The 71,544-nt window shown below is 41.8% G+C and overlaps 1 protein-coding gene, 2 long non-coding RNA genes and 1 other non-coding gene across 7 annotated transcripts; 2 read left to right on the top strand and 2 right to left on the bottom strand.

Annotated features, from left to right (window-relative positions):
- Positions 1-28,922: 28,922 nt before the first annotated feature.
- On the bottom strand, positions 28,923-32,150 carry LOC115853598 (uncharacterized). Of its 2 annotated transcripts, none has more exons than XR_009565108.2 (3): positions 32,137-32,150; positions 29,972-30,137; positions 28,923-29,520 (listed from the first exon to the last, which is right to left on the bottom strand). It is a non-coding gene; the product is annotated as an uncharacterized lncRNA (long non-coding RNA). The 2 variants fall into 2 exon arrangements; XR_009565107.2 differs by lacking the exon at positions 32,137-32,150 and adding an exon at positions 31,469-32,063.
- LOC115853977 (small nucleolar RNA SNORD93) lies at positions 29,981-30,051 on the bottom strand. The gene has a single exon (XR_004039817.1). It is a non-coding gene; the product is annotated as a small nucleolar RNA SNORD93 (small nucleolar RNA).
- On the top strand, positions 31,102-46,847 carry LOC132597790 (uncharacterized). Its single transcript, XR_011377731.1, has 3 exons — positions 31,102-31,735; positions 34,290-34,399; positions 46,743-46,847. It is a non-coding gene; the product is annotated as an uncharacterized lncRNA (long non-coding RNA).
- Positions 46,848-52,166: 5,319 nt separating this feature from the next.
- TOMM7 (translocase of outer mitochondrial membrane 7) lies at positions 52,167-59,953 on the top strand. 3 transcript variants are annotated; one of them, XM_030857066.2, is made up of 3 exons: positions 52,167-52,361; positions 55,941-55,989; positions 57,593-59,711. In XM_030857066.2, the coding sequence occupies exons 1-3, from the start codon at positions 52,259-52,261 to the stop codon at positions 57,606-57,608; spliced, it is 168 nt and encodes a 55-aa protein (XP_030712926.1). In that variant the 5' UTR covers positions 52,167-52,258; the 3' UTR covers positions 57,609-59,711. The 3 variants fall into 3 exon arrangements, with proteins under 3 accessions (XP_030712926.1, XP_030712924.1, XP_030712925.1); XM_030857064.2 differs by having other exon boundaries at positions 57,581-59,711; XM_030857065.2 differs by lacking the exon at positions 57,593-59,711 and adding an exon at positions 59,719-59,953 and having other exon boundaries at positions 52,169-52,361.
- The last annotated feature ends 11,591 nt before the right edge of the window (positions 59,954-71,544 follow it).

The raw sequence follows: 71,544 nt of genomic DNA, 5'->3' as shown, positions 1-71,544 counted from the left end.
GATGGTGGGCTCATAGAATGAGTCTGGGAGTGTTCCTTCCTCTGTAATCTTTTGGAAGAATTTGAGAAGGATTGGTGTTAGGTTTTCTCTAAATGTTTGATAGAATTCACCTGTGAAGCCATCTGGTCCTGGACTTTTTTTTGTTGGAAGATTTTTAATCACAGTTGCAATTTCATTACTTGTGATTTGTCTGTTCATATTTTCTATTTCTTCCTGGCTCAGTCTTGGAAGGTTATACCTTTCTAAGAATTTGTCCATTTCTTCCAGGCTGTCCAATTTATTGGCATAGAGTTGCTTGTAGTAGTCTCTCAGGATGGTTTGTACTCTGTGGTGTCTGTTGCAACTTCTCCTTTTTCGTTTCTAATTTTATTGATTTGAGTCCTCTCCCTCTTTTTCTTAATGAGTCTGGCTAATGGTTTATCAATTTTGTTTATCTTCTCAAAGAACCAGCTTTTAGTTTTATTGTTTTCTTTGTTTCTATTTCATTTATTTCTGCTCTGATCTTTATGATTTCTTTCCTTCTGCTAACTTTGGGTTTTGTTTGTTCTTCTTTCTCTAGTTCCTTTAGGTGTAAGTTTAGATTGTTTATTTGAGATTTTTCTTGTTTCTTGAGGTAGGCTTGTGTTGCTATGAACGTCCCTCTTAGAACTGCTTTTGCTGTCTCCCATAGGTTTTGGATCATCATGTTTTCATTGTAATTTGTCTCTAGGTAGTTTTTCATTTCCTCTTTGATTTCTTCAGTGATCTCTTGGTTATTTAGTAACGTATTGTTTAGCCTCCATGTGTTTGTGATGTTTTTTTCCCTGTAATTCATTTATAATCTTATAGCATTGTGGTCAGAAAAGATGCTTGATATGATTTCAATTTTCTTAAATTTACTGAAGTTTGATTTGTGACCCAAGATGTGATCTACCCTGGAGAACAGTCTATGTGCACTTGAGAAGAAAGTGTAATCTGCTGTTTTTGGATGGAATGTTCTATAAATATCAATTAAATCTAGCTGGTCTATTGTGTCATTTAAAGCTTGTGTTTCCTTATTAATTTTCATTTTGGATGATCTGTCCATTGGTGTAAGTAAGGTGTTAAAGTCCCCCACTATTATTGTGTTACTGTCGATTTCCTCTTTTATAGCTGTTAGCAGTTGCCTTATGTATTGAGGTGCTCCTATGTTGGGTGTATATATATTTATAATTGTTATATCTTCTTTTTGGATTGATCGCTTGATCATTATGTAGTGACCTTCCTTGTCTCTTGTAACATTCTTTATTTTAAAGTCTATTTTATCTGATATGAATATTGCTACTCCAGCTTTCTTTTTGACTTCCATTTACATGGAATATCTTTTTCCATCCCCTCACTTTCAGTCTGTATGTGTCCCTAGGTCTGAAGTGGGTGTCTTGTAGACAGCATATATATGGGTCTTGTTTTTGTATCCATTCAGCGAACCTGTATCTTTTGGTTGGAGCATTTAATCCATTCACGTTTAAGGTAATTATCGATATGTATGTTCCTATGACCATTTTCTTAATTGTTATGGGTTTCTTTTTGTACGTGCTTTTCTTCTCTTGTGTTTCCCACTTAGAGAAGTTCCTTTAGCATTTGTTGTAGAGCTGGTTTGGTGGTGCTGAATTCTCTTAGCTTTTGCTTCTCTGTAAAGCTTTTGATTTCTCCGTCGAATCTGAATGAGATCCTTGCCGGTAGAGTAATCTTGGTTGTAGGTTCTTCCCTTTCATCACTTTAAATATATCATGCCACTCCCTTCTGGCTTGTAGAGTTTCAGCTGAGAAATCAGCTGTTAACCTTATGGGAGTTCCCTTGTATGTTATTTGTCGTTTTTCCCTTGTTGCTTTCAATAATTTTTCTTTGTCTTTAATTTTTGTCAATTTGATTACTATGTGTCTCAGTGTGTTTCTCCTTGGGTTTATCCTGCCTGGGACTCTCTGTGCTTCCTGGGCTTGGGTGGCTATTTCCTTTCCCATGTTAGGGAAGTTTTCGACTCTAATCTCTTCAAATATTTTCTCTGGTCCTTTCTCTCTCTCTTCTCCTTCTGGGACCCCTATAATGAGAATGTTGTTGTGTTTAATGTTGTTCCAGAGATCTCTTAACCTGTCTACATTTCTTTTCATTCTTTTTTCTTTATTCTAGTCCATGGCTTGAATTCCACCATTCTGCCTTCCAGGTCACTTATCTGTTCTTCTGCCCCAGTTATTGTGCTATTGATTCCTTCTATTGTATTTTTCATTTCAGTTATTGTATTGTTCATCTCTGTTTGTTTGTTCCTTAATTCTTCTAGGTCTTTGTTAAACATTTCTTGCATCTTCTCGATCTTTGCCTCCATTCTTTTTCTGAGGTCCTGGATCAACTTCACTATCATTATTCTGAATTCTTTTTCTGGAAGGTTGCTTCTCTCTGCTTCATTTAGTTGTTTTTCTGGGGTTTTACCTTGTTTCTTTATCTGGTACATAGCCCTCTGCCTTTTCATCTTGTCTATCTTTCTGTGAATGTGGTTTTTGTTCCACAGGTTGCAGGACTGTAGTTCTTCCTGCTTCTGCTGTCTGCCCTCTGGTGGATGAGGCTATCTAAGAGGCTTGTGCAAGTTTCCTGATGCAAGGGACTGGTGGTACGTAGAGCTGGGTGTTGCTCTGGTGGGGCAGAGCTCAGTAAAACTTTAATCCGCTTGACTGCTCATGGGTGGGGCTGGGTTCCCTCCCTGTTGGTTGTTTGACCTGAGGCTACCCAGCACTGGAGCTTACCTGGGCTCTTTGGTGAGGCTAATGGCAGACTCTGGGAGTTACTCACAACAAGGAGTACTTCCCAGAACTTTTGCTGCCAGTGTCCTTTTCCTCACAGTGAGCCACAGCCACCCCTCACCTCTGCAGGGGACCCTCCAACACTAGCAGGTAGGTCTAGTTCAGTGTCCTATGGAGTCACTGTTCCTTCCCCTGGGTCCCGATGCACACACTACTTTGCATTTGCCCTCCAAGAGTGGAGTCTCTGTTTCCCCCAGTCCTGTCGAAGTTCTGCAATCAAATCCCACTAGCCTTCAAAGTCTGATTCTCTAGGAATTCCTCCTCCCATTGACGGACCCCCAGGCTCCCCCAGGAAGCCTGATGTGGGGCTCAGAACCTTCACTCTAGTGGGTGGACTACTGTGGTATAAGTGTTCTCCAGTTTGTGAATCACCCACCCAACAATTATGGGATTTGATTTTATTGTGATTGCGCCCCTCTTACCATCTCATTGTGGCTTCTCTTTTGTCTTTGGATGTAGGGTACCTTATTTGGTGAGTTCCAGTGTCTTCCTGTTGATGATTGTTCAGCAATTAGTTGTGATTCCGGTGCTCTCGCAAGAGGGAGTGAGTGCACGTACTTCTACTCTGCCATCTTGAACCAATCTCTCATAATGGTTTTAATTAAGTAAAATTGGAAGTTAAGAAAAATAAAGATAATCAAGCAACATTTGTCCTTTACGCAACAATGTTCTGCAAAAACCACTGTTGATTTCATTAATTTACATGTCACAAAACAATTAGCTTTGTTGACCCATCTCTCTCAGAGTGTGGGTGCATCTGAATTTTTTCCTAATTATGTTTATAAGGAGTGTCGACTATAAAGGGTGTTGAGTAGTTCAAATACACGATTAGTATTGTAATTACTACAACTGGGGGTAAAAAATGCCATCCCCTGTTCATTTTGTCCCACCGTTAACATGTAAATTGTGGAGTGGGATGTGGAGGGTCATTTGGGGAGGGGGAATAAAGTTAGGTCCCCAAATCAGAGCAGCCTGCCGCACAGAGAGCTTGACTCCACACTCGTGTCCATAGTCCTTTGCCTCAAAGTCTGATCGATAAGAACATGAGGAACCAGGAACCCAAGCCCAAATAAGCTTCCAAATGGGAATTCTTACAACGCTTTTGAAGGATGTATGGCTGAGGTGATTTGTTACAGTCTTAATTCCAAAGCTTTATTCAAGTCTTGCCAGGCTCTCCTGAGCTCAGAAGCCATCATGGGCTGAAGAATGAAACTCTGTCGTGGCAGGAGGAGGGGGTGATGAATCTTTCTTTTTTTTTTTTTAATTTATTTTTTATATATATTTTTTAAATTAATCTTTTTAAAAAAATAATTATTTATTTTTGGCTGCATTGGGTCTTCGTTGCTGCACGCGGGCTTTCTCTAGTTGAGATGAGCGGGGGCTATGCTTCGTTGCGGTGCGCGGCCTTCTCATTGTTTCTTGTTGTGGAGCACAGACTCTAGGTGCACAGGCTTCAGTAGTTGTGGCACATGGGCTTAGTTGCTCTGCGGCATGTGGTATCTTTCTGGACCAGGGCTTGAATGTGGGTCCCCTGCATTGGCAGGCAGATTGTTAACCACTGCGCCACGAGGGAAGTCCCGATCTTTCTTTTTGATTCAAAGAAGAAGAAAAAGTAAAACAAACCCCCAAGTCCCATTGTACCATTTAAATGGAAGTTTTTGCCAACTACAAAAAGATGTTTGAGGGATAATAAAGGAAACTGAGTATGGACTAGCTCTCAGATACTATCAGAGAATTAGTAATATTTTTAGGAGAGAGAATAGCCTTGTAGTCATGAAGGGAAATGTGCTTACTTTTAGGAGATAGGTGCTGAAGGGGTAAGTTATGATATCGACAACTTAATTTCAACATATATTGAAAATACACATACACACAGAGATAAAACAAATATGGTACATATTAGCAATAGTGAAATTTCGATACTGGGTATATGGGCAGTCATTGAACCAGTCATTAGAGGTCTGTGTATCAGTTGGAAATGTTTCTGGCTGCAAGCAAAAGAAAACTCAACTGGCAAGGTCTGAATCTCAAAGAACCTTCATTACTTACTAAACAAGAAGTGTACAAGTTATCCAGTCAGGGTTGTTTCAGCAGTTGAGTGATGCCTTCAAGGCCCCGGCGGTTCTTCCCATCTGCCTTGTCGCCCTCAGCCCACTGGCTTCTGACAGTGTCAGTTTATGACTGCGAGACCGCTGCTACAGCTCTAGGCATCACAGCCACAGCCAAAGGCAAAGCGATGGGTGAGGAAGAGCAAAAGCAAGCTCTCCTCTTGCACTTGATTCTTTTATCAGAAAGCAAAATCTTGGGGTTGGGGGGAGGGATAAATTTGGAATTTGAAATAAACAGATACACACTACTAAATAGAAGGTAGATAAACAGCAAGGACCTACTGAATAGCACAGGGAACTATATTCAGTATCTTATAATAAGCTATAATGGAAAAGAATCTGAAAAAGAATATATATATACATACATATATATATATGTAGCTGAATCAGTTTGCTGTATACCTGAAATATTGTAAATCAACTATACTTCAAAAAAAAAAAAACCCAAAAGAGACATCATCTCACACCTGTTAGTATGTGTATAATTAAAAAAAAAAAATAGATGTTGGCAAAAAAAGAAAAAGAAAGCAAAATCTTTCCCAGAAGCCCCCAGGAGACTTCTCCTTCCACCTCAGTGGCTAGAACAGTCAGAGGCCAATCCTAGCTACAGGGGGTCTGGGAAATGCCATCACAATAAGTGACTTACATCAGTTGTGATTCATCCCCTGGGGCTAGGGATGCACTGTCTCCCAGAGCAAGACTGACGTTCTGTTAACAGAAAAAGGGGAAATGGCAGCTATTTCCCATGTGTTAAACATATGCTCTTTTTCTCTAGAGAGGATATGGTTCTGCTTTACTAGGTAACAGAAATGATTTTAAATGAAAGTAGAACCAAAATTCATTCTTCACTATATCCTGTTGCTGTTTAACAGGAAAGTAAATGGTGCCCAAAAGAGACTTTAACTTTCTTGTCTTCCTGGACAGGGTCTCTTTAGTCCAGTGAAATAGAAACTATAACCAGCCTTGAAATCTATCTTTTGTTTCACTTTCAAGTTTTATAATACATTTCAATATACAGTTTGCTTTTAAAGCTTGTCCTCATTGTGATGGACATTAGGCAGCAGGATAGAATATATACTACCGCTCATCCTATTTTTAGCCACAGTTGATCTAGTGTCCTCTCTTTGCAAGGATTTGTGATAGGTGAGTTACATGTTCTCTCATTTGTGTAAGAAGGATGTGCTTGCCTATTGCAAAAAGCCCCAATTCAGTCTGAGTCATCAGACTTAATAAAGAGAAAACCAGAAGCTTTCAACAATTGTTCTAACTTCTACTTTCTCCCCAACCTGTGTGAGGCCAATCTAAGATAATCTCGACATCTGGGCTGTTTAAATGGAAGTTCTGATCAGAGCAAGTAATAGTCCTAACTAGAGTTCCCTCCTGTCCTCTTCCCTAGCCCTTGGCCCCAAAGTCGGCTTTCTTTTAGATAGAATGCTGCACACTCATTGTAGATGGATTAAAATGAATCCCCAGACCAATAATAGCCGCCTAACCATCACTGGGAGCCGTAGTCATGTGTCCTTGGGAGGCAGACATAGCCTTGCCTGGCCTGGGCCAGAAGGTCTTTGCGTGTCCGGATGTCCCTCAAGACCACAATGGCACATTTGTCTGATGATTTAGCATTTGGTGTTAATGGCTGGCATTGTGCTCAGGTATATCATGGCTGGCTGTCCCCTGTTTCTGGGTACCTTCTGGTTGTGGCTGACTGTGACACTGACTGCTACACCAGGGCTCTGTGGCAGGGCTGGCTTGGAGCAGGCCCAAGAGCCCCCTTTTCTCTACTATGTCAACCAGCACCAACCCCATCCCCCCACCCAGGGTCCCTGACTCAAGTATCTTATTGGGGCTGCACTGTAGCCTATGGCTTGCCTGTCTCCCTGCGGTGACCCCTGGGAGACGTCCCATTGCTGATAGAAGCCACGTGACTATTCTACCTCCAAACTTAGATTTAACGCTTAAGATAAATATTTCAGTGATTCTTTCCAGTGTTTTATATGAAACATTTCTCTCTTTTTTTGCATTCTTATTTATTTATTTTTGGCTGCACTGCGTCTTCATTGCTGTGCACAGGCTTTCTCTAGTTGTGGCGAGCGGGGGCTACTCTTGGTTGTGGTGCGCGAGCTTCTCACTGCAGTGGCTTCTCTTGTGGAGCTCTAAGTGCACAGGCTTCAGTAGTTGCAGCATGCGGGCTCAGTAATTGTGGCTCGCGGGCTCTAGAGCGCAGGCTTAGTAGTTGTGGCACACGGGCTTAGCTGCTCCGTGGCATGTGGGATCTTCCTGGACCAGCGATTGAACCTGGGTCCCCTAAATTGGCAGGCGGATTCTTAACCACCGTGCCACCAGGGAAGTCTGAAACATTTCTCTTTAACTTAAATATAGTAAGGGCACATCACTTAAAAAAAAAAAAGGATCAATGTCCTGGAGGATGGGAGAGAGAGGTGTGGTGAGGAGTGGCTTTGCTGGGCGCCCATAGAAACAGGAGGTAAAGGTGGAGCCACAGGTGTGGGCAGGTGGGAAGGTGTAATGGTGGGAAGTGAAGGAAGTCCTCTTCCACTGCTTTTATATCTTTAGTGGCTTAGCAAACAGGCTATCAGCGCAGAGTGAGGGTGGGAAATGTTCCAAGAGAGAAGAGAAATCAGGAAAGTAGGAAAGTAAATGGACGAGAAAAACACAGTGTGAGGGTGGGCAGCCTAAGGGCCCGCTTATGTTTAGTGATAACGTATTTGAAGGGAGATCAGCCAATGGTGAGTAATGTACCCCCGGCCAGAACCTCTCCTCTCACTGGGCCAGATGGAAGGTCGAATAACAATCCAGAGAATTCCTGATGTGAGGGGCCAGCTCGCAACAAATTCTTGCTAGTAGCTGGGGGCCAGCAGGGCCGGCCTAGAGCAGACTGGGCTACCAGCCAAAGACCCTGCTCTTCAGTGCAGTAACCGTCACTGGAAGATTTGTCCATTGCTGGGCTGTGATGTGGATAGCAAAGTGCTGATGCCTCAGGCATTGCTGAGGTGGTGAAGAGTGGAGGTGCACCTGGGGAAAGGCCACAGGGTTGGTGATATCTGCGCATGTGAAGGACCCAAGGCACTAGTTTTCCAGCACTGAGCTGCGTGGCTGGGTGGTGCTCCTGTGTCAGGAGATGGTATGTCCAACTTTGACAGCCTTCCTCAGTGCCTTCTGTTGCCCTTTGGGTTCCAGAAAGCCTCCTAAGTGACCTGCCATAGTTCCTCCATGACTGGCTTGTGGAGTGACTGGGTGATACCCACCCCCGTCTAACAGGAAACTCATCACACTAGGTTATAAGTCATTGTCTGTTGTTTGTTATCCCTGGATAACAGAAGAGTGAGAACCCTAACATTTTTTTACCACTTTATCTCTAGTGCCTGGCAGAATACCTGAAAGATAGTAGATGCTCATTAAGTTTTGAATGTGTGAATACATAAAAGAGGGCTGGCAGGAAGGAGGGATGGAACGGAGGGAGGGAGGAAGGGAGGAAGGAAGGAAGGACGGAAGGAAGGAAGCAAGGAATTCTTGTTACTATATCAGGGCTATTCTGGAGGAGGGTTGTTTAAATTGGTGGTAGCCTGTATAGAAGTTATAGCAATGCAGGTAGGTGGAGGGTGGTGGGAGCTGATGAAAAGGGCTTTAACAGGGCTCTCTAAAATGAGGAAGACACACTGGAGGTTGCAGCGAGAGACCAGAAAGACTGGGACGTCAGTAGCTGGCACAGATGGGGATCAGGTGCTATTTTGGTGAGGGTGTCAGAAAGGTGAGAATAAAGAATGATGGTCAAGATGGGCAGGAGGGAAGCAGGAGAGGGTTCCTGGGTGAAGAGCTGAGACAGACCCACAGCTCAGCAGGTGTAGTGGGTGTGTTTGAAAGGCCCCTGCAGAGATGAGGCCCCTGCAGCTGGGCATCCACAGAGGAGCCCAGTGGCTTTAATGATCGGCCTCTCTTTCCTATTCTTTCTGGAAAGAAGGGATCTCCCCTGCACTTGCGTCATCCTCCCCACTTCCTACTCTCTCTGACTTGGTACTTTACACCCCAGCCTCTGGATTTTCTTGTTTGCAGTTTGCTTTCTCTTTTCTCCAGACCTTCGAACCCATGGTTCTCCTGACCTAGAAAGCTAGCTCCACCCTCAAACCTCCTTCCTAGTGACTCCCTCTTGGCCCTCAGATTTTGCTGAGGGGTAACGTCCCCTTGAAGTCCCTGCTCTGCCTTCCCAGGTTGAGTGGCTGCCATTTCTATGTTCTTCATCACACTCTGGGCTACTTCCTTTAAAGCACATATCTCAGTGCAATGGCTTGCTTACTTCTCTGACTCCATCTCTAGATGCGAGAAAAGGGATATGGTTAAATATTTCCCTAGTGGTCACTCAATGGCAAATAAATCAAAGGAAAACAAAGCAGAAGCCCTGAGAATCCTCTCACTTGTTGAACAAAACCATGTGCTTTTCTGTTGCCTGTGTTTTTATTTCGCACCAGGCTAGTGTCTGAAAGCAAACCCATGCCAAACAGGATTTCACTTTCTCTGAGTTAACAGGCAAAATTTGCTTTAAAGAAATATAAACACATATTTCCAAATGATAAACATTACGAAATAGTAAAAAAATATACATATATATAATTTTTTTTTTTACTATTTCATAATGTTTATCATTTGGAAATATGTGTTTTAGGAGCAACTTTGACCTACCTCATCAGTCCAAGATTTTTGATTTATGTAAGCTGTGCCTTATCAATACAGGTAAGATGAATCAAAATGAAATTAATATATTTTGAATGGTTAAGAGAACTGTAATAGACAATTAGAATGTCTCGAAATAACTGATGCAAAATGTGTGTATATTTTTGTTAAAAAATGTTTTGAATTACAAACTCTAGCACAAATAGAGGAAAGTGCATCATGTATATATATCCATATATATATGGAACAATTATAACAAACACAAAGTGAATACATGAAACCACCACTCAAGTCAAAAGCTAGGATGTAGCCAGCACCCAAGAAGTCCCTCATAGGGTCCTTCTCAATTATACCCCTTCCTCACAAAGGGAAGTAGCCAGGAGCCCCACTTTTCTGGCATTTACTTCCTTGCTTTTGTTATTTTTTTTTAATTAATTAATTTATTTTTATTTTTGGCTGTGTTGGGTCTTCATTTCTGTGCGAGGGCTTTCTCTAGTTGTGGCGAGTGGGGGCCACTCTTCATCACGGTGCGCGGGCCTCTCACTATCGCGGCCTCTCTGTTGCGGAGCACAAACTCCAGACGCGCAGGCTCAGTAGTTGTGGCTCACGGGCGCAGTTGCTCCGCGGCATGTGGGATCTTCCCAGACCAGGGCTCGAACCCATATTCCCTGCATTGGCAGGCAGATTCTCAACCACTGCGCCACCAGGGAAGCCCTACTTCCCTGCTTTTGTTTATAGTTTCACCACTGATGTAGGCATCCCTAAATGATATAGTTGAGTTAATTTCAAGTTTAGTTTGAACTTTCCATAAATGAAGTTCTACCGTATATATTCTATTTTATCTTGCTTCTTTTGCTCAACATTATGTATGTAATCCCATGTTTTTGCAAACAGCCCTGGGTTGCTACTTTTTATTGCTGTGTAGTATTTCATTGCATAATAAACCACAGTTTATTTTATTAGTTTTCCAAAGAGCCAGATTTTGGCTTTATTAAGCTTTTCTATTGTATGTTCATTTTCCTAGTTCATTGATTTCTTCTCTTACCTTTATTATTGCTTTTCTTCTATTTTCTTTGGGTTTAATTTGCTGTTCCTTTTCTAACTTTTTAATATAGATACTTAGCTCATTAAACTCAGCCTTTCTTTTCTAATATATGCATTTTAAATTACAAATTTCTCTTTAAACAGTATATCAATAGCATCTGACAAGTTGATATACTCTGTTTGAAATATTTTATAATGTCCTTTCTGATTGCCAGCTTGACCTATGGATTATTTAGAAACGAATTTCTTAATTTACAAACATATGAGGAATTTCTGATTTTCTTTCTTATTGATTTTAGCTTAATTGCCTTGAGGTCAGAGAACATTCTCTGTATGGTTCAGTATTTTGAAAATAAGATTTGCTCTAAGATCCATTATCTGGTCATTTTGTTGATTTGTACAAATGTTTCATGTGCTTAAAAAGCAAGTGTATTCTAAAGTTGTCAAGTACACTGTTTTTTATGTAACCTTTACGTAGAACACACACACATATATAACATATAAGATATATGTAAGTGTATATTCTTACTATATATTTATATTTTTTGTTTATTCTATCAATTACCAAGAGGGAGATGGTGAGTTAAAATCTCCCACAATGATTATCTATTTCTTCTTTTAACTCTACAGATTTTTGAGTCATATATTTTGAGCCCTTGTTATTAGGTACATACAAAATTGGAATTTTTATATCTTCCTGATCAATTAAGCCTTTATCATTATGAAATGATTCTCTTTATTTCCAGTAATCTTTTTTTGCCTTAAAGCCTACTTTTGTATCAATTCAGTGACATGGATTCTTTTCGGTTAATTATCTGTCATTTTCTTCAATCTTTCTTAGTCTTTTGTTTTAATGTGTCTCTTGTAAATAGCATCTAGCTGTATTTTTGAATCCAATTTGTCACTCTTTATCCTCTAATTTGAACATTTAGTTTATTTATACTTATTGGTAGCTTATGATATATTTACGCTAAATCTACCATGTTATTTTGTGTTTTCTATTTGTCTGGCCTGTTATATGTTTCTTTTTCTCCTTTTTCATTTTTGTTCCTACCATGTTTCCCTCAGTTTGTCTTTCTGTGTTTTATTGTGGGTTTTTCTTCATACATATCTACAGTTAACTAATTTTTCTTTAATTATAACCTCCTATTGAAACTATCAATTGAATTTTAATTTCTATTGCTATATTTTTCAGTCCTAGAATTTCTCTTTAGTTCTTTTTCAAACTGACCACATCATTTTTTACAGTTTCCAATTCCCTGCTCAGATTGTCAAAATTGGCATTTATTTCTTTAAATAGAGTAAGCATTATTATTTTACAGCCTGTGTCTGGTAATTTAAATATCTGAAGTCTCAATAGGTCTGTTTCTATTGTATGTTATTTATTGTAGATTTTGCTCATAGTGTTTCATTTCCTTATATGACTGGTTATCTTTGACTGTGTGCTGGGCATTGTGTTTTAAAATTATTATAATAAATATTAAACATACCAAAAAATAAATAAATAAAAATAAAATTATTGTAGAAGTATTTTGAAGCCTAAGATGATAGTATTTTCTTTTAGAGAGGATTTTAATGCTTCTCCCAGATGCATAGTGTGCAGTAGCCATTTTAATTCAAGCTCAAGGCTTGAGGTTTTCTGGGTCATCAGATGAGGTAAAGCTGGACTACAAGTCCATGCAATGGTTAGCTTACTTGTAGTTTACTCTGACTTACCCTAAGGGTGGAGTTATAGCTCAGCCTAAAGTAAGAACTATTTTTATCTTTGTCTTTGGTGAGCATAGACTTCCATCTTCTGACTTTCTGAGGCTGCTAAAACTGCAGTTCTGTTTCACAGTTGTTTCTTCTGAATCAGCAGATACTTCAGGGTAGCCTAGGCTTAATTCTTGGGCTTCTCATGTTCTCCAAGTGTTCATCGGACATTCTCTCCTGGGCTTCTTGACTTTTTGGTGTTTTAAGATTTTAAAATAACATTCTGTTCAGTTTTTTAAAGTATAATTGTATTGCATTAAAAATTATGGGCTTCCCTGGTGGCGCAGTGGTTGAGAGTCCGCCTGCCGATGCAGGGGACACGGGTTCGTGCCCCGGTCCAGGAAGATCCCACATGCCGCGGAGTGGCTGGGCCCGTGAGCCATGGCCGCCGAGCCTGCGCGTCCGGGGCCTGTGCTCCGCAACGGGAGAGGCCACAACAGTGAGAGGCCCGCCTACCGCAAAAAAAAAAAAAAAAAAAAATGTTGTACTACATAAAAGTGTAACTTTGGACATTCTGGTTTTAAATTCTGCATATTACATGTCATTTGAGAGAAATGCATCTTTCTGGATTTTAACTTTGTTCCATCTTTTAGGTCAATGATTAAAACATGCTTTGCTTCTACTGCCTTGCAGGGAGACTGAATGTGGCACTTTGCCATATCTGTGGTCCTGATAAAATTATATGGATACAATCTTCTACTAACAGCAGTGTTTGGCTTAGTGGTAGCTGGATCTGTATTAATATTTAGGGTATTAATTGGTGATTGGATAAACAGGAAACCAAGAGAAAAAGGTAATACATATATAATGATATGGTAAATTATGACCTCACTAGCTTTTTTGGTTTACTTAGTGAAATAAAATACAGATATGAACTTAATAATGACAGGGCATAAGTTTTAAAAACTAGAAAAAGCGGTATCCAGCTTTCTGTCATTCTCTGGTACTATATTTAAAATATTTTATTGTAGTTTTTAGATATTTATCCATCACAGATTTTTAATATTAAATTCCTAAAAACATGTTTCATTTTAATACTCTGGTATTACCTATGTATAATATACTCATGTAATTTCTATTAAAGACAATTTCTATGTGTAAAAGATAACTTTTATACCAAGTAATCTGTCTAAACTGGGAATTACTATCTGGAGACTTATTTGTTCAAATGTCAATCCATTTTTAGCTTTTCCCTCTAATATCTCTTTAACCTTCCTTTACCCAAGCAGAATGTAGGATTTCCCAAGTTTTTCCAAGTCTTTTGATTACCAGTCAGCCTGATTGTTTTCATTTCACCTAGGAGGTTTGACAAGGCATTCTCTGAAAGCACAGCACTGAAAAGGCTAACTTATTTAAAATCTGGACTGTTGGTCCTTAGGCCATGTTGATAACTTCAGTCACAAATTAAAGAAGAGTGTGATATATCAGTAGAAAAATGTAAGTGCTTTGATTTATCTAATATCCTGCTTTTCATATCATCTTACTCTCAAAGCATGTTTTCATTTGCTTGCAAAACCCAGCTTTTTTTTCTTCTTCTTCTTCTGGTTGTAAAGGCTTTGCCTTTAGTGAGCACACAGGCCTGCTCTTTGCTTCCTACTCAGCCTATGATTGCTGATGGGAATGATAACCCTGGTTGGCACAGGGGTTTGGTCAACTGCAGTCACTCTGCATTAAACGATGATGTAATTGTAACCTGTCTCTTAAAACCAAGAATAAATATTGTTTCCCTTTGCAGTTGGCCATGTCTTGCTCTTCACTCAGAATGCCTCTGTCACCACCGGCTGTGCGGTCCTGATGCTTGTGTTCTCATACAGAAGGGAGCCGGAGCAAGTATGGCAAGGCTGGTTCACTGTGAGTGTCTGCCATCTCCCCCCTGTGCTGTGAGAGTGAATGTCACAGGCAAGACCAGAATGCCCTTCAGTGAGTCATCTCTGGATGGCCCTGCTCACTGATCTGGGATCTGGCTAATCTTTCACCAGTGTTCTCCTTACCCCTAATTTGTTAGTCAGAGTCTAAATCTCACAGTCATGAAGGCAATAGAACAGCAGAGTCTCTGTCTGCAAGGTACAGATTAGCACCGGATCTGGTGCTACTGGGGTGGGAAGAAGAAAACGCTGAGAATAAATACAACATTTGGCTTCAAACCTGCATTGAACCTCTTTCTCTCAAAAGTCTTTGGGTTCATTTAGATGCTCTTCAAACTGTCAGATAAGTAACTGTATGTATTACAATGGGCTGAGAAAGTCTATCCCTGGGTTCCAAACTCCGTTTACCCTCCTTCCTTCAGTGGTCTGCTTCACAGCTGTGATCACCCTGGCAGCCCTGGCGAACCTGGCCAGCACAGCACTGACCAACACCATTCAGAAGGACTGGATTGTAAGCCTCACAGGTGACAACAGAGGCCAGCTGGCTGGTGAGCTGTGGATATAACAGGGCATCACATGTTCTCTAATCTGCTGAGAAGTAGACCTGATTTAGTGAACAGAGTTGATGAGACAATTAGCGCTCCGAGAAAGGCAGGAAAGTAGCATTTAATAGAAGGTATTTGGAGTCAAAGAGACCTGCATTTGAATGCAGCTAAAGCCAGCTATGGCTCTTACCAGCTGCAAGTTACTTAACTTCTCTAGACTTTACTTTCCTCATCTGTAGAATGAGAGAAATTATGACAACCCCCCACCTTGCCGCCAGCTCACTTTTGGGAAGGATTATGTGACATACAGGATTTGTAAAGCACTTAGCACTATATCTGCACATGGGAAGCATGTAAGAAATGGATGAGACTGTTATTATCAAAAGGATATATAGACCATACTTTCGGGAGAGAAATCCCTCTGAATATGTTACAGAGGTTCTTTGGTCATTTTAGATTTGAAAAATAAGTGAATTAAAAGATTTCTTAATTTTTGTCTGTGATAAGCTTCTACTTTCCCCAGAAAATTCATCCCCAAGTGTGACTTGATTATCACCTAATCACTAGTAATGAGAGGTAGAATCATTTTTTTCAATAATGGAGCTAAATGGAAGAATCTGGCATCTTTTTATTTTTTCTTCCATTTATAAAACTTGGATCATTTTCATTGTGAGATATTCAAATTGCCAAACTAAAGCAGGAGATCTTGTCTTACCCTATATTTGTGCAGTTGGTACTCTTGGCTAGAAAACGTTCATGAGAGTTGATAGCCAAGATAAAGGAAGCTATTACAGAGGACTCTATTAAAATATACTCCTTACAAAGAGTAGAAGCCCCTTATAATCATGTTCTCTTCTAAACTACACTTATTTGGATGTACTGTGGCTTAAATAACGACACCCAAAATAAAACAGCTATGTCAGTACAAGCCAGGTGACATGGTGTTGAAAGTGTCCTGTCTCTGGGTAAAAGAAAATCTTCCTGCTTGCTCTTAATTAATTTTAAAGAAATCTAAAATAAAGCACAGATTCAGATCTGAGGTTTATTCTAATTTTAAAAATCATCTTGTAAATATGTTCTTTAATGATGGTGGAATAGTTAAGAGAATAAGCTTTAGGGTCAGACTGCCTAGGTTTGAATCTCAGCTCCACCATTTACCTTCCCTGTGACCTTAATTAATTTCACTTCTTTATGTCTCAGTTTCTTAATTTGTAAAAGGGAGATACTACGGACCCCTTAGAGTTGTTGCGAGGGTTGAGTGAGATGAATATGTGTAGAAGGCTTAGAACTATGCGTGTGGCAAAGAGTATTCAACTATTTCTGTCCTTCGTCCCCTGTTTTTTCCCTCTCTGCCCTGTCAACGTGTGAGTCATAATGGCTATTAATACTATTGTTGTTCGGACAGTGGGATGTGATAGAAAGAGTGCTGAGACAGGAGTTGTAATAATTCCAAGTTACCTAATCTCTCTAGCCCTCAGTTTACTCCTTGGTTAATTGTTCAAATTCTAACAGAACTGATCTCAGAGGTCTTTTCCAGGTTGAAAATCCTATGATTAATCTCTAGTCAGACTAAAAGGGATCTTTCCTGTTTTCACTGCCGTTCACCCAGTGCGGGCTCGCAAATCTAGCAAATACACGACATTAAATTCACCAGGAGGAGAGACTCCTGCACTGAGTTGCAGTGTTTCCGTCCTGTCACTTACAGGGATGAATGCAGCTGTCTGGCGGCTGGACCAGATCATCAATAAATCTGCTCCGCTGTTCATGGGCCAGGTGATGACATGGGCCTCTCATGTGATCGGTTGTGGTTTCATTCTTGGATGGAGCTTGGTTTCACTTCTTGTTGAGTTTCTATTTCTATCCAGGGTTTTTCAACTAGTTCCCCAATTGGCTGTAAAACCCCAGCGACAAACAGGGGCACTTCCTAGAAAGGCGACAGGAGGCTGTGAACATTCAAGGCAATGCAAACTCAGAGACAGCTCTTGCTATTTTTTTTTTCCCCTCCTTTATGTCAATGCTTCATTTCTTCTTTTCAGAGCTTGTGTCTAACTATAATCTTAATATTCTGTCTGCAAATGTGCCTCAAACAGTGAGAAGTGAGAAGGCTCCAATAGTGCCATTTGTTATTCAGTTCATATGGTTGGTGTCATTGGTGGAAGCAGGGGGGTCTGCCGTGTACAGTTACACAGGTTGTACACTACACAACTCCAGGGGCTCCATTAAGTGAGTTTCCACTGTGAGTAGCAGTCCCTGGGAACCGTGCAGTTTACAGCCTGCAAAACCTATTCCATGGTCCTTAGGGCATACTCCTTCCTATTTTATCATAAGCCTCTTTCCTAAAGATGCGAAGCTAGAGAGACAACTATGTCAGGGAATATGGGCTGTTTTTTGGTCAAGACAATAGATAAATTGGCCATCCCTGCTATCAGCAGTGTTTTTTAAATCAGAAATTGCTTATCATCAGGATGAGGATGACAGAAAAGTAAACCTGCCAGTAAATATGACCCCATTCTCTCAAGATAAGAGCTATACCTGCCTATTGACAATGTTGCCCATCTGCCTGGGCAACACAGCCCAGGCATTGCTTCTGACCTCAGTTTCTCTTTCTGGAATTCTTTTTTTTTTTTTTTTTTGGATTGGTATATCTCTGAAAATGGATGCTCACTTTATTTATGGTTATTTTTACCTATTACTTTATTTTAAGCATGAGAATTTTAAAGAGAAATGTAATACAGTACCAAATGGGAGAACAATCATGGAAAAAATACAGCCAGTCGACTAATAATTTTTCAAAAATTGTATCTTTAAGCAATTTTGCTTTATTGTTGATTATGTGAAACTAAGTTGCAAATCACAGACATTTCAGGTAAGCACAGAAGTTGAGTTGGTAAAGTCAGTTTCAAACAAAAGCTAAGTTTAAGACAAATGAAAATGAAATCATATTTTTATCTCAATCAATAAACTCAAGAATCCTAAAAACAGATAGAGATGAGGGTCTTGCAGTTGTGATGTCTAATGCTGTACTGAAAGCTAGGGTTGATTTTCCCAATTTGGCCAGTTTAGATAGCTTCCCATTATTCCCACATTCTTGATCCATGGTCCCCAAATTGTGCTCTTAAGTGACAAGAAAAATCCTCCTTCTTGATGGTCTCCTGTCAGGCATGATTGAGTAAGCCTGGTATTGACACCTGACTTAAACTGGACAAGTGAGATTATCACTTTGGATAGTTGTAATTAAGATGAGGAAATTCTAATTCAGTTTGGTATAGTTTCTTGAGGAAAGATGGGTAGGCTTCTTTTACCGACTGTCCAGAACTCCAGAACTCCACACTCCGAGGCCCCCCTCAGGCTGTGATGCCTCTCCTCCTGCTGTGCAGGTCCTGGACTTCTTATAATTATATTTTCTCTCAAGTTGTTTTGCAATTAAAGCTCACCAGATCTCACTGTATGGATAAAATATAAGTATTTATAGATATAGGTGAATAGATATACATATTTAAGTGATGGATGGATGGATAGATAGGTAAATAGATAGATAGGACGAGCTATATCTTCCCATCTATAACTTTTAGTTGTGTGACCATGTGTGGCTAATTTATTCAAATTCGCTGTGTCTCACTATCTGTAAAGTAAGGATAAAAATAACAGAACTGATGGCAGGGAAGGGATTAGATAAGATAGTCTACATAAAGCCCTAGGGAAGCGATTAGATAAGTTAGTCTACATAAAGCCCTATTTCCTTCTGCATAGAGTAGAACTTAAGGCAATGTTGGCTGTTTTTTTCATTGTTATTGTTATCTTTACAAAAAAACCCTGCTATGGCAATAAATTCTTTTCTATAACCAAATTCACCCTTCCCACAGTTCTTGGGCTAGAGTGGATTTAGCATACCTGACCCTCTCTCCTTCCTTCATGGCCTTATTTGGCTCTTCTAGTCCTTTTTGGAGTTTGTCTTAATTTGTGCTAAATACTTCTTACAACTTGTTATGTACTTTAAAAATCTGTTTGCAATCATTGCCTATTCTGTCCTGGAAGATGGAAAGGTATTTGTCATTTCCTTTTCATGAATATCTGCTTCTTCAGAAAAATAACCAGAGGAAATATCCACCACTCTTTCCGAGAGTTCATTACCACATCTCAAGCATGTGCAGTTTTGTCTTTTACTCTCTCCCGTGTCTTCCCTCTCCTGTCAATGTCCACCTTCCTGAATTTACTGTTTGTCTTAGTCTGGGTTCTTTCAAGAGCAATTCTGGGACTTCCCTTACATCTCCATCACCTTGCTCTTCTCGGGTGTGATCCTGGCAGGAATTGTGAGTGGTGGGTCATGTGTGGCACAGGATTCTGCAGCCTGTGATGTTGCTAAGTAATCGTAGAAGCATTTCATGGTCTCACCACTGTGTCATTGTCAGTCTTCATCATTCATTCACTAAGAACCCATTATGTGACAAGAACTGTCCTAGACACTGGGGATACATGAGTGGTTTAATCAGACAAGGTCTTAGCCCCACTGAGTGTACAGTTTGGATGGGAGACCAAAGAGTGAGTAAATAGCAATGACCAACAACACAAAGTGACAGGAGCTATGTTAGAGAAGGACAGAGGATTGGAGACACATAGGAGGGATACCAAATCTGGTCTTGGGAGCCGGGGAAGCCTTTCCAGTCGGAGGCACAATTAAGAGATCCCTGAAGGGCAAGCTCGGCAGGTGACATGAAGAGGGAAGAGTGCTCTAGGCGGGGTGGGAAGTTGTGCAAAAGCCGAAATGTGGAGATGTGGAGATCTGGGGAAGTGAAAATAGTTATTTCCAGGAGTCAAGCATGTAAATGCTACAAATGGCATCCACATTGAAGGAATATTTTGACCTGGGTCCTTTCCCCGCGGAAGTGGGATGGGGAGAGGGGAAAGAAGACAGCTTGGTGGCGCCAGAGCTTTCCTTAGCTGCCTGGGGAAGGGGAGGGAAATCCTTTCCCAGAGACAGGGTGCCTGACTCTGAACATCTGCAAGCTTGTCTCCCCTGAGAACTTGGTCTTGGAACTCTGCCACCAACCAAATGTCATTCATACCTGGCAGTGAGGACATATATGATTTGGTTAGGGTGTTTAAAAAATTGTTTTGGTCATTTTATGCCTGATGAATTCAGCAGCAACATATTGGGTATCAACACTGATGGGGATTAACAGCATATTGGCCCCGAGTGATTCGACCTGCAGATGCCCAGTCTGGGAAGAGTCTGGACCTTGCTCTTAGACATGGACTCCCTGTGATCCGGTTTCCACCCAGGAGCATCATTTCTTTGCCCAAGCCCTGCTCCCTCCCCTCAGTCCAACCTCAAGGCCACAGCTCAGAGCCAGGGGATCCCCCATCCCCAGAGCAAAAATGAGGGAGCGGAGAGTGTCGTGGCGGGTGGTGGAAGGAGAGGATCAAAGGCTGAACCGACTGTGTCTTCCCCCTTCATTCAGCATCTCCCTGCCTGCCTCTGCTGTGAACCTCAGCCCCGACTCCAGGTGTTGGGCTCCTGCAAGGTCCCTGCCCTCCTGGGGCTCAGAGCTTCCCCTTCTCACCCTTGGGCCCACAGCGGGGTGGGGGCATGTGGTTTGGGGATACCTTTCTGCTTTCTATCAAGGAGACCCAGAAGCCCTTGGTCCACAGAATCTTGGGAATATGGGGAGAGGAGAAATGAGAGTTTTGTCAGTCCAATTCCAGAGGTTATAAAACCACGGGCTAGCTTGGGAACCTCTTTCCTCTGATGTAATGTGCATGTATGAGAAAGGAACTGTTCCTAATTCCAAATAGCTGATTTAAAAACCTGTTCTTTCATCTGGAGATGACCCAACCTCTAAAATATTTTAAGTGAAGGACGTGACAGGTGAATTATCTTTTATTAGGCTATTTGGCTTGTACTTCCCAGCCTTTAATTGCATGAACGACAGAGAGCAGGTTGGCCATTTAAGATTTACACAATTCACATAGTGTTATGATAATAAACTAGTTCTAAGGGGGGAAAAAAAAAGAAGTCCAACTGGCTCTTCCTGACACAAAGGAAACATCACATTTAGAGAACGTGAAGTCTCATTGGCAATGCCTACAGTCTGGAGAAGCATTCAGTACGAGAGAAACTTCGGGCTTTTCTCTATGGCAATAGCAGTTCTTTTTGCTGACCCTTGATAAGGATGCCAGACACACCACAACACCTTTGACACTCACAAGGGAGACAGCTCAGGATGTGGAGCCAGGCTGCCCATGATGTTCGCACGTTACCTAAGCTCCCTGTGTCCCTGTTTCCTTGTCTGTAAGACGGGATAGTAATGATAGTACCTACCCATCAGGGAGAGTGTCGTGGCGGGTGGTGGAAGGAGAGGATCAAAGGCACAGCTATTGGAGCTGTTTGTTAAAAATGAATATTAACTCTCATCTTCAGTCATCATCATCATTTTTATATCTTGGCTGTGATTGTGGTGCTTTCACGAGCGTTGTTGTGTGAGCGTGGAGTGTGGTGTGGACAGTGAGATCGAGAACCACGATGCCGAGTGACACGGATGCTGACTGAATCCCGCACACCCACTGCCAGCGAATGCCATTCACATTTATTCCCAGCAGAATTACAAATCACTCCAGGGTTGGTGGTGTGGTCAAAACTGCACCCGATAAAAGTACCAGTGCCCCCAAAGGATATAGTATCGTCCCTGTGTTAGCGTGGTTAGCATGGTCAGGCCTGGTGGCTGTGATGACGTGTGTCTCACCAGGACCAGTGGCCTGTGGCCACCTTGCTGTCTACCACGGATCCCCAGACACAGAGCTCACCCGAGACATTGGCTCAGTATATACTTGTTTCCATTCTTAGTGGAAAGGAAGTTACAGAACTCTGGCTACAGCAGGATTTGACATATTACCCCAAAGTCACTTTGCTTTTGAAAATCTAAGAACTGCGACTCCGTATGCCCTCAAGTTACAAATAATTCTGTCAGTGCAGAATCAGCCCTCACTTCCAGAGCTGCACATTGTACAGCTGCAGCATTTTATAAATACCTCTGACCTGTCCGCACTGCTTGTTAGGGGCCAGGCGTGTGGGTTTTATAGGTGAGCTCCAGGTCAGAGTCCTTTGGCAGACGAAACCCTGAGGCTTCGAGGCCATGCCGGGTGGTTGGGACAGCCCAGAAGAGTGGGGAGCCTGGGCCAGGGTCCCAGGTGCGGGCTACCGCAGGGTGACAAGGGCAGCCTAGGAGGACAGAAGGCCTGGCCAATGCTCTGCAAAGGCAGACACTGGAGGACACGGCATATTCAACCCAAATAATTCTTGAGCTCAGAGCTCAGTCCAGAGATCAGGACAGAGGCACACGACAGGCCTCTGCAGGGCCAGCGCTGGATATCAGGGAGAATCCAGAAGGAAACCAACTATAGGGAGAAGCTGGGAGCAGGCACAAGAGCCCCCGGGACTGGCCCTCAGGGACAGCATTGGCACCTGGTTTCTGACTTATGTGGTGCCTGTACGGCAGGTCCTGAGGCTGCTTCTGAAGTGTAATCAAATGTAGCCTCTTAATGTGGTTACAGGTGGGGGAGGGGAGAGGAAGCTCATTCCTCCTCTGCCAGATCAGGAGGGAAGAGGAAACACGCGGAACTGGAGCAGGAGGTGAAGCTCAAGACTTTGCTCTCTGTCCGAACCATTTTTGGAGTGGAACGGAGACATACATAGATACATCTAAAATGAAGTTATATCGCTACCTAGTGATAACGGTGGCGATGGTGATTCAAAAATACAATTTATACTACCACAAATTATTGACCGTGCCAGGCATGATGCTGCCCACTTCACAGTACCGTCTCATGTAATCCTCCAGTGAGATGGGATCTAAAGAGTCCCATTTCACGGCTGAGAAACTGAGCCGCCGGAAGCTTCATTTACCCAGCGTGACCGTGCCAGTCAGTGCGAGAGCCAGAATCCTCCCCGAGGTCTCTGACATCTCTTTCCATTTCTTCTCCCCCCACACTGCTGCCCTGTAGGTCTTTGGTCCTTTGACCTCACTGTGACCCAGCTTCTTCAGGAGAACATTCTGGAAACAGAGCGAGGGGCTGTGAACGGTGTGCAGTGTTCCCTGAACTACCTCACGGACCTCATCCACTTCGTCCTGGTCACGCTGGCCCCGCAGCGTGTTCGGCATGCTGGTCTTCACCTCCATCCTGTTTGTGCTGTATTTTTTTTTTTTTTTTTTTTTGCAGTACACGGGCCTCTCACTGTTGCGGCCTCTCCCGTTGCGGAGCACAGGCTCGGGACGCGCAGGCTCAGCGGCCATGTCTCACGGGCGCAGCCGCTCCGTGGCATGTGGGATCTTCCCGGACCGGGGCACGAACCCGTGTCCCCTGCATCGGCAGGCAGACTTTCAACCACTGCGCCACCAGGGAAGCCCCTGTGCTGTATTTTTTTAACGCAAGGAAGTGTAAGGTTACAAATGCCCATGCTCGGAAGACAACGAAGAAGAGTACTTCAACCTGAGAGGTAGGCAGCACCTCTGACCACTCAGAGCCTTACTAACACTGGCCCCATCTCACTGTTTCCGGTGATTTCCCCGAGTTGCTCCTGGGTGCTTACCTTGTTCCACTGCTACATTTGAGAGCAATTATGTCACCATCACCTTTGGCAATAGCATCAACTGCTTTAAATGCATCTTTGGGGCGATGGCTACTAGCCAGAGTTTGACTGGGGTCTGACTGGTGGCATGCCCATTTAACAACTCAGATTCCACTCCAGACAACTTGAAGGGGCTTGTTTTAATTTTGCCAACACAATTCAACGTTTTCAGGTTTTTATTGTTCCTTGGGTTCTAAAATTAGGCAGGATCTTCTGGTCAGTATTAAAATTAGAGTTAGATCACGGTCAGTGATGTTTGGTCTCAGTTCCTTGGGTTTTTGTTCTACAGCTGGTTTGTGAATGTCCTTTTGATGGGCTGTGTGCCCCTCACAAGGACTGAAGCTATCTGTTGAATTCAATCATGGTAACAACCTTTGGGTGGTTTCTGGGGTCTAGCGTCAGGCCATGGATCTGAGGATCCCTCAGCTGCCTTGGGCAGGCTTCGTCTCAGCAATCAAGCTAAGACATCCAGTTTGACCATCTCTGATTAAGAAAACCACTAGTTTGTGATGAGTAAAATTTGAGTTTCTGGCTGCTTAGAAGCAATCAATCAACACTAAAACTATCTTCTGGGGAGCCTAGAAAACCCATATAGCTCTTTGCTTTAAATAACGAATTGCTTCTTTGTAAATGCTGTGGAATAGAAATTCACTTAGCAGTGAGAACAATGAGGCTAGCAATGAAGGCTGCTCAGGCCTCAAAGTACAGAGAACCTTTCTGGGGGTCGTGGGGGAGTCACATTTGGGGAATAGCCTGTAGCACACTCAGTACCACCTTAGCAGGTTGGTGCTGTTGGGAATGATTTTCTAAGACAGGGTTTCTCAAGCTCTGCGCTGTTGACATTTTGGATTAGATACTCCTTTGGTGTCGAGGCTGTCCTGTGCATTGTAGGACACTCTGCAGCATCTCTGGTCTCTACCCACTAGATGGAGGGAGCAGCCCCCAACCACACACTTGTGAGAATCAAAGGTGTCTTCAGACGTTACCCAGTGTCCCCAGGGAGGGTAAAATACTCCTCCCCCCATACCCCCTCTTAAGAACCACTGCTTAAAGGAAACGTGAAACCTAAAGGAAAAAATCCACCTATTGTTAAAAGACAAAAATGACCAAAAGTCATTCATAGTAAGGAAATTACAAAAGGGAATTTTACACAGACCTGCTTCTTAGAGCTGAGTTGAGTGAAAACAAGGGAAGGAGAGAATTTTGTGAACATTTTGCTTAACATAAGGTACTTTGAAAAAAATTGTGCTGTATATAAGTTCTGGTAGTACTTATGGTGCCACCTCCCCCAATCTTTCCTTTTCCAAGAAAAAATCTGAAAGGCTACGTTACTACACACACACACACACACACACACACACACACACACACACACAAAACTAGGTCGGGAAACCAGAACTGTTCCTCATGTCACCCCCAACTAGGTCGGGAAACCAGAACTGTTCCTCACATGAATTCTTCACTAAGGAGACTGTATTTTGAGGAGGTAGCACATCACGTCTCCTGGCCCTTGATTATCCCAATGAACACACAAGTACTTGCACAGGCGACTCTCGGAACAAGTGTTTAATAAATCCATCCTGAAGTCTTTTATTTAAAACCTCCAGAAGTGCTAGCAGCTTGAGTGTAGAATTTATGTCAAGTCTTCTATGTAGAATTTATGTCAAGTCTTCTAAGTACCACTGGCTCCCTACACTGCACCTCCTGCCCTTGAAAAATTAGCTGCTTACCTGTAAATTCTGCATTTTAAGCGCAAATTTTACTCTTGCTTTTCCTCCAGGCCTTGTATAGTAGGACAGCAACATGTTTATATTGGATCGTGGAATGACTATCTCCATGTTTCCATGAATATTTCATGTTTTAGACCAGTACTACCCAACAGAAATATAATGCAAGTCACATTTATATAATTTTTTTTTTTTTTTTTTGTGGTACGCGGGCCTCTCACTGCTGTGGCCTCTCCCGTTGCAGAGCACAGGCTCCGGACGCGCAGGCTCAGCGGCCATGGCTCACGGGCCCAACCGCTCCGCGGCATGTGGGATCTTCCCGGCCCGGGGCACGAACCCGTGTCCCCTGCATCAGCAGGCGGACTCTCAACCACTGCGCCACCAGGGAAGCCCCACATTTATATAATTTTAATAATATATTTCTAAAATATTATCATTTAGCTTGTAATCAATATAAAACTGAGATTTTACATTCTTTTTTATTGAAGTATAGTTGATTTATAGTATTGTGTTAGGTCCAGGTATATAACATAGTGACTCGGTATTTTTGCAGATTTTATTCCACTCTAGGTTACTATAAGATAATGGGTATAATTTCCTGTGCTATACAGTATATCTTTGTTGCTTATCTATTTTACATATAGCAACTTGTATCTGTTAATCCCATACCCTTAATTTGTCCCTTCCCACTTCCTTCTCCCCTTTGGTAACCACAAGTTTTGTTTTCTATATCTGTGGAATCTAAAAGATAATACAAATGATTGTAGATGCATCTTTAAAAAATATTAATTCTTCCAAAGCTGATGTTTCTTACACCTCAGCACGTCAGTTTGCACTAGATACATTTCAAGCCCTCAATAGCCACATGTGGCTAGTGGCTACTGTACTGGAGTACAGTTTGGGAATCATCTGTGATGATTCCCAAAGTTCCACATATTTCTCCACTATAGGAAGCCTATAAATGATACAATGGGCTCTCTTCTGCCGGGTAGTGGGGGTAACATGCCAGAGCATTTGTCCAACTGGAAAATCATTCCATCAACTACAACATTCTGATCTGTTTTCCAGAAACAAATCATGGTGACATACATCAACCTGAACTGACTGGATTTTGTCTGTTTACCTCTGAAACAGATTGATGTGCAGCTGTTCTGGAAATGCAGATGGCAACTGGGAAGGGTACCTCAAGATAATTGGCCCTTGCCGTACAGACAAACTCAAGCAGGGGGCTTTCTAGCCGTGGTTGCATAGTCCCAGATAAGTCACAATTTTATAACAAAATATCAGAATCAGAACTTTTCAGTTTATGAACACAAGGTAAATTTTGGAAAGGCAATCCTTATGAGTACAAAATTAAAATAAGCCTTTCACACACATCTCTGGCTGTTTATTTGTTCTCAACATGGCTTTCCTCTTGAGGTGTTATCCCTGACCTTGGCTCACAGGGGTCACTGGTTGACTGACCTTACTACCCTGGTCAAATGCCTCAGTCTTTACTATCTCTAGATCCCCCTGTTTCGTTATCTGGACACCTTCTCTGTTCTACTTCTTCCTTCAAGGTGCTTCAGATCATGAGGGAGAAAAAGCATCTTCTCACTTGGGTTCCAGGGAGCCTAGAATGTAAATGACCCTGCCCCCTCCACCTTGTCCATTTAAAATTTATATTCAAGTGCCAAATGACAAATTTGCCAACCGGATTTCCTCTGGCTCCTAGGAAGCTCAGAGCCAAACTGGCGGGAGCCTAAAGCATGAGGTCTAATGGTTTGGTTTTATACCCTGCTCTCTTCTTGCTGAGCTTTTATTCCCTCCTCTAATTATTGTACTGTTTGCCATTTGTTTATACGCCACCCCAAGTCATTCTGGGAATGTGGTGGGGGTATACATAGATATAATAGTCTCTTTATAGTTTGTCCTAACAATTGAATCTTTCAGATATTGACTCAGATACTGAGTGAAGTTATTCCTTAAAAGAGAAGTTGAGGGAGGCACATTCTAACCAGCTTCATCTTACAAAGTGTCACAGATAAACCACACCGTGTAAGTTCCATAAAGGCAGGAATCATCCATCACAGGACTTAACACACAAGGGAAACATAGTATTTACCAAATTATATAAATGTTTGTTTGTGGAATCTCAAAAAAAAATACATACCTTAGTTTGGAATATTCTCTTGAACTATAAAGACCTGTTTTTTTAAAAAAAATATTTAATTAATCGCACAGGGTCTTAGTTGTGGCATGTCAACTCTTAGTTGCAGTATGCATGTGGGATCTAATTCCTTGACCAGGGATCGAACCTGGGTATCCTGCATTGGGAGTGCAGAGTCTTATCCACTGCACCAGCAGGGAAGTCCCAAGACCTGCTTGCTTTTAAAAAATAAAAACTACTTGTCTTTAAAAATGGAGTATGCACATTCTTGAATCTAATTATATGACTTAATCTACCTGAACTGACATAGTGATGGCACTACTGCCAATACCAGGCAAGTCACATTTGGGGAGGTTAGTGACTGGAGTTCTTACATAAGATTTGACATTTTCAGTGAAACCATAACCATTGAATAGAATTATATTCCAATCACATTTTCTTTTATAGTCAAAGATTCTCTTCATGACCATAACTCCTCCCTTGGAACTAATAAATCCTCTGAAAACATTTCATTCAGCTCCAGATTTGCTTCACTTCTCCTCTTTTGCACCTGAGCACAAAAGAATGGCCTGGTAATTTTAATAGTCATGCTGGCCATCTTTTCACTCTTGCTTTAGCTCTTCTCAACATGCAGGCATGTGCTATGCCAAGGAGGGCAAGCTGACTGCAGCCCTGGGACTGGCTGCAACTCACTTTGGTGACCCTGGGCTATACTTTAATCAAGGTGCTAGATAACTCTGTATTGCCACAGTACAGGGAAGGGAGTTGGGGGGTGATGGAACAGGTTAGGTACCACACCTGGAAGCACAAGGAGGCATCTGAAGGCACTGCTTCATCCTACAGGCAAGATGGCCCAAGGGTGGCCCATCATTCTTTTTTTTTTTCTTTTTAAGGAAATAACATCTTATTTAACTGTTTATTGCTTTAATTTTTTTTTTTTTGGCCACACTGCGCAGTATGTGGAACTTCCCCAACCAGGGATCGAACCAGTGTCCCCTGCAGTGGAAGCTCAGAGCCTCAACCACTGGACCACCAGGGAGGTCCCCATCCCTCTTTTCAAAAACACCCTTGAATATCCCCAGAGAAAAAGTAATCCATGTGACTTATGCATCAAGCTTTGAGATTAACCTAAACCCAATTACTCAGCACCTAGAACCTCACTTACTCCTTAATTCTCTCACTTAATTCCCTGTTTTAGCCAGTATCGGCCAAAGCCGTTCTAAATTTTGTTGGGTAACAATTTTCTCACTTCATTTTCTGCTACCATGTCGCCACTAGTATACATTGTCAAGAGATGCAGAGAAAAGTGCCAGACCGCTCACACCCTGCCAAATGGGATTGAAAATGCAGCTGTTAAGACAATGAGTATGTGCTGTTGCCTGAACCAGCCATAAAGAGAACCTGTACACCCTTGATAGGTGAGGATATACACTGATTGTTTGAGTATTTACTTGTGCACGAGTCACTTACATGACTCCAAGGTAATTTTGATGTTTTTGCCACTCTAATCTCAGTAAATCATTCAATTACTGACCTAAGACTGTCTTCCCACAGATTTCATTGGAAATGTCATTAAGATGCCAGAAAGGGTAAGTTTTTAAAGCCATGTTTATTGAAGTTGAATTTACATTCAGTAAAACTCACTCCAAAATTTGCCAAAGGCAAACAGCACCATAATCAAAGTGTAGAGCAGTTCTTCAACACCCACCCCCGACCAAACCCTATGTAACAAACTCCTCCCTGATCCTTAGGAATCCACTGATCTGTCAAAGGGGTCAAACTTAATCAAAATAATCTATTATAGGAAAAACTGTAAGCACAAAAAAACAAGTCTTTAAAAGGATACTTTGAAACATACAATGTTTAGAATAGTCAAAAGTATGGGATTTAGAACTAACCTTTGTAAATTCAAGCAGCTGACAGTTTTCTTAAGATAGCTGTATTGATAGAATAGCTAGTCTAGTTACTACGTTGAGCTGCAGGCTGGGGCTGGCTGGCAGAAAAATGATTGTAAATAGTTTAAATGGAGTTGAATTCTACAGAAATTCTCTATGGGGCAGATATATGTTCTTGCAGATATTTGGCACCTTTTCAAAAGTCCTCCCCGGCTACCACCATGAAAGGGACAGTAAGCGAAAACCTCTACTCTGTATATATCAATCGTCACATGTTCAAATACACCTTGTCTCCTCGAAAAGCTTTCAAGCACCAGCCCTGTAAGAGAAGTATCACAGTGGTAATTAGAGCAGCAATTACTAAATAAGATGCTATTAAGAAAATACAGTGTCTAGACTATGTTCACAAAAGCAGTGCAGGTTAAGGAAAATGAATTCCCCAATGTACTACGTATTGTCAACACAGGCATAGTAATGTTCTGACATAAAAATGAAAAAAAAATTTTTTCAACTCAAAATCCTAGTTTACTAATGCTAGCAATTCACCCTCTGCCTCTGGAAGATTCTAACTCAAAATGGCCACCATTGCCAAAGATAAACATCTTGAAAGATTAGATGCCAATCACTTAAAAATCCCCCCCCCAACAACCACCTTTTTCTGGGCATAATAAAGTATTATCTATTTACTAGAGCTCCCCCCCCCACCATTTTATTTAAAACATACTTTTTAAAGGTGGGGAGGGGTGTGATTGTACTTAATAAATTCCTACCTATCAAGTTGGCCTCAGGTAAATCCTTTAACCCATCAGAGCAGGATATCCAATCAGATTAGAGTTCTCATCCTTGGCCAAGAATTCTATTCGTATTTATTAACTCAAGCCAAATTCTTTCCATTTGGTCCATACCTGTTTGCCAGCATCTTGAACTGGACTGAGCCTGGTAGGAAATTGAGAAAAACAATGTTAAGAATATCATATGCTAACTTTTTATGGTTTTGTGTGTGTGTATATGTGTGTGTTTGGTAAAGAGTCTTTTATTGGGCTACCTACCAGCTACCTTTGATGAATAAAAAGCTACCTTTAAGTAGAGTTCCTTTAAAACAGCTACATTCTCCAAACTTCCTGACACTGGGAATCTCCTGTCATTTCCAGCCAGGAGTAAAATAAGTAGTGAACTAAGTGCCAATACTCTGGGAATCCATTTTACAGAAAGCCAGCAGTCACCAACCTTCCAATCTCCCTGTTACAGTTGCATGGAACATTATCAATTTGGAAAAAATAAACATTACTAGCAACAGTATTTACCTAGGAAAGAGGGAAATAAACTGTAACATTAAAAAAAACCAAAGGAAGCCTGAGACTTGCTTACCCAGAGGCAGAGCCCAGGGAGTGTACTACAGTCCTCAGCACTTGCTCAGTTTCCAGTCCTTAAACAGACACTGGCTCAGGCTGCTGCTTCCTTGACCTGCTGCCTGGCTCTCTCAGCCCATGTCCCTCTCCCAGAGGCAACCATTTGGCTCAGCAGGAATCCCCAACATCTAAACCAATTGTAAAACAAAGCCTGAGCACTGCATTTTTCTCTGTGGTAGTGCCATTCACCAGAGATCCAGGTAGTCGGGGCAGGGAAAACTGTGTGCTCCCACCCCATATATATGGCTGGAAAGGGGGTGCCTAGGACAGTTTGCAACGCTGCTCCTCGTTTCCTCTTTAAAAGCAGGATAAAATTGATGTCCAATTTGGTTTCCTAATTAGTAAAATAAGTTATTTTCTGATCAGTAAAAGGGTCTTTCACCACTGAGGCAAATATGTAAAACACCCCACAAGCCTCACATTTCAAGAGAAGATTACTAAGCGGTACCAATGATACCTATAACGATTCCTTCATTTCATTCGCTCAACTCTAAATTTAGATCTCTACAAATTTTATGGAATTTAGAGAGTAATCCTTTCTATAGGAACGTATAGCAGTAAAACACAGTAAAAATGCCCACTGATGCCGAAGAGAGCCACACCGAAACTTAGAAACTCTTTTTTCAGACAAACTTTCTCTAGGGCAACCCTTCCTCTTTATGTTGGCGGACACAAAACCCCAACGGTGCCGACTTTTTCCCAGGACAGACAACCATGACGAGCCTCACAGCCTGAAAATGTTGGAAGAGGGTCCCATGCTGCATAACGCACTGTCAGTCCTGAAAAGTTGGGGGAGAAAATTGCTCCCTCATTAAGGCTCACAGTAGTTAACCGCTTCCGCAAGACTCAACGCCAGACCTTTTAAAGAGCCCAACCGCTGGGAGAAGTGGCAACTGGAAGGCACTTGTGGCAGGGGAGTGTCTGCGTGGGCGAAATTCCCTCCGTTTCTCGCCAACACCGGAATTAACACTGCTCTGCTCTGAAGCTTAAAAGTGTTGCAGGCGCGTGATCTTAACCCGCTTCCTAAACTGGCCGTTCCGGGGTCGTCAGAGCCACCGGGCGGGCGGGGGCCCCGCGTGCGCCTAGAACACGGACACCGTCCCGGGCTCTGCGCCTCCGTCCTGGGTCAGTTTCATTCTCGAAGTTTTGTTTGTTTGTTGTTTTCTTTTTTCATTGCAAAGGAGCTTGAAGCTCCCTGTGGCCTGGATCCCTTGGGCGTCGGGGGTCACAGGTACAGAAGGTGCCGGGCGCCTCGGTCCCTGGGAGGAAAAGGGGGTCTTTAGGCGCCAGGAGGGTCATTCCCGGGGAGGAAGGGTCGCCGGCACACTGAGGAGGTCCCCGCCCCAGAGGGGCCCTCACAGGAGCTCCCCTGGGGGCTGGGAGGCCTCTCCCGAGGGGGTGCCGAGCTCCGCCCCTACGGAGCGGGCCCGGGGACAGGAGGGGCGCGCGCGCCCGGTAAGTGCCACTGGAGAGACCCCCAGGCCACGTGGCGGGCTCTAACGTCGAGCTGGTTGGAAACCACTTACCGAGTCGTGCGCCGAGGCCGAAAAGGGAGGGGAAGGGAGAGACCCAGTTTAAGAGGGGCCTGGGCGGTCAGCACCCAGCGGCAGCCAACCAAAAAGTTGCCCCAGCGCCCCGCCCGGCTCGGGACCCGGCCCAGCACCAGGCCCAGCACCCGCCCCGCCAGCGGCGCGCGGAGGCCCTCGCGCGTCCCCTGCCGGCGGCCTGGGGCAAGCGGGGCAGGCGGCGGCCGCCCGGGTCTACCCTAGCTCGGGCCTCGGGCCGACCGACCGAACTTTCGCCTCAGAGCCCTTCCTAAGCGTGGTGTCCATTTACCTCGCGGCAGGTTCGACGGAGCTCCTGGCACCCTAATAATGTTAGATATTTATGCCCGTCTCCCCTTTCCCCACCTCAAGTATCCCATGTTCTCCCCCAGGGGGGTCTGCAAGCCACTAGAGGTCCCCAGCCTTGCTTTTTTTTAAAAAAACTATTTTTTTAAATGAATTTATTTATTTTTGGCTGCGTCGGGTCTTCGTTGTTGCACGTGGGGTGGATTTTCTCTAGTTGCGGGGCGCGGGGGCTACTCTTTGTTGCCTTGCGCGGGCTTCTCACTGCGGTGGCTTCTCTTGTTGCAGAGCTCGGGTTCTAGGCGCGCGGGCTTCAGTAATTGTGACTCGCGGGCTCTAGAGGGCAGGCTTAGTAGTTGTGGCGCACGGGCTTCGTTGCTCCACAGCAGGTGGGATCTTCCCAGACCAGGGCTCGAACCCGTGCCCCCGCATTGGCAGGCAGATTCCTAACCACTGTGCTACCAGGGAAACCCCAAGCCTTGCTTTTATATTTGGTTTTATCCTTAATCTGTCCCTGGAAGTTTGAGATTTGAGGCTTCCTAGGTACTGGAGCACTTGAGAGCACTTTTGGTTGGAGGGACTGTATAGGGCAACAAATATTTACTGAGTGCCCACTCAGCGGTAGGCACCGTGATCCGTGCTGTGAAGTTGAATGAGAAACTGCCCCTGCCCTCAAGAAACATAAAGTGATAAAAGCCTATGCAACGTGCCAAGGGCCTAGCACAAAGCCACGAAGCCCAGCCTGCTAAGGGGATCAGGGAAGGCTTCCTGGAGGAGGGGTATACCTAGGATGAGTCTAGCATTACTAGCAGGAAGTTGGCTTCACAATATAGAAGCCAAGAGAGTTAAAGAAGGATCACAGAGTAGAGGGACTTTTAGATCATACAGAGCTTCTGGTGGAGTAGAGCCCACCTTAGGGTGTTCTCCAAAAGCAGACTTGTCTTGATCATGGAATGTAAGCTCCATGCAGACTTGCTTTCCCAGTCTCCTGGATCCTCTGAATTCAGCATAGTGCCTGGAACATATTCAGGTAAGTGGGAAATGACTCCAGGGAAAGAGATTCGCCGTTGAGCCCCTGCAGTAGTTGAATATTCATACTATAAAACTCTTCAAGGCTCATAGTGAGGATAGTGGTGGGGTCTTATCCCAGAATGTAGCTTTTTTGGGTCACCTTGAGTATGAATTTATCCCTGCATTCCCGGTACATGGCCTAGAGCTTGGTGCACTGTCAGTAATTAATAAAACCTGCTGTATTTCCTTTCTTAGTGTGTATTTGGCCTGCCTTTCACACACGCGATGAACTACTTGTAGAACAGGCATCCCGAGCCCCCGGGAGGTGTTGGGCACTTCTCTGGCTAGTTTTGCTGCTGCTAGAGGGGAGCCCTCACCCCCGACCCCGGCTCCCCATGCCGTGTCTCTTTGTGGAGGAACATCTGTGGGATAATGCTTGAGCTTCTGTCCACCCTTTCCTCATTCCCTTCCAGCAGAGGAAGGCATTTCAATAAAATCCTGTTCTAACATGAATTTGGAGAGCATGCAAACCGGGGTAGGCTTGTTGGCATCTGTCCTCCACCTGCTTCCTGTTTTCAAGATTCTAATGTTCTCTGATGGGAGGGGGAGACGGGGGTAAGAAGTGACCGTTTGGAATCCATTGAGGGTTTTCTTGGTTCAGTGTATAGTCACTCGGGAACATTAAGTGTCACTCCCTTAAACTTTGTGCTTTTTCAATAGTACAAACTGAATAAAAGATAGTATTTCTTACTAACCCTGCAATAACATGGTCATGCATTTTACTCATTTTAAATTTTTGGCCCGCACGAATGTTACGGCAGGTGATATCCAACGGCTCATCTTTCTCAAAGAAGAGCAAGTCCATCAGAAGGCTGTGAGCTGTGAAGATTCGTGTTCTTTTTCTTCCCTCGCTGCCCAGGATCAGTATAAGGTAATGGTGACCCAACGTCCAGACGGGGAAAGGGAGTAGAACAGACTCAGCTCTGAAGTCACTATCTTGTCAGTAGTAAAGCTAACACCTTCATTTCCCTTCTGTATCTTATCTTGAGTTGGTTCTGAAGGTGGAAAGGGAAGAAAGCACATTATTTGTCACCCTCCCCCAACCCTTATTCCCAGGAGATCCTAAGACTCATTTGTTCTCAATGGACTAACATCACACACAGAGCTGGGACATTCGCTCTCACAGATTAATTGGCCCATCCATTTTCTCTTGTCTCTGTGTATATTGCGCATTTTATTGTGTCATTGTAGAGTCAGGAGATAAAGCAACTGCAGACATCATTTATGATTTAAACGGCAGTTCCAGTTGGGTAACATTTTAATTGGCGTCGTTGGGCCATTTGCCACATGCAGGTCTCTGCCCAGCAGCCTGCCTTTTCCAAGCAGCTGTAGGCTTGTTTTCAAGCCAGAGAGAATGTCTGCTCTCACGGAGGCCTATTGGTTTCATTTGCCTAAATAGAAGTGGATGATGGCTGAAATGTGGCTGATTTTAGCAATCAGAGGGTGTACAGGTAAGCATCCTGGAAGCACTGGGATACAGGTGTGCTTGTTTCTGACCCCTTACATCGGTACAAAACAGACTATTAAAACAATGCCCTCTCGATTGCCATGTACTCACTACCATATTTAACATGAATAACCAACAAGGATCTACTGTACAGCACAGGGAACTCTGTTCAATATTACATAACAACCTAAATGGGAAAAGAATTTGAAAAAGAATAGATACATGTATATGTATAACTGAATCACTTTGCCGTACACCTGAAACCAACACAACATTGTTAATCAATTGTACTCCAATATAGAATAAAAAGTTAAAGAAAAAAAATGCCCTCTCAGGTGTGTTGCCTACAGACCTGAGCCTTGTTGTTCACAAGACTTCTAGGAAATATAGGAATAAAGGTATAAAATACATTTCTATTTCGTATTTATGTTCAATATATCAATATATCACCTTTATTGATAAGCGTGATCTAGTTGTAAAACAAATAATTAAAAACATCCTTTAACTCCATATTCTTCTGCAACTAACTCTTCATTTCTTTTTCTCTTGAAAAAGACTCCTCAAAAGCACTGTCTTTATTTGTCTCAAATTCCTCTCCTCCATTCTTTTCTGGATCAAATTATGTTGGGCAGCCTCTGAGATCGTCCCCAATGGCCCCATCCTCCTGCTCTTCATGCCCTTGTATAATTCCCTCCCCTTGAGTGTGGACTGAACCTGTTGAATTTCTTCCAATGAATAGAATACAGGAAAAATGACGGGATGACATATGAAAAGATGCTCCCTGTTTTATATCACTAGGGAATTGCAAATTAAAACAGCAATGAGGTACCATTATATATCTATTAGAATAGCTGAATTCCAAAATACAACACCAAATGGTAGTGAGGATGTAGAACAATAGGAACTCTCAGTCATTGCTGGTGGGAATGCAACATGGTACAGCCACTTTGGAAGACAGTTTGGGACAGAGAATAATTGCAGATGAGCTTTGTTTAGTTGTATACTTATGGGATTGTTCAAATCAACATTGCCAAGTTTAAGTTTCAAGAGGTAGAAATTATGACCGCTTAATTTCTGCATATATATTCCAGGCTGCCTGAACCTCATGTAGGAGGTTGCTAATACATGCCTTTCATACGAATGATGATAAATATGTGAAGCCACTTGACTGCAATGTCCTTTCTGATTAACACATATTTATGACCCACATTTGGAAGCCTGGAGATTGCTGCCAGGCCCATCCAAATCTGTGCTGGGTAACTGAATGCCGCCATGCCACAGACAGCTTCTCCTAAATCATGCTTTAAGCTTTAGAAAAATGGTAATGGAACAGTGCATAATCCTTTTGGTCTCTCCAGTGATGTACTTAAACATGTGTTTCCTTCCTACCCTTTGCCGTGACTAAACATCTGTGCAACCATGACCGTACCATCTTAAAGGAAAGCAACAGATCCTTTTAGCTTCTCTTGCCGTTCATCCTGTGTCCTCTCTCCTCTCCTTCCCAAAGTAGCCTTCGAGTGGGGGGGCAGCAGCATCACAAATGCTCAGTCGAGAGCAGAGTCAGTCTAGATTTTTTCCATTGCTGATCTGCGTTCCCTTACGAGCCCGTGTCTGCTAGGTAGGGCTCAAGGTGCCAAGGGGGTTTTACATTTTAGTCGAGTCAAGTAAATTTACTCAGATTCAATCATTTAAACAGGATTTTAGGGGGAATGTTGAGTCTATTTTTGTAGAAAGTCCCCGTCTTTCTGGTTTCTGCTCCCCTTCCCTTCTCTCCATGGCGCCTGGAGAATGCATGTGGGGAGGTGCTTATGGCCTAGGAAGGGAGGCAGATGACACAGATGGATCTTCTGCATTGCAGCTGGCCTTTGCTTGGACAGTGACCACTGTAATGGGACTGTTTCTAGCCCTGGTCTTCTCCGGGGTTTGCTGTTGAAGACCTGGGACCTGGTCACTCATGATCATACTTGCTTGTGGCTTGGCCAGGCCTTGGGAATCTGCCCTGGTCAACTCCAATGGCACCTGCCCTGGCCACCCTGTTCCAAGGCCAGCCCCCTCCCCCCACTGCTTTCTTTTTTTTTTTTTTAAAAAAAACACCACTTTCTATAAAATAGAAATAGATGTATCTATAATAGAAATAGGTAGCATGTATCTATTTTCTATCCATCTATCTTTCTCTCAGCTGGCTTCTAAGTCCCTTTCAAGATGGTTTACGTAGAGGTCTCCTGTCCTCTTCTCTATCTCTGTCTGTATCTCCCTCTCCATCTCCACACCCAAACCTAAACCCATACCCATACCTGTACCAATCTATGTCAATCAAAAATATGGACTCTAAAATTCAACTTCCTGGGTTCAAATCCTTGTTCTGTTACTTATTAGCTGTGTGTACTTGGACAAGTTACTTAGCCTGCCTATGCCTTGGTTTCCTTATTTGTAAAATGGGGATAATAATAGCACCTACCCTATAGGTTGTGATAAAAATAAAATGAATTACTATATGGAAAGGGTTTAGAAATGGATCTGACATGTGGAAAGCACCACCTAAGTATTTGATGCTTTTTAAAAATTATTGATTGCCTCCCCAGCAGAATATAAAGTCCATGAAGGCAGAAACTTTGTCTGTCTTTTTTTACTGTTATGTCTCTTTGTCCATCGGCAATGCCTGACCCACAGCGGGTACTTAGTAACTATTTGTTGGAAGAATGAATAAATGAATGTATGGAGAAACAAAAAAGAACAACACAATCTATTTCAAAAACTATTACCATCCTTTCACACTCCCTCTAGCAAAAGTTGATGTCCCTCTAAAGGTGACTTCCTCCTCTTTAGGGTTCTCCTATCCTCTGGGAAGCTGCGAACTAGGTTTTAGCTTTTGTTTTTGGCTGTACCACATGGATTATGGGATTTTAGTCTCCCGACCAGGGATCAAACCAGGCCCTTAGCAGTGAGAGTGCAGAGTCCTAACCACTGGGCCACGAGGGAATTCCCTTGGTTTTGGTCTTTAATGGAACTTTCTATCACCAAACTACCTTATCCCAGGGCCTCTGATCTTTTTTTTTTTTTTTTTTTTTTTTTTGCGGTACGCGGGCCTCTCACTGTTGCGGAGCACAGGCTCCGGAAGCGCAGGCTCAGTGGCCATGGCTCACGGGCCCAGCCGCTCCACGGCATGTGGGATCTTCCCGGACCGGGGCACGAACCCGTGTCCCCTGCATCGGCAGGCGGACTCTCAACCACTGCGCCACCAGGGAAGCCCAGGGCCTCTGCTCTTGTTGGATAACCTGGTCCTGGGGAAAGTCTCCCCTCTTGATCCTCAGAGGTTCCTCCTCTTTCTTCACAAAGTTTTGGCTACTTCCTCACATTGATACTAACACTATTCTTTCCTGCTCCAGGTGGAGTAGGGGGTACTTAGAGTTATCACATCTTGCACGTGTGTGCGCATGTGTGCGTTGTGTGTGTGCGCGCGCGTGTGTGTGCGCGCGTGCGCACGCGCGCGCGTGTGTGTGTGTGTGTTAGTGAGGGAAGGCAGAGGATAATGAGCAGCTCTCACAGCTTAAAAGCAGCCATTTTCCCACCCTGCCTTCCTTCTTCCTCCTGCGATGGTATCTTTCTAGTTTCTGGCCTTACCTTGCCTGGCTTGAGAGAGAATTGGAGCCGGTTCTCCCCAGAGTCCTGTGGCATTAACCGCTTAGCTCTCCTGATGCCCTACGTCCTGCGTTAGTAGCTGGAGGCTCTCATTTCAAGTAAGCCCCAGATCACTCCTTTAGTGGTGGGAGTTGCCGCTGATGGAAATGAGTTTCCTTTTTGGTTAAGAGGCTCAGAATTCAACTGAATGTGAATTGTGATGAATTCTACTCTCACCACTCTTTTTTCTGCTGGCTTTCCTCTCTCTGTCTTGGCAAGACACACCCCTTTGCAGGACTGGGTTCAAGATGACTTGGCTCTTTAATTTTTAAAGTAGGAGTTTGTACTCAGCCCAGAGGGCATGGAAGTGAGCCCCACGTGTAGTAGGGGAGGGTTTGACCACCATCTGGTCCCACCCTAGCGAAGCGTTAGGGCTCTACCTTCTTGGGCATTAAGGGTGCCAATTCTCTTAAGGGGTGTCCTGGGGCACCCAAGGTGAGCTCACACATGACAGTTTGGAAAGGCTCAGCAAAGTCTTGGTGCACGCGTGGGTTTTCTTCTGCTGGAAAAACCACGGGCATGAGGCAAGCCCCTGCTGACAGAGGCCCTCGCCCTACAGCAAAAAAGGAATGATTACATCAACTTTTCCATCCACGTGCTCCCAAGGGCGTAGGCTGGTTTGCAGATGTTGGCCTGCTGTTTAGGTTCATGTGGCCTGAGCTGGAGAGGCCCCCCTCTTCTCGTTGCCAGGGTTTTATATTGTTAATTAATTGGTTCTTTTTAAGGCATTGAGAGAGGGGTTCTCTGGGAGAAAGATATATAAAATTTTCTGCCATTAAGAGAACATTTTTCTCTTCTGAGGGATTGCACATACTTGCTACTGGGAGAGATTTCCATTAGAAGATGGAGTAATGGTTATTTAATAAGACGTTACACATGCCAGCTTCTTAGCTCTCTGTTGAGGTCACTTATGTTTCAAAAGTCTGAGTGGTGGAGAATCCCTCCCCTTCCATCTCCCTGTCTTAGGAGGGGCAAACAGAGGGTCTTCTGTGGTGGAGCTCTGTGGATGTAACATGGCCACTGCTTCCCATCGGATGAGGTGACCCAACCTTGTCTTTTAAAAACCAAAACTGCTGACTGTGTTGCCTTCTAATTTCAACGTTGCTTTCTTCATTTGGCGTCCTGAAAGGGGAACTTCCAGTAGAAATGTTACTCTGTAGCAGACATGCAGTAGAAGAGAGAGAAATGTATTAGTGATGTTGAAGAACCTTTTATATTTTTGTTCATCTCCCTTAGTTTTATTAGAAACAGAAAACAGGATCTTAGGAACTCTGGTGGCCATGTATCCCCTGATGTGTACTGTGTATGTTAGGAAAGTAAATAAAATCAGGGAAATGGACTCGAAAGAGATAGAGGAGGGGGGTTCTATGTTAGACAGATGGTCAGGGCATGCCCTTCTGAGAGACAGTATTACTGAAGAGACCTGAAGGCAATGAGGGGCTGAGCCGCGGGAGGAGCATTCCAGGCAGAGGGCACAGGAGTGCGAAGGCCCCGAGCTGGGAAGGTAGGAACACGATGATCTCCTGATAGGATCCCTGCAACCCTGTGCCCCAGAGCAGGCCCTCTTTCCACTAAGGCAGGGTTCCTGGCCCCCATCTCTGACTTCCTTCCCCACCCATCAGACCTCGTCCGGGTCTCCTGGAAGCCGGGCCTCTTCCTCTTCTTCTCTCTCCCAGACTCCACTGCTTTGGTGTTAGCTCTGTACCCTGGTCCCCCTCTTCTCCCCACACCTGATTTCACTAAAGCACTCGTGGAAATTTTTTCTAAATACCTGAAGTCGACTGTTGCCATTTCTTTTCGCTTCAGCCGTAACAATCGTGCTTCTCTTTGAAGCGGTGTGATTCTCTACACCCACAAGGCAAGGGGTGGGAGGTGGACATAAAGAATAAGAGTTGGGGCTTCACTGGTGGCGCAGTGGTTGAGAGTCTGCCTGCCGATGCAGGGGACGCGGGTTCGTGCCCCGGTCTGGGAAGATCCCACATGCCGCGGAGCGGCTGGGCCCGTGAGCCATGGCCGCTGAGCCTGCGCGTCCGGAGCCTGTGCTCCGCAGCGGGAGAGGCCACAACAGTGAGAGGCCCGCGTATTGCAAAAAAAAAAAAAAAGGAATAAGAGTTGCCACTTTGGCTTTTCACCCCACTCTGCACCCTTAGTGCCTGAAGGGCTGGTGTGTGTACCTTTACGCTGACAAAACTGTCTTCTGGAATTGGGACCTGTGACTTTCCAATTTCCACGAGCAGCCGCTTTGTTCTCACTCCTCATATGATTCACGTGCAGAATCTGACACTGTAAGGCTTCCGGAAAGTGCCTCACCGACTAACTGGTTGACTTGTTAATTCACAGTGTGTACATTGAACGCCATGAGAGGCGCTGCTGCAGACCCTGGGTATGGAGGTGAATTACACGGTCCCCGTTCCAGGAGGACTTATAATCCCAGGGCGGTCACAGCCAGCCATGGGGCAGTGGAGCCGACAGGAGGTGCTGAGGGAGTGCATGGAAGGGGCCCCTCGCCCGGCTGGGGGGCTGGGCTGCGAGGGTCTCCCTAGACCTCTGAGCGCAGGCGTGCTCTGACTGATTTCACACAGCCCCGGTTCTCCCCCTGCCTGAGCTTCCTACTCCACCTGGCTGCCTCTGTCTCATTGTCCTAGCCTCTCAACTGGGCATTGAAAAGAATTATTTTATTCAAGTATAGTTGATTTACAATGTTGTGTTAGTTTCTGGTCTATGGCAAAGTGATTCAGTTACACATATACATACACATTCTTTCTCATAGTCTTTTCCGTTATGGTTTATCAGAGGATATTGAATATAGTTCCCTGTGCTATACAGGAGGACCTTGTTGTTTGTCCCTCCTATATATAATAGTTTGCATCTGCTAATTCAGTTGGGCATTTTATGTGAGTCCTTCTCTCTCTGCCTTCTGTCCCTTGCAGATCTTACCTTTTCTTATGACTTCTATGCTGGACGAGGCCCACGTCCCTGTGTGGGGTCTCTCCTTATCTCCAGAGCCAGCCTCTGACTCACCTGCTCTCTCCACCACCTCACTTTTGCGCTTCTACAGTCTCCTTTCTTTTGACTTAATTCCACCTCATTTTTGAATTCACCCTGACTGAAGTTTCCATCCTGGTTTAAAAGGGTTGTTGGAAGAGAGCCTGTGCCATGGGCACTGGGCCTCCCCGTCTGTTCCTTCTGAGAATGCCAAGAAGGCAAGGCCCCGCTGGCTCTTCGTCCAGGCCATTATTCAGGGTTACGTGTGCAGCAAGCGACCTTCAGGGAAGAGGCAATGCCTCCTCCCAGACAAAGGTTTGCTACTGCTCACTATGAAAACAATGAATCCCTCCAGGTCAGTGTTCCTCTCCCATGGCAACCCTCTGCATGTGCAGGCATCCTGGATGGGTCCTTTGCGTCATCATTGTGGGATTCGGGGGACATGGGGGAACCACTGCAAACCAACACAAAGCTCTGGCTACTTCTTTTGCCACATGTAATAAAATCCTCAGTCTCTGGCCAAGAGGCTCATGCCTCTTACCAGTGTCCATGAAAGAGTAACTTGCAAGCTTGGAAATGGGGTAAAACTTTAGACCGTGCACAGTTTTTAACAAGTGTTATCTAAGCTTCTAACTCCAACCTACCATTTGATGTCGCCAGGTAACCAGGTTTCTTCCTATGTCCTGAATGGTGCTGAGCACTTTTTTTTCTATTATATCCTTCCCCCCGCCCCGCAACTACCACCATTGTTGGCCTGCTTCAGTTCTCTTCTAGGGTTAAGCTGAGTATTCTCCAATTATTTCCTGTCCTGGCATCCTGCCCCTTAAACTCAACTTTGAACATTCTCTAGGAAACCCAGTGTGAGCTGTTGCTCAGATCTCCTCTGATCTGTTTACTTGTCTGCCTGCATGTCCAGGCCCTGGTGTGGCTTAGGCTGCCTAACTGGACTCTCCCACGCTTGCCCAAAGGTCCCTAAGTCATCCCTAATGCCTTGACCTGGAACTAGCAGTCACGGCAAGTAGTCCTGCCTTTCAGTTGGCTAATAATAAGAGCTGACATTTATAGAGCACCTACTACGTACCACCTGAGACTCATCCAAGAGTTCGTAGCTAGTGAGAGCTGCAAAACTAGGGTTTGCCCCAGCAGTCTGATTCCATGTGCTATAGTGCCTCCTGCTGGGAGGAACTTTCATTCCTATGTCTTGCCCTCATTTCTAACTCTTGACCTATCTTGATTAGAAAGGAAACCATTTTGGGACTTCCCTGGTGGCACAGTGGCTAAGACTCCGTGTTCCAAATGCAGAGGCCCCGGGTTCAATCCCTGGTCAGGGAACTAGACCCCATGTACATGCTGCAACAAAGATCCTGTGTGCTGCAGCTAAGACCTGGCGCAGCAAAATGAAAGAAAGAAAGGAAATCGTTTTAAAATGCTATTTGGTCAGTTACCTGAACAACTTGTCAACCTCCATAATCACTTTATGAAATCAATATTTTTAAATAGCAGTGTTTCTCAGGGAAAAATCTGACAATGAAATGAGAACTTAATTTATCAATAGGTCAATGAGGAAAGGTCTGCAAATCAAACCTATTATATCTTGGCTTTAATCCAGTTTTTGTATATTTTTATGAAACAATGGACAGTATGGTGTATATATGAAGCTCACTGGCCTTGAATTTTAAGAGCCTGGATCTGTTAAGTCTTGCTAGATGGCCTTCACCTCTGGGGACCTCGCGTTTTCCATTTGTAGAATGAAAACCAGAAGATCTTCAGGTTTGTGTTCAGATGTGATTCTGTGTCTAACAAAGCATGTTAACTCTCCCACAATAGCAGAGCCCTTGTTCCAGGACTGTTATATTCCTCTTTTCCCTCTTTCCTTTCTTTTGTTTTTCTCTCCCTTCCCTTCCTTCCCCTTTCTTTGCTATTTGTGTTACTATCACCAAATACCATCACCCAAACTTGAAATCTCATAGCTGATTTGAATTGCCGCCTTTCCAGTCAATGTTTTGTTCAATAGGCCATGCACATCCTTACTTTCATTTCCATTCCCAGTGCCATGTTCAGTTTTATGTATTTATCACCTCATATTTCCACATCTACTTTTTCTGCTCTGTTTTCTCTTCTCTTCCAGCCTTTGTCCATCTGTAGACATATTTTGTATATAGCTGTAACCCAGGTGCTCATAAAATTTTGCTTTATCCTTGTATCAGTTAACAACTCTTTAATCCTGTTGCTACACGGTCTATGTAATCTGTGTTTTAAAAGGCTGCACACCTGTGTATGGCAGCACTGACAATGATTCTTCTGCTGCGGAACATTGAGGTTGCTTCCAATTCTCAAATCATGCTGCAATGAGTATTTTGGTGAGCTATTTTCCAGTTAAATTCTTTAGTTGCAAGAGACCAATTCAGGTTATCGTCAGCCTTTTTTTTTTTTCCCCTTGGCCGCACTGCACGGTGTGTCTTGTGGGATTCCCCGACCAGGGATTGAACCCGGGTCCTCAGTAGTGAAAGCACGGAATCTTAACCACTGGACTGCCAGGGAATTCCCTATCGTCAGTCAATTGATGGACTTTTGATGATGATAGAGAGAGTGTCACAGAGAGGGAGGAAAGGTGAGGGGCCCAGGGAAAGGAATGGACTCTGTAGCCAGGTGGGCCTCTTCTGGGTGCTTCCCTCTGGGTGGGCTTCATTTTTCTCCCATTGCCCAGCTTCTTCTGTTATTCAATCCCCATGGTGGGAGAAGATGGGTCCCTTTGCTCTTTCAACATTATATCTCTATCTTACAAGAGTCTATTTTTGACTGAAGTAGAATCTCTTTGTCCCAATTCCAAATTCTGGGAGAAAGACTCCGACTGGCTCTTTTTGTGTTGGGAATCTATGCTTTGTCCAATCAGCTGGACCAGTGGTGGGTCAGACTGGATAGAGCTGCTGGCTGCTGGGGACCCATCCCTATAGGTGGGGAGTGCAGCTAGGATGATCCGTAGTGAGCTGATACCTCCCTTAATGCGTCCATCCTTTCCTTAGGGTAAATTCTGAGAAGTAGAACTCCTGGATCCCAGGGCATAACCATCTACCTGGTTAGTATCATCAGTTCAGTCCCAGTGAACAGCAGGCCATGGACATTTAAATAAGCTGGTGTTGCCACTGGGATAGTAGGCACCCACTGTGAGCAGGCTGTAGGCAGCGAGCAACTGCACAAGGAGCCACACATTTCCTCAGAAAAAAGGCATTGAATCTTTCCCAGTTCTGCTCCATAGAATACTGAGGGGAAAATGTTTAGCTTGAAACATTTAAACGTAGGTGTTGGCTACATTGTCTGGGTCTTGGAGAAATTCAACATGAAGTTCCCTTTCAGGGAAAACAAGAAACAAAAATAAAACCTGCACTCTGCTTTCCAGCCCAGGTGAGCCAGTGTGGGTGTGTCTTTTGGTGCTATTCTGATTGGTGGAAGCCAATACTTTGACTATCGCCCTTAAGTGAAACCCCTTTAGAATGTCTGGGTGTTAACTAAAATTGCTTCTTGATGGGTCCAACAGGATGATTTACCTGCAAAATGTACTAATACCAAGGAGCCAACCTGTTAGATGGGTTATTAAACTGTACATTGAAGTGAGGCAGAATGGCTATTAAATGCAAAGGTTTTATTTATCATTATTACTGTGTGGCACCCCCTCTGACAGTCATTAGTGACTGGATTAGAAAACAGAAGCGCTCAGGAAATAATTTTATTTTAAATCAAAAATAATATGGGGTAAGACGCAGCTTTCTTTGGCACTCAAAGGGAGACTAAATCTGCCATGAGATAACTCCTATTTCTTTTTTTTTTATTGAAGTATAGTTGATTTACAATGTGTGTTAATTCTGCTCTATAGCAAAGTGATTCCATTTTACATATATGCATTCTTTTTTATATTCTTTTATATTTTTTAAAAATTTATTTTTTATTGAAGTATAGTTGATTTAAAATGTGTTAGTTTCAGGTGTACAGTAAAGGGATTCAGCTTTATATATATATTATGTATTATATATATAATATATATGTGTGTGTGTATATATATATATATATTTATTTATTCTTTTTCAGATTCTTTTCCCATATAGGTTATTACAAAATATTGAGTATAGTTCTCTGTGCTATACATTGTTGTTTATCCATTCTATATATAATAGTTTGCATGTGCTAACCCCAAACTCCCACTCCATCCCTTCTCCACCCTCCTTCCCCTTGACAACCACAAATCTGTTCTGTATGTCTGTGGAGATAACTCCTATTTCTGATTGTAGGTAGAGGATTCTGATATAGGTGACAGTCATACTTGCCAAACTTTTATTTTTATAGTGGATTCAACTTAAGTAAGTCATGTCCCATTTATCATCTTGTCTAACCCTCAAGATAATTGAAAGGTAACCAAGGCAGGTAATCCCAATGTTGCAGATGAGACAGCCAAAACAGGAGGGTTAAGTGACCTACTCCAAGTCAAACATTAGTGAGCAGAAGACTAGGATGAGAACTGCGTGCTCCTGATTTCCCAGCCCCTGATTTCCCACTACAGTCTTTATGGTTACATAGTTTGGTACCTAGCCCACTCTTAACCATCGAGTCAAAGTCTGAGTACACATGGTTGGACACTGTTATTAATTTTCAGGAATTTAAAGGAAATCTGAGATATTTGGCTTCACAGGGGACAAGTTAAATATTTTATTCATGAAAAGTATGACTATGCATCTGTAAATAGGGAAGCTATTTATGTACTGATCTGAAATAATTGCCAAGAAATATTCTTAATACTTTTTATTTTGACATATTTTAAGACTTCCAAGAAGCTCCAAAAATTGTACAGAGAGTTCCCGTGGGTCAGGAACTCTCTCTTCACCCAGCTTCCCCCAGTGATAAGATATACATAACCATAATCCATTGTTAAAACCAGAAAGTTGCGATTGGTACAATACCATTAATTTAAGTAAAGACTTTATTTGGGTTTGTAAGAAATATTTTAAAATAAAGAAAGAAGGTGAGATAGTGTATATTATGCATCCTATTTGTATATTTTTAAAGGGGTGAGGAGGATGTGTGAGTTTATGTTTATTTGTTTCCATATGCGTAGAATATCTCTGGAAGGATGTATATGAAACTAGAGACACTGGGTTGCCTCCAAGGAGAAGATCTGAGCAGCAAAGTGTAAAAGAAATAGAATTATGCTCTTTTGTACCAATCCATCTATTTTTTAAAAAGGTAATGAGAAATCTTTTTATGTGTTCATATAAAATAATCTTTAAATTACATTTTTAAGGTAAGTAAATCTGACTGTATTCCATTTGCAAAACATATGCATAGATATCTTTGGAAGAATATATAGGAAATCGGTAACATTGATTTGCTTCCAGGAATAAAAATGGGCAGCAGGGGACAGAAGCAGAGGGAGACCTTTCACTGAGTACCTTTTGTACCTTTTAAATTTACACGATGTGAATTTATTTCCTTTTCAACAAAATTAAGAAAACTGAAAAAATTAAACCCTAAAAATAAATTGCTTTTACCTTGTAATTTTTTTTTTCCTCTAAAATATTCAGTAGCTTTCTAGCTACTCTCTGGCTAAAATCCAAATTTCTTAACATGACATTTACATTCTTTTTATAACTTGGTCTCATTATTTCCTGCCTGGAGCTTCTGTTCCACCTAAATCGTTTTATTACTCTCTCTTTCCAAATCCTGCACCTTCTGGCATTTCTTTATTCTTGTCTCCCTCTTCCTCAGCCATCAGAAACTAGCTCAGGTTCAGTTCTGTGACGTTCCCCCCGAACAATCCAGCCCTCTGTGGCTTGTCTCTCATCCAGATTTCTATAACAGTATACTGTCTGCCCTACACATTTGGCTCTTATCCCATACTCTCTTGTCTTTCAAGGGGATGTGCACTCTGTCCCCAAATAAGATTCCCAAATCCTTGCGGGCAGGAGCTGAGAAGGACAGTTTTCTGAAACTCCCTTTTCCTGGCAGAACCCTACACTTGGTAGATGTCCCAGTGATGCTTTTTGGCTAATCTCTTCTTTGCAGAAATTTATTCCATGCATATGCTCGCTTGATATGCTGAAGAATCCCAAGCTGTATCATGGCAGTAAGAAATTATCTATCCACCCAAAACACCCTAGCAGAAAAAAAAGAGGACAAAGTAAGAGTTAAAAACTCAAGAAAGCACATGGTGTTTGAATACTGATATATTTTTAATATACCATTTCTGGAAAACCAGATGCATGCTAAATTTTTTTCCTCTTTTTCATTTTGGTGCATATATTTGGCTGCATTTTGGAAAATAGGCCCTGTTTTCCTGGTAACCATGGTGAATTAACTAGTTTTTCTGATCTATTATCAATTAGTTCTTGCAGTTCTTGTTTTGGGGAAATGGCAGAGTTGGATTCAAAGGTTGACAAGTCTACTGTCAGATCCACGTGACTTCTAACTCTGTTCTTTTTTTTTGCGGTACGCGGGCCTCTCACTGTTGTGGCCTCTCCCGTTGCGGAGCACAGGTTCCGGACGCGCAGGCTCAGCGGCCATGGCTCACGGGCCCAGCCGCTCCGCGGCACGTGGGATTTTCCCGGACCGCGGCACGACCCCGTGTCCCCTGCATCGGCAGGCGGACTCTCAACCACTGCGCCACCAGGGAAGCCCTGTGTTCTTTTCTTTATAGCAATGGATATATGTTAGGCTCCCTCCATGGCACAGCATTGTATTCCGATTTAATGGGCACAAAGTATAAACTCTCTTCCTTGAGGAGCTTACATTCTGTCTCAGGTTGTATTAGTCTTTGTGCACTCTGTAGCTCTGTATGTAGTAGGTGCAGCCAGTTCCTGGAAGGCTGTTGATAGGTAGCCTTAGAACTAGAGAAAAAACTTCTGAAAAAGGTTGATCTTTGAAACAGAAACCAGTAAGAACGAAGACGCAAACAACAAACAATAATAGAAATAGCTTACCTTTGCCTAAGTATTTTAGTTAGGCCCCATATTTCAAGTATTATCTCTTCAACTTTACAGTAACTGACTGAGGTGGATATTATTGTTATCTTCTTTTGCAGATGAGAAAAGAGACTCAGAGAGGTTAAATAACTTGACCATGATCACACAGCTAAGTGACAGAGCCAGGATTCAAATGCAGAGCTTCTGCCCCTGGGTCCCTGTGTTTAACCTTGATGTGATGTTATTGTTTTTCCAAAGATTAGTCACATGGACAAGTAACTTATTAATATACTTGTCTTACTCTCTCTAACTAGATCACAGAGTCTCTAAGTGGAAGACTGTACCTCATTTTCTTATGGGTCTCCACACATAATTATCCATAGCACAAGGAGCTGGACATTGTCAGTACTCAATACTCCAGAATGAGTGAATGCATAAAAACAATTATGGCTTATAAATGTTGTGTTAATAAGACCATGATGTTCAGATTCAAAATTCAACAAACCAACTACACACCAAGCAGTGTGAGAGGTGCAAAGAGCATGAAGTTTTGGAGGACTGGAGATGATGTCCATGAAGGGCCTGGCACAGGGAGGTGCCCAATACATGGTACTTTTATTAATACATTAACATGATCTAATTTTCCTTACACACAACCCTGTTAGGTAGTATATTAGTCTGCTCAGTCTGCCATAACACAACACCACAGACTGGGTGGCTTAAACAACCAAAGTTTGTTTTCTCACACTTCTAGAGGCTCAAAGTCCTAGATCAAGGTGCTCTCTTCTCACTGTGTCCTCACATGGCCTCTGTGTGCACAAGGGTGTCTCTTTCTTTTCTTATAAGAACAGGCCCTATCAGATTAGGGTCCAGTCTTAAGACTTCATTTGATCTTAATTACCTCCTTAAAGGCCCTTTCTCCAAATCCCTCCACAGGGGGTTGAGGCTTCAACATATGAATTGGGGGGAGGGGGACAGAATTCAGTCCATAACAAGTAGTTATTCCCTTTCCATTTTACAGATGTGGAAATAGACATTTAAAGGAGTGGTTCCTGTTTTTCTGTGAAGCCTGGCTGTGCTGTCAGAAATGTCTATCACCCATATTTCTGTAGGTTTCTTTCCTCTTAGCAACTTAAAGCGTTCAACCATCTAACCCTCTCTAGAGGTTTTTTTCCTAAGAAGACAGAGTTAGTATTATCTTTTCTTTGGATGTTGCTGGTGAAATCCTGACAGTTGATTTTTTCCCCTGAGTTTCTCACCTTCATGCCTTCACCTCTCTTCTGTTATTTTATAATTAGCTGAGACCATGGGGGTTATCATGTAATTGATTAGTTCCACTTCCTTCTAGTTACAGAACAGGAACCATGGCAAGGCCAGGCTTACCAACTCTGGAATAAGGCTGGGGAATGGAAGGCTGTTCAGCCTACAGCAAACTCCAGGTATTGCGCTGTCACCAGAAAGCATGTGTGACTTCCCTGGTGGTTCAGTGGTTAGGACTTCTCGCTTCCGCTGCAGGGGGCATGGGTTTGATCCCTGATCGGGGAACTAAGATGCCAGAAGCCCCATGGCAAGGCCAAAAAACAAACAAACAAAAACAAAACAAAACAAAAAGCCCCAGAAAGCATGTTATTCTTTACCTGAGGGCTTTAATATCATTATAACTCAATATTCTCTACTTCACTCTTTCTGCCTACTTGTACCTTCTGCCGCTTCATGTCTTCTATTCTCTCTATCTTACCAGCTTTGGTCAAATTGTTATTTCTATCTTGAGTTCAAAACTCATTTAGGGAGAGTCTGGTTGGTTCAGCCAGTCAGCATCCCTTTGGGTCACTGGCCAGCATTTGGTCTAGTCGTATGTGTTGCTTCAGTACAATGGAAAGAATTCTTTTATCTATCACAGCATGAGGAAAATATTTTTTGAGAATATACGATTTCTTTTCTTCTGGTCCTGTGTTTACTTCTCTTCTATAACGCAGTCTAGTGTCATGGTTAACATTCAAGTTCTGGAGTAAAAGCGTCTGGGTTTAGACACTACTTCCACCACTTACCAATTCTATGAACTTGGACAAATTTACTTCACTTCCCTGTGCCTCAGTTTTCTCAAAATGAGATTGTTGATACAGTCCCCATCTCACAGAGTTGAGAGGATTCAACGAGTTAAGGCATGTGAGCAAGCACAGTGCATGCATATAGTAAGCACCCAGTAAGTATTAGTTATTTCTAATTGGTTGTCTGAGTATAGTTGCCCTCTTGGAAGGAGAATGTCAGTTCTTTTGCCAAGAATATCTCTAATCATAAATTTACAAATAAGCATTTTAGATACCTGTTCTGTGGCTGATTAAGTAGCATAATTAACCAAGGCTGTTAGTTCCTGATGACATTCATTCAACAATTCCACAAGTGTTACATATACAGTAACTTTTGTATTGAAACACTTAACACAGGCAGAGTAGACAGGTTGTTATTATCATGATGATGAGCTAAGCACAGGAATATCCAGAAAGCTAGGGGAAATTTTTATGTGCCATTGGGCACCTTAAGAATTTAAAAGACGGAGCACTTCTGGTTTGGAACTGCTCGATTTAAACAAATTTTTGCTCAAATAAACTAAAAAAAAAAAAAAGAATTTAAAAGAAAATATGATGTATCTTGAGGGTGAGCCAGGAAAGGCATCAAGGTCAAAGCCTTAGAAATCTCTTACAGCCTTAGAAATCAAGAAGTCCTCGACCTGGGGTCAAAAACTCAAACACCAACTGCGGCCAGGCAGTTACTGAATCAGAAGTTGGGAACTTCAATGGTAAACCAAAGCCCAGGCCCCACCCCCAAACTAATGATAATTCGTAGGATTTGGTACCCAGCAGCAGTAGGTCCAGCAAGGAGTAAGCCTTTACAACGCCTCACTGATTCTATTGTGCAGCCAGGGGTGAGAACCACTGCAATTCTAAACCAGCGAGGGCAAGATGGGTGTTGATTGCAATGAGATTCGCCAACTTCTCTGAAAAAGTCCAGATCTGCATGGGAACTTTCCCAAACTTTAAAATGTTGGCAAGTAATTTAAAATGTAAAAACTAAATAAATAAAAAAAACAAACACCCTGGGAGTCAAAGAAAACATGGATGGGGCTCTGTTGGGCGTCAGTTTGTAACCTTCCTTGCAGTTCAACCTTCAGCTTGAAGAAGCAAACTGATACAGAGATAAGTTAAATAACTTGGCCAAGATTAAACGGCGAGTCAGAATAACTGAGTTGGGACTAAAACCCGGTCCTTTTGAATTTAGTTAATGTTCCTTCTATGTTGGGTAAAGAACACTTGGAGATACACTTTAAAAAATGGGTAAGACTGTGGGCAGAGAGAGGGCGTTCCGGGCAGAAGGAATCCCAAGACCAGTGCCCCCAGGCATCCTGCAATCAGCGAAACTGAGCGATTCCTAAATAGACGAAAGTGAACTTGGGCCTTTGAACGAGGAGAATCAACCACGCATGCGCCTTCCACAGGCGGGGCCGCGGAGAGGCAGGTGGTAAGGTGACGAATTACGACCTCCGCTGGCGACGCTCACGTCTCCTGCCGTAAAGGCTGTCTGTTTGGCGCATGCGCATCTCGTTTCTTTTTCGGATTCCCGACGCGGTTGCTGCGGTTGCTGTAGTTTCCTGAAGTGTGTTGCCCGGGCCGTCGCCATGGTGAAGCTGAGCAAAGAGGCCAAGCAGAGGCTGCAGCAGCTTTTCAAGGGAGGCCAGTTTGCCATCCGTTGGGGCTTTATTCCTCTCGTGATTTACCTGGGTCAGTATGAGAAGAATCTGGGAAGAGTCGGGAGGGAAGCGGGTGCGGAGGCCGAGACTCCATTTTTGGTTTGGGGCGGGAGAGAGAAACGCGACCACGCCGCGCGTGCCGTTTGAGCCTGTCTTGTCGAGTCCGGGGTCGTTCTGAGTTCGAGTTCTTGTTCTGCCCTTTACTTTTTTTTTCGGGGGGGGGGGTCTTTAACATGTCACGTAATGTCTCCCGTCCTGTTTTTACATCTGTAAACTAGAGGTGACCTACTTTTCTGACAGAGTTAGGACGACCTGACGTATGTGAAAACAACGAATTCACTCTTTGGCACTAGGTAGGTTTTCAGGGCGTTAAACCTCACCTTTCCAGATGGGCCTAAGTGGAAAGAGACCGGTGAACCTCGTGGGTATGCCATTGCTTTGAGGCATGATTAAGACAATAGTTATTGGTTGCCTCCTCGTTCTCACCAGGAGTAACGGGTTTACTGGTGAGGAAACCGAGGCGTAGAAAAGTTCTGTTCCTTGCTGAAGGCCACACAGCTGTCACGTGGGGGAGTTATGAACTCAAGCATTGGGGCATCAAGGCCCATACTCTTCACCACTATGCTGTAGTGCAAAGATTTGTAAGTGCTCAGGCAAATATTTTCACCTAGGGCTGCACATTGGTAATTTATCCTGTTTCTAGCCTTGGATAGTCTTTTAATTTTAATCTGCCCTATTCAGGCAGTATTGTGGAAAGGAAAGAGTCTCAGCTCTGTCAGTTTGACATTTTCTAAAACACAGGTTCATATTTCAGAATCCTATGATTTTAACTAGGTGCTGCTTCTTGTTTTTCTTGCCTTTTTTTTTTTTTGGTGTAAGATAAAGTACATTCACTCAGTCTTGACAGAGTGTTTGTGCTGGACATTCTCTAGGTAGCTTTGGCTCCCATTTCCCCATGAGTTGCAAGGCAACTGATAACTTGGAGATACTTCAGTATGCAGGACTTAAACAGATCCTTTTCCGCCCTTATTTCTAAAATATTTTTTCTAATATTCTCCAATTGGAGAATTTTAATAAATCTTTTTTAAAAAAAGATTTATTATTTATTTATTTTATTTATTTTTGGCTGCGTTGGGTCATAGTTGCGGCATGTGGGATATTTTGTTGCGGTGTGCAGGCTTCTCTCTAGTTGTGGCGTGCAGGTTTTCTCTTCTCTAGTTGTGGTGCGCAGGCTCCCAGGGCACATGGGCTCTGTAGTTGTGGCGCGTGGGTTCCAGAGCGTGTGGGCTCTGTAATTTGGGGCCAGCCAGCTCAGTAGTTGTGGCACTCGGGCTTAGTTGCCCTGTGGCATGTGGGATCTTAGTTCCCTGACCAGGGATTGAATCCGCGTCCCCTGCATTGTAGGGTGGATTCTTTACCAGCAGACTGCCGGGGGAGTCCCTCCCTGATTTTGAACGCATTTTTAACAGAAGCATTACTTTGCCAGATTTTAGTGACTTTGTATAGGTATCAAAGGTTAGGGCAGGTAATTGGGACACCCTGCTCTTACAGGCTGTTATTCCCCTCTTTCTTCCAGACTCATCCCCACCTCAGCTTTCACTTAATGGTAGAACGGCCCAGTTTGACTAGTCAAGCACTGGGAGGAACTCTTCTTTTAGCTAAGGAAGGTATGGGGGCTTTGATGCTTCCCTGTCTTTGTGCCATCTCCTTTTTCCATTGTTGTGTATATCGGGTTCGGTTTTAGTCTGCTCTTGCTTTCTTTGTCCCTGTGGTTTCTTTGTTGCTCTGTAAGTCTTCCTGTACCTTTCCCTCCTCCCCTTTTTGAAATTGCTTTTCTACTGCCAGAAAGCTGTAGCTGGTTGTTACATCTGTGTAGCTGGTTGTTACAATCTGTGTATCAGAGGTTTTGGTCGGAAGAGTAGTTAATGCTTTCCTTTTCCACCTCATTTTCTTTTTTGTGCACACCGGCTATATTCTCTTTACTAGGACTGTCATTATGGTGATTTTTGGTACCCTAGTGTCCAACTCAGGTGGAGATTGATGTTAAGGCTATCTTTTTGTGCTTCTTCCTTGTTAGTCATTGTCTTTTTCCTTATACTGTATCTAAACTTAATTTCATGTCTAACCTAGTTCCCATGCTTTACTTCTCCACCTTAGCTCACTAAAAGCTGCAACTGCAGATTGAATTTCTTGTGTAATTTAGGTTCAAACATACCTTTTAGGGCTTCAGGGAGTATAGTGGGAATGTAGTGCTATAATATTGGACCGCTAGTGACATGATGATAAAGAATGTGTTTGGACAGTTACCAACAAAAGGATTTTAATGAGTTACCTGTTGGAAGACAATTCTCCATAGTATCTTGAATTTCTACAAATCTGGTGAGCAGAGGCAGTGACCACCCTTTGTTCCGTATCTTTAAGGATATTGGTAGGGTGAACAGCCTTGGACAATAGTTCCAGGGCAAAGGGGAGACATACTCACTGCCCATTATGAAAGATTCTGGTTCCCCAATCTCAGGGTTCGTCTCCTAAATGGTAATACTCTGACTGTAGCTGTTGCTGGGAGTAATAAAGTGTCCTTGTTTCTTTTCTCTTTTTTTTTCTTAATAACTAAACTTTCTCCCTTAACATTTTTTTTAAAAAATTTTATTTACTTACTTTTGGCTGTGTTGAGTCTTCGTTGCTGCGTGCGGGCTTTCTCTAGTTGCGGCAAGCGGGGGCTACACTCTTTGTTGCGGTGCGCAGGCTTCTCATTGCCGTGGCTTCTCTTGTTGTGGCGCACGGGCTTAGTTGCTCCATGGCATGTCGCATCTTCCAGGACCAGGGATCGAAACCGTGTCCCCTGCGTTGGCAGGCAGATTCCTAACCACTGCGCCACCAGGGAAATCCTGTCCTTGTTTCTGACTTGGAATCTTGTATCTTCTACCAGCATCTGTGAAACTGGTGGGCCAGTTTGTCTTGAAAATGGGGTAAAATTTCATACTCCACAGTTCTTAATGCCAAGTCCAATTTTAATCAGTTATTTCAGCAAATTAGTATATATGTTGTCTAGTTAATTGATATATTTTAAAAGGTAAAAGTTTTATTTAATCGTATTTGTAATGAGTGTTGATTTAATTAAAAATAACTTGAAATTTTTTCCCCCTCTTTCTATCACCAATCTTTGGCTGCTTTATGAAAAGAGTGGTTCATAGGGGATAAAATAAGATATCTTCAATTGTTTCTTTTAAAAAGTATAGTTTAAAAAAAATCTCTGTGCTCTTTGTAGTTCATCCAGTGTGATTTGGTTGTTGTGATATCTTTTTTGTGGGTAATGACTAATAATGAAAGAGTGTGTGCTAAGGGTTGCTGTGCTAATTGTGTGTATTATAGGAATAAGGTAGTTTTTCTTCCCTACTGATTAGTTCTGCACATAATCACATACTCTAGTGAAGATTCAAGACTGTTCTGTTGCGCAGGTAAATCTAGGTAATTCTGGTAGATCTGGATATCATTCTAGCTACCCTAGATTGATTTAAAAAGAAAAAGTCTTGATTGTAAATTTTTTGTCTGCTAGGGTTTTAATTAGTTTTTATTCTCTTTCTCTTTCTTCCCTCCCCATCTCCCTCAGGATTTAAGAGGGGTGCAGATCCTGGAATGCCTGAACCAACTGTTTTGAGGTACTGCTCTTACAAATAAGCATTGCAGGGCAAACATTCATACATTAGTACTAAGTCATGGCAAGCAAAAGAGAAATAGTGGTACGTATTGTAACAGAGCTTTATCAGTCAAGTGTAGTTTTGGGCTGTTGGAAAACTGCAGCAGTTTGCAGACCAGTCTAACTTATGTTATCAGATAACTGCTTTCTCTCCCCTTCCTAATTTTTATTGGATTGGCCAAAAAGTTCGTTCGAGTTTTTTGTAAGAATGGATAAAGCCAGACGAACTTTTTGGCCAGCCCAGTATATACTGCATTGGTGTTATAACCATAATGAAGCACATTTTAAAAGGAAAAGAACTAACTTATCCTACCACTTTAAAAGCTGAACTGTTTTTAATACCTGTATTCCTGTCTTATCCTTATTCAGATAAATACGGCCTTTTATGTCATTCTAACAAGCGTACAGAGAATTTTGTTTTTTTCACCCAATGTTAGAGTTGATAGCCCATATATTTTCTAGTTGTTGATCACTTAGGTTTTTCAGTTTTTTAGTATTTCAAATAACAATATAACAAACATTTTTACGTGCATAGGTTTTGATTTATTTCCTTATCAAAGTGTATGAACATTTGTGACTCTGAAAATGCATTGTCAAATTCCTTTCTCTGAAACAACCTTGTAGTTGTTGGATAAGCACTTGTGAAAACTTCCACACGCACAACACACACAGATATACGGAGTATATATATTCATATACTCAGACGTATGTGTGTGTGTATGTATATACTTGTGAAAGCCATATGTATGCGTGTGTGTGTGTATATGTGTATGTGTGAAGGCAGAATCTGGAACAGGCAGGATTGCTCTGTAGAAAGGACTGGCACTATGATGACTAGGACCCCTGCACAGGTGCTGTGGGATTTCAGCTTTACCCTCTGTCTTAAGACAGTTATTGATTGTCCTAACAGACTTTTCACTGGCTATTCTAGGTCTTCAGCTTCTTCAGACTTCTAATCTAAGCCACTCTTTTCTAGAATGAGCAGAAATAATAATAGTCATGTTACTAACAGTCATTTACAGTGTGTCAGCCACTGTTTTAAGTGCTTTATGTGCAGTATCTCTAATTGTCACTTCAGTCCTTCAGAGCCGATCACACAGTCAGTAGGTGGTAGAGTATGTCTGTCTCCAAGGCTTACGCACTTTCCACTGGGTCATGTGGCCTCCCTAGGTAATATGACCTGTTACTTAGCACAGTGCCATCTGATATGAATTTCCTCCATCTTCTCTGACTTGCCGGTCTCTCCTTTCTCAAAGCAAGGGTTTTTCCTTCTTAAGGGTTACTGCCATGTGTGCCCTCTTTGTGTCCATTTGTGCTGTTACTCTCTTTTCCCTGATACAGTCCTTCAGTAAATGGTCTTCACTCACTGCTTCCTTTCTTCACTTTTCTCTTTCTTTAACCTTTTATGGTAGAGCTTCTTAAAACTGCTTTCAAAGGTCCCCACCAAGCTCCTTTTTTTAGCCTTTACTCTTTGAACTATCAGTTTTCTTTTTTGTGAAATGGGGTTTCAGGTAATGTATCTGCTACTGAGTAGCCGATTGACCTCAGAACAGTTATTTCCTTAGGGAAACAGTACCTTAGGAAACATTATCAGAGATGGAACTACCTGGTCAAGCTGTGTGAACATTTTCCAAGCCCTGAAAGTTACCATCAAATACTTCTTCCCAAGAGGCCATTAACCTTTTTAAGATAAGTTTTCTCTTTTATAAGTTGGGCATACTATCTACTTTATAAGATTGCGATGAGGATTGAATAAGAATATTGTGTGTAAAATATTACAGTGCTTGACAAGTAATGTTTGAGCAGTAAACTATTAATAATAATTTTTAATCTTTTCGATGTCACCTCATTTACCCCACTTCTTTCTCCTGTGAGAACTATGCTCTAGCTACATGACACTGCATGCTAATCCCAGAATAAACTGTATTTTTTCGTGCCTTTGTATGCTTATTCTCCCTCAGCCTGGAATGCTTCTTCCCTTCAGTTTTCACTTGTCTAGAAAAGCCCAATCTCAAATGTCACCTCTTCCCTAAATCTTTTCCCCCTTCTCCTGACTGAAATTGCACCATTTTTTGTGTTCCTATAGTATTCTTTTGTGTCTGTCATTCTTTGCTTTGTATTATGCTTGTTGCTTATTTGCATTCTATGTTGTCCTGCAAGTACCTAAAGTAGCTGCCAACTACTTTGGCAACACTTTTTAAATGTTGAATTAACTTAATTAAATGATCCTAACCTCTTGGTGGTCTTGGAACAGGAACTGATACAGCATTTCCTCCTGTACAGTTTTTAGACTAGACCTGCATCCTGAGAAATGGTGTTTTTTGAGCCCCAGGTGATCCAGGATCCAGAGGTGGTGCTAGATGTACCCTTTTGTTGTACTGGCTTCAGTTATCCCACCAAGAGTTGACCCTTGAAAGTTGCAGACTGGATGAAGCAGCCACCCCCCTGCTTTTTATTTCTTCACCTTACTGTCATCTCATGCTCTTGTCATTGCTGTTGCTGATGATCATTCTTTTCTGTCATTAGGAACATTTTCTGATTTCTTTCCAGGGATATTTGTGATTTAGGAAGGGATTGAGGAATGCTGATAAGAGTTATCCTGTTACAGAATTTCATATACTGTGCTGCTTGCACTGGAGAGACTTGACTGAGAGGTCTTCCTGGGTTACCTGGTCTGTACCCTGAAAGGAATAGACTTGTATCTGCCAGGCTTTTCAGTAATGTAAATGTTTTATTAATATAAAACTTATTTAGCAATATAAAGTTTATTGTTTATATATAAATTTATATATATCACACTTGTGGAGATAATATGGTTCATGATTTACTGGTCTGTTTCCCTTGTTAAGTTGTTAGATTCCTTGGGATTAGATCCCCATTTGTCTTAGTGTCCTCCTCTTTCACTCAGGATGGTGCATTGTACGTGGTTGGTTGATATGAATGCCTTATTTAAAATGCAGAATTTAATGAATAAGGGACAATATCTTAGTAAAACATTATTTAGGCAAAATATATGAATACTAAGTAACTGAGAGAATGATTGTTCCCATTATCTTTATAAAGCCAAGGAAGATTTTCTTTTCTCTTTATCTTAGATGCTCATTACCAGTGAGGAAGAGACTTCGATAAATGAATAATTTGTTTTCATAGCTTAACTGTATGCAAAAATACTTGGGGTTTATTGTGAGATTTTAATACACTTTTGAAAACTGGGAATAGATGCATGTTGGTTTGTTTTATATGTAGAGGGAAAATAATTTCTAAACAATGCTCAGATTGTCATTTTGTAATGCAATTTTATTTAAGTTGACATACTACTAGAAACTACATTTTTAATCAACAGGACTTAGAAGTAAAGCACCTCTTGTCTCTCTCCTGGATCTAATAATGATACAGCTTTATTTTCTGGGTTCATCAGTCCTTCATATCAATATTTTGATTGACCTCAATTTATGTTTTCCTTTTTACTTATAATAGGTAACTACAATAAAAAGTAATAAAACTATATTTCTTTAAATAGGTCTCTATGTTTGTTTTTTTTTTGCCCGGTGAGATTGATCCTTCTGCTAACTGAATTTGATAGATGAGTAAACACAAACATAAATGTATAAAATCTTCTAATTCTTAAGCTATGTTTAAGAAGTTTTTACTTTGGGGTTTAATTTATTTTTCCTCTTCACAAACATTTTAGCTTACTTTGGGGATAAAGGACTATTTGGTCATCTGGTTTTGGAAGCAATCAATGCAGAGGAACAACATGGAAGGTGTGCACTCTGGCTGGGATAAGAGATGGGACATCGTTCAGACGTTCACCAGTTGGATGGCACAGGGCTCTTACTTCTCAGATGCGTCTGTGGCAGAGTGGAACCTCTACTGACTTATTTATGATAGACTGTATTAAAATAAATGTTTTTTTAACAATGTTATGCCTTGAGTCCTTCTTGAATTGAACATGATAGGACTGTTAGGTAAAAATTTAGCCTTTTGGTACTTTTTCAAAACAGGGAATCTATGTATGTGCCTAGGTGCTACTTTAAAAAAATACGAAAATTTCCAAGTTAATTCCTGTCCATTCACTTAACAAATGGATTCCAGTTTCCCTTTGCAGTGAATTAATAACTCCTTCTGAGATGTTCTGAAGTAGTAAAAGTAGAGACAGCTCTCTGTGACAAACTGAGTCCTTACTTCCTGTACTGCACTGGAGTAACATTCTCATTAAAAGAAATAGGGTTCTTTGGCTGTGTTGGTAGGGAATGGGCGTGGCATTGGCGAGTTGTGTGTATGATTTGTGAGTTAAACGTGAGTCTAAGATTTCCCTCAGTACTGTTAGGAAGCTAGAGGTGGCTGGGCAAGAGCCCATAGTGAGCTACACAGAATAGTAACACTACCTATTTTCTGATAGAAGAAAAGGCATTTAATGGAACTAGTTTTCAGTTCTGCATCCTGGTTTCCTGGGACCTTTATCTGTATTTGAAGGCCCCCCCCTTTTAAACTTAGCTTTTTTTGTAATTCTAACAAAATAGATCTATTTAGTTAGTTTTGGGAATTGTAATTAATTATAGGAAAGTAGGCCTGAAACAAAGTATGACACGGTTTGGGAGGTGCCCATTGGATTGAATGTTTCTAACATCCAGTGTTAGAGAATGATCATGAATGTAATCTCCGGTAACCGGAGCTATCATTCCAGAAATACCTTATTTCTAATGTAAAACCGTCCTAGCTATTTAAGACTATTTCCTCAAGTTTTGTTACCTTTGCTTAGGAGACAAGGAGACAAGACTATTGTGGAGGCTTATTGCATAAGGGGGTTTTAAAGTGGAATTCTGGAGAGCTAACTGCAGGGAAACCATTTTTGGTATGCACTTAATGTAATTGCTTTAACATTTCCATGAATCGGTACACGTATGATTTTGCTAAAAGCTCTGAGCAGCTTTTAAATCCCCGTAGAATTGCTTAAGATTGTGGCCTTTTTCCCCCACGCCCTCATCCTTTCTACTAAACGTGTTGTCAGTGAATTTTTGTTTAGTTAGTATTTTGGTGCACATTTTTCTTTTTCATTTAGGGTTTCCAGAAATTGAAATAAAGCTATGGCAAGTGTCCACTTTGATAAAATACTAACATGGATAGGAAATGTAACTTTTTTTTTTCTTTCAGGAGCTAACTTGTAGCTGTTTATAAAACCCCAGAAGATTTTAAAGGAAGAAATCTAGAATTAAGTGGAAAGGGACCAGTTCCTTTTTCTCGCATCTGAGGAAGCTGAGGAACAGAGTTTAAGCATTTGTTCAAGGCATAGGATAAGAGCTGAGACTAGTACCATTTTAATGTCTGTATCTCTGAAGGTTTGTGAAATGTTTATAACTAAGCTCCTACATTGTATTGAATTTTAGATTTCAGGGCAGTGCAATCCAGTTTAGCAAGCATTGGTCTCTGTTCTGTGCTAGGTACTAGAGAGTCCTTACAAATAAGATTATTTCTGACCTTGATTTTGCTTAGGCAAACACTGAGCTGATAGGACCTGATTTGAATCCTGGCCCTGCCGCTTAGTTCCTACTACCCTTGGTAGAGTAGTCACTTACTCTATAGACTTGAGTTTCTTCCACAAAATAGGAATAATATTTGCCCCAATGTGTTATTCACTAAACCAGTGGCTGTCATAGCTGATCCCAGACTAGCATCACCTAGAAGCTTGTTAACAATGCATGTGTTGAGGTCTTCTTGAATCAGAAACTGGGGATGAGCCCCAATGGTCTGTGTGTGTGATTTAATTACTTCAACCATTGTTTTGAATTAAACTTGTTGTTTTGAGTTAGTTGTAGAGTTGAATGCAGTGTAAGAACCCATACAGAAAGATCCCTGTAAACTTTACCTAGTCTCCTCCAATGGTAACATCTTGTAAGTCTGTATACAATATCAGGATATTGACCTTGATACAGTCAGAACTTTTCCATCACCTCAAGGATCCCTCAGGTTGCCCTTTTAATAGCCAACCTTCCTCACACCCCATCCCTGTCCCTAACCCCTGGCAACTAGTAATCTGTTGTCCATCTGTGATTTTCTCATTTCAAGAAAGTTATATAGGGCTTCCCTCGTGGCACAGCGGTTGAGAGTCCGCCTGCCAGTGTAGGGGACGCGGTTTCGATCCCTTGTCTGGGAGGATCCTGCGTGCCACGGAAAAGCTGGGCCCGTGTGCCACAGCTGCTGAGCCTGTGCTCTGGAGCTCAGGAGACACGACTGCTGAAGTCCGCGTGCCTGGGGCCCATGCTCCGCAACGGGAGAGGCCACCGCAATGAGAGGCCTGCACACCGCAACGAGGAGTGGACCCTGCTCACCGCAACTAGAGAGGGCCGGTGCGCAGCAGAGAAGACCCAACACAGCCAAAAATAAATTAATTAAAAAAAAGTTATATAAATGGAATCATACAGGGAGTAACCTCTTGGGATTGGCTTTTTAACTCACCGTAATTCTCTGTAGATCAATTGAGGTTGTGTGTTCATCCAGTTTATTCCTTTTTATTGCTGAGTAGTCCGTGGTGTGGATGTACTTAGAGGACATTTGAGTTGTTCCCAGTTTTTAGCTGTTATGAATAAAGCTGCTGTGAACATTTGTGAACTTCTTTTTGTGTGATCAATCTGTTTTAGAAAGTCCTGTAGGTGGCGGATACAACTCAGATTTGAGAATACTGTCCTAGACTTGCAGTAGCCCTCTTGCTTTCCCATATGCATTAAAGTCTTTTCCACATCCTTTTAAAAGCAAGATCTCCTCATACCCTAATCAAAACTTTCCAGTGGTTTCCTATTTCACTGAGGGTAAATGCCCAAATCCTTTCTATGACCTACAGAACTGTAATTTGGTTTATGTGCCTTTGATCTCTTCCTCACCTAGGATTCTTCATCCATGTTCACTTGCACTCTTGCTGTTTTGATCTCTTGTCCTTCAGAAAGGCCAGGCATGTTCTCACTTTTGAGTCTGAGTTAGCCATTTTCTCTCCTGGAACTCTTTTTCCCAGATAACCATATGCATGGCTTTATTCTATTCTCTGCCCAAATGCCATCTTGATAGAGATGGCTTCTCTGATCCTTATGTGAAACAGCAAACCCTACACCAGTCTTATGTCCATTCTTTTTTAATTTTATTTTTTTAAAATTGAAGTAAAGTTGATTTACAATATTGTGTTAGTTTCAGGTATACAGCAAAGTGATTCAGTATACATATATATATTTTTTGAATTCTTTTCCATTATAGGTTATAACAAGATACTGAATATAGTTTCTCTGTGCTATACAGTAGGTCCTTGTTTATTTTATATATAGTAGTGTGTATCTGTTAATCCCAAACTCCTAATTTATCCCTCATCCCACCACCTTTCCCCTTTGGCAACCGTAAGTTTGTTTTTAAAGTCTGAGTCTTTTTCTGTTTTGTAAATAAGTTCATTTGTATCATCTTTTTAGACTCCCCATGTTAGTGGTATCATATGATAGTTGTCTTTCTCTGTCTGACTTACTTCACTTAGTATGATAATCTCTAGGTCCATCCATGTTGCTGCAAATGGCAAAATTTCATTCTTTTTTATGGCTGAGTAATATTCCATTGTATATATATACCACATCTGCTTTATCCATTCATCTGTCAATGGACATTTAGGTTGCTTCCATGTCTTGGCTAATGTAAATAGTGCTGCTGTGAACATTGGGGTGCATGCATCTTTTTGAATTAGAGTTTTCATCTTTTCCAGATACATGCTCAGGAGTGAGAGTACTGGATCATATGGTAGCTCTATTTTTATTTTTTAAGGAATCTCCATACTGTTCTCCATAGTAGCTGCACCAATTTACATTCCCATCAGCAGCATAGGAGGCTTCCCTTTTTGTCACACCCTCTCCAGCATTTATTATTTATAGACTTTTTGATGATAGCCATTCTGACTGGTGTGAGGTGTGATACCTCATTGTAGTTTTGATTTGCATTTCCTGATGATTAGTGATGTTGAGTATCTTTTCATGTGCCTGTTGACCATCTGTATGTCTTCTTCAGCCCATTCTCTCCTTTAACCTTGTCTTACTTTTCTTCAAAAAACTTTCACCCACCTGGTTTTCTATATGTATATAAATAATTTTATCTCACCTTTAGAATGCAAGCTCCATAAACACAGGACTGTATTTTTAGAGGCTAGCACAGGTACTGACATAGTAGATGTTCAATAAGAATGAATGGGTGAGTTATACGATTATATGTGTTAAGTGTGAAATGCTTTGAGAACTGTAAACTTTTATAACATGAGTCATTGTAAAGGGCCAGTATTTTTCTGTGTTAGTCATAATTGGTAAATGAATCCTAGCCGAAAGATGACATCAAAAGATGTTGGGAGGAGATAATGTTGGAAAGGGAATGTTTGCTCTGACTTGGAACTTTTCATTTAGTTACCACAACGATGCTGTGAAGTAGGACATTATCTCCATTTGACAGATGAAACAGAGGCTTGGGTCATTTTCCCCAGATCACAGAGAAAACTTGGATTTGAACCCATGTCTGCTAACTAAAAGCATATGATGTTATTACTGATACATGCCACATTTAAAAGTAATTTATACAACGAATGAAATGGTATAATGGATGTTTGCAACACTACAAAATATTAACATTTCAAGTTCCATAGAGAGGGCCCAACTACTTTATCCAGTATCCAGGGCTCTATACACAATAGCACATAGAGTAGTCAAATTCACATTGTAAATTTAACTTGCTTGAAATTATTATGCCAGCTATAGTAAACTAAACTTTTTTTTTTTTATCTTGAATAGCTTACGTTTCTATCGAGGTATATTTTATATAAAGTAAAATGAGCAGATCTTAAGCATACAGTTTGATGAGTGCTGCCAATTGTTTATGCCTTGTAACCACCATGCCAAGATAGGGACCAGGATCTCCTCGAACTTGGGATCCTTAGTGCATCATACATGGTAGGTGTTCAACAAATGCTTTTGAATTAAATGTAAAACACTTTTTTGAGGTAGACAGAAACTGTATTGGGAAATTTGAGTTGATGTTCTCTTTCCTGTAAGAAGCAAAGATATTAAAAGTTAATAATAACTGGAATGATGAAAAAAAGGTACTGCAGCATTTTCTTTCCTCTTACATCAAGGACAGTCCAGAAGAGGAAGTAAGGAAAAGGGCATGGAGATAGAGAGGGAGAAATATATTTTTTTCCTGAAGAAAACTGTGCCACTAACAGGAAGTGAGCTAAGAGATGTCAGTAGCTCCCTGGTGTTCCCTAATGCCTACTGAGGATGAGGCCATGGGCAAGAAAGAAACTCCTAGAGAGCAAAATTAGAGGGCCCAGAAGGAGTTTCCATGAAAGCAGAACTGAAAGCCCCAGATACTGTCAGGAAAGGAAGTCTCTGTTTCTGCCCCATGTAAATCTGTATTGCTATAGACCAGTGACCACTGCAGGTTTTCCTCTCTCCCCTTTTCTGAATGGCAGTGTTAATGTGATTATCTTGGTCCTGTTTTACCTTTGTATATTGGGTAAATTGGGAGCGGTTAACTTGTCTTTAAGTTCTTAGATTGCTGGACCCTGGAGAGCCATCCAGTCCAAATGGGAGGTGCACATTTCCCAGAATTCCCGAACTATGACCTGGATGCAATATCTAGATGAGACTTGAGAATTAGTGTGTATGAATATTTGGTCAGCAAATAGTAGACATGTCAGAGAATGTTAGTTGCTTATCAAAAATCCATTTTCTGTTTCTCAAATTGTGATATTTAGCTGCTCCTATTGCAATCAAGCTAAAAGGCTCCCAGACTCCTTGGCAGTTAGGTGTGGCTCTGTGACTAATAATTTGATATTTGAGATGTAAGCAGAAGTGTTCTGTGGTACTTCTGGGAAGTCTTGCTAAAAGGGAAGTATCGATATGTTTCTTGGATCTGAAATAACTGGATCACAACTGTTCTGGACCATGAAGATAAAGGCCATGCCCTAGGAATGGTTGAGTGGTGTGCTGTTAGGAGTCTAGTAGGTCTCTGAAGACTAAGCCCCAGTTTGCTCCCAGCTTCACTGCCTTGTGTGTTATCAAATTTTCCGTCTTTCCAAACAGATAATGGTGTATTGTCCTTTAAATATGGTGTATTGTTCTTTAAATTAGCATTTTTCTTATGAGTGCGGTAAAGCATCTTTTCATATTTTAAATAACCATTTGTGTTTCCTTTAGCCCATTTTTCTGTTAGAGTATTGATCTTTTCCACATTGATTTATAGGCACTTTATATTTTAGGGAAATTTTATCTGTGATATTAGTTGTAGATATTTTCCCCTGAGTTTTCATTTGTCTTTTGACTTTGCTTATGACCATCCTTGCCATGCAGAAGTTTTGAATTTTATTAATCAAGTCATTGACTTTTAAAAATGCCTTTGGAGTTTTATTTCATACTTAACAAAGTCTTTTTCTGTCTTGAGACTGGAAAAAAATATTTTCCTAAGGTTTCCTTTGGTATATGTTTTTATTCTTATTTATTTGTTTGTTAGAAAACATAGTTTTTATTTTTTAATATAAAAAATTAATTATTTTTTATACAATTTTAAAGGTTACACTGCATTTAGTTATTATAAAATATTGGCTATATTCCCTGTGTTGTACAATACATCCTTGTAGCCTATCTTATACTCAATAATTTGCACTTCCCACTCCCCCATCCCTATTTTACCCCTCCCCTCAACTGGCAACCCCTAGTTTGTTCTCTATATCTGTGAGTCTGCTGCTTTTTTGTTATATTCACTATTTTGTTGTATTTTTTAGATTCCACCTATAAGTGATATCGTATAGTATTTGTCTTTTTCTGTCTGACTTATTTGACTTAGAATAATGCCCTCCAAGTCTATTCATGTTGCTGCACATGGCAAAATTTCATTCTTTTTTATGGCCAAGTAGTATTCCAGTGTGTGTGTGTGTGTGTGTGTGTGTGTGTGTGTATATGTTTATATGTATATATACCACATCTTCTTTATCTTTTGGTATATTTTGGTTTACAGTTTTATATTTTGTTCCATTTGTAATTTATAACTAATATAGTTTCTCATTTTACTTCACCACAACTTCTCTTAATTATCTTATTTACTACCCTGACTTCAGGTTCCAGGGAGGAGATAAGATCAAATAGATCTTATCTAGAATAGATAGGATCAACTAGAGAAGGTGAAGTGAAATGAGAAGAGGTTTTAGTAATAAATTCCAAAAGGATCACATTAGTTTCTTAGAGTCATACCCTCTCTTGCCTTTGGACCTCAACAAATGCCAATTAATTCTCCCTCACTATTCCTGCTCCCTCTCTCAACCCTCCCCATTTTCCTGGCTTTCTTACCATAAGGGGAAGGACCTAGTTGATTTGTTTGCTGCTATATCCCTAGCACCTAGAATAGTACATGGCACATAGTGGGGTCTCAATATTTGGTAAGCAAAGAAGTAGAAATGGCATAGAATGTTAGTTGCCTACCAAAAGTAAATTTTTGTACAACCTCTGTCCTTCTGCTCAGCTCAGTTCTCTGGTCTCCCAGTAACTGTTCTCTGCTGGGTTTCCTGGAGTCTCACTCACCCTGTGTTCATACAGCTCAGGACCAAAGATCTGGGAAGAGTTTCTGTAAAGATTCATCACTGGATGCATTTTTAATGAGAGGTATATGCAAGAAACAGGCACTGCTGTGATGTGAGGAGAACTGTATGTGGGGACTGTAGTTAGATGTGGTGGATAAGTTTGATAGAAGCAGATAATAGGGGGTCTATTATGTTAGAAGAAAGAGCTCAGATGTCTTCTGATAGACAGTGGAGAGCTATTATTATTTAGTTGAAAACTAAACTTTATAGAAGAGCTACAAGTGCATTTTAAGAACTAGAATAAAACAGTTTGTGAAATGATTTGTTCAACAAGTATATGATTATAAGTTCTGTAACATTATGTATTTACTGTCTTGAAGAACTCCCTCCTCTGTGATAAAATTAATGCTGAATATCTTTTAACAGGATCATTCTCCACAATTTAATTTTTTTCTTTTACTTTTTGAGTCTTCTAAGTAATAGATTGAAGGAAGGTAAGTAAAATACCTAAGATTATGCATTTACATTATTTCTGATATTGATGAGTTGTTTAAATGCCATGTGGATCAAGAGTTTATATGCAATTAGAGCAAATAGTAGAGGTATTGTCATTTTTGTTATCATCCTTCTCTTCCTCCTCATTACTGTTATTTAAAAAAAAGTGTCTCTATCTAAAGTACTGCCATACTTAACTTGCATGTCTTAGAGTACCAAATTCCAACCTCAGTAATTTACTTCTCTGCATTCTGTGTTGTATTTCCAGGATTATTTTGTTGAATGGTAATCTATAAGGGCTAACAAGTGAATTACATTATGTTAATTAGCATATCAATTTGCTCAATATCCAGAGCTTGAGGGAATGAGACACAGGGTGAGCACCTTTTCATTGTAGGGTCTGTAAAGGTGATACAAACAGATGGAGAGATATACCATGTTCTTGGATTGGAAGAATCAACATTGTGCAAATGACTATACCACCCAAAGCAATCTACAGATTCAATGCAATCCCTATCAAACTACCAATGGCATTTTTCACAGAACTAGAACAAAAAATTTTACAATATGTATGGAAACACAAAAGACCCCGAATAGCCAAAGCAATCTTGAGAAAGAAAAACAGAGCTGGAGGAATCAGGCTCCCAGACTTCAGACTATACTACAAAGCTACAGTAATCAAGACAGTATGGTACTGGTACAAAAACAGAAATATAGATCAATGGTACAGGATAGAATGCCCAGAGATAAACCCACACACATATGGGCACCTAATTTATGACAGAGGAGGCAAGAACATACAATGGAGAAAAGACAGCCTCTTCAATAAGTGGTGCTGGGAAAACTGGACAGCTACATGTAAAAGAATGAAATTAGAACACTCCCTAACACCATACACAAAATTAAACTCAAAATGGATTAAAGACCTAAATGTAAGGTCAGACACTATAAAACTCTTAGAGGAAAACATAGGCAGAGCCCTCTATGACATAAATCACAGCAAGATCCTTTTTGACCCACCTCCCAGAGAAATGGAAATAAAAACAAATGGGACCTAATGAAACTTAAAAGCTTTTGCACAGCAAAAGAAACCATAAACAAGACGAAAAGACAACCCTCAGAATGGGAGAAAATATTTGCAAATGAAGCAACTGACAAAAGATTAATCTCCATAGTTTACAAGCAGCTCACGCAGCTCAATATCAAAAAACCAAACAACCCAATCCAAAAATGGGCAGAAGACCTAACTAGACATTTCTCCAAAGAAGACATACAGATTGCCAAGAAACACATGAAAGCATGCTCAACATCACTAGTCATTAGAGAAATGCAAATCAAAACTACAATGAGGTATCACCTTACACCGGTCAGAATGGCCATCATCAAAAAATATACAAACAATAAATGCTGGGGAAGGTGTGGAGAAAAGGGAACCCTCTTGCACCGTTGGTGGGAATGTGAATTGATACAGCCACTATGGAGAACAGTATGGAGGTGCCTTAAAAAACTAAAAATAGAACTACCATATGACCCAGCAATCCCACTACTGAGCATATACCCTGAGAAAACCATAACTCAAAAAGAGTCCTGTACCACAATGTTCACTGCAGCTCTATGTACAATAGCCAGGACATGGAAGCAACCTAAGTGTCCATCGACAGATGAATGGATAAAGAATATGTGGCACATATATACAATGGAATATTACTCAGCCATAAAAAGAAACGAAATTGAGTTATTTGTAGTGAGGTGGATGGACCTAGAGTCTGACATACAGAGTGAAGTAAGTCAGAAAGAGAAAAACAAATACCATATGCTAACACATATATATGGAATCTAAAAAAAAAAAGGTTCTGAAGAACCTAGGAGCAGGACAGGAATAAAGATGCAGATGTTGAGAATGGACTTGAGGACTTGGGGGGAGAGATGCATAAGCTGGGACGAAGTGAGAGAGTGGCATGGACATATATATACTACCAAATGTAAAATAGATAGCTAGTGGGAAGCAGCCGCATAGCACAGGGAGATCAGCTCGGTGCTTTGTGACCACCTAGAGGGGTGGGATAGGGAGGGTGGGAGGGAGACACAAGAGGGAGGAAATATGGGGATATATGTATATGTATAGCTGATTCACTTTATTATAAAGCAGAATCTGACACACCATTGTAAAGCAATTATACTCCAATAAAGATGTTAAAAAAATCATTAAGGTTAAAAAAAAAAATGTAGGGTCTGAGACCAAATTTTGGAAGAGTGGGCAGTCCAGTAGAGGTCCTGAACTTGTTGAAGAAGAGTGCAATGGTTTGGCTTTTGGATTCTGGATGTAGAGAGGGTGGGGGCTTTGAAAGGGGGAGATTTGAATTGCCCAGGCATTCTTTCTGCTTAATTTTTGTGGCCAAGCCTAATTCTTAATTGCAGACTGTCTTCCACACCCTAATAAACCCATCGTAAGTTGACAATAATTAAAAAATGCATTTAATACACCTAACCTACCGAACATCATAGTTTAGCCTAGCCTACAGTTGGGCAAAATTATCTAACACAAAGCCTATTTTATAATAAAAGTGTTGAATATTTCATTTAATTTGTTGAATATGGTATTGAAAGTGATAGACAGAGTGGTTGTTTGGGTATAGAATGGTTTTAAGTGTACTAGCTGTTTATCTTCATGATGGAGTGGCTGACTGGGAGCTGCAGCTTCCTGCCTCTGTCCAGCATCACGAGAGATTATCGTACCACATTTCACTAGCCCAAGAAAAGATCAAAATTCTAAACGTGGTTTCTACTGAATGCATCTTGCTTTCACACCATTGTAAAGTCAAACAATTGATAAGTTGAAACATTGTTAAGTCAGAGACTGTCTTTATCATGTAGCTATTTCTCACCTGGTATGTATTCTTTTAAATCTCAATCTTACCCTACTTCTCTCAAAAGTAACCTGTTTGGGGAAAAGGAGAAGAAAAAGAAAGGTATATAAGAGAGTATCTTTCCAAAAATGGATTTTAGGTGACTTGTTTTTTGTATTATTATTTTTTCTCTTTCCTTGCTTCAGTGTGGATATATTTACTTGGCCAGTCTTCAAATTCATTAATTGTGTTTTCTGTTGTGCTGTTAACCCATCTGATAAATTCTTAATTTCTGATATTGAATTTTGCAATTATTGTATATCTACTTGATTTCTTTTAAAAAAAAATCCTAATTCTCTGTTGATGAACTCCCTCTTGTTATCTTCACTGTCAATCAACTTGTTTTACTTAATGTATTAATTATAGTTATTTTGAAGTCATCTCTGCTAACTCCAATATGTGGATCATCTCAATATTCTAACTCTTGGCTATTAGTCTCTTTACTTTGATTCTTCTCATCTGGTAAATTTTTGTTTCATGTGAGAAAATAAAGGAAACTTCATTTAAAATGGAATCAGGAAGCCCTGAAGGGGGC

The sequence above is a fragment of the Globicephala melas genome, chromosome 9 (assembly GCF_963455315.2).
Source record: "Globicephala melas chromosome 9, mGloMel1.2, whole genome shotgun sequence".
NCBI classification, from domain to species: domain Eukaryota; kingdom Metazoa; phylum Chordata; class Mammalia; order Artiodactyla; family Delphinidae; genus Globicephala; species Globicephala melas.
This window is presented reverse-complemented; position numbering and strand designations above follow the sequence as displayed.

Excerpts from the sequence above, each read along its gene's own strand:
- TOMM7 (XM_030857064.2), top strand. The coding sequence starts at position 52,259 with ATGGTGAAGCTGAGCAAAGAGGCCAAGCAGAGGCTGCAGCAGCTTTTC. Across the intron at positions 52,362-55,940 it reads TCCTCTCGTGATTTACCTGG|GATTTAAGAGGGGTGCAGAT; the intron begins GTCAGTATGAGA and ends CATCTCCCTCAG. Across the intron at positions 55,990-57,580 it reads CCTGAACCAACTGTTTTGAG|TTATTTCCTTAGGGAAACAG; the intron begins GTACTGCTCTTA and ends ACCTCAGAACAG.